The 61,930-nt window shown below is 53.8% G+C and overlaps 2 protein-coding genes, 1 non-coding gene and 1 pseudogene across 3 annotated transcripts; 1 reads left to right on the forward strand and 3 right to left on the reverse strand.

Annotated features, from left to right (window-relative positions):
- Nucleotides 1–1,572: 1,572 nt before the first annotated feature.
- Nucleotides 1,573–20,318, reverse strand: GTSE1 (G2 and S-phase expressed 1). Its single transcript, XM_075553494.1, has 12 exons — nt 20,283–20,318; nt 19,978–20,053; nt 14,553–14,610; nt 13,892–14,441; nt 9,508–9,645; nt 9,056–9,179; nt 6,265–6,609; nt 5,549–5,621; nt 4,862–5,104; nt 2,674–2,839; nt 2,165–2,392; nt 1,573–1,940 (listed from the first exon to the last, which is right to left on the reverse strand). Exons 2-12 carry the CDS (start codon nt 20,030–20,032, stop codon nt 1,857–1,859), a joined length of 2,064 nt encoding a protein of 687 aa, XP_075409609.1. The 5' UTR covers nt 20,033–20,053; nt 20,283–20,318; the 3' UTR covers nt 1,573–1,856.
- A 552-nt stretch (nt 20,319–20,870) lies between these two features.
- LOC142451784 (polypeptide N-acetylgalactosaminyltransferase 1 pseudogene) lies at nt 20,871–23,795 on the forward strand (annotated as a pseudogene).
- Nucleotides 23,796–27,477: 3,682 nt separating this feature from the next.
- On the reverse strand, nt 27,478–54,373 carry TTC38 (tetratricopeptide repeat domain 38). The gene is made up of 14 exons (XM_075552649.1): nt 54,304–54,373; nt 53,377–53,454; nt 47,727–47,808; nt 46,772–46,943; nt 45,516–45,689; nt 44,433–44,508; nt 39,923–40,042; nt 37,985–38,044; nt 35,432–35,470; nt 34,141–34,222; nt 31,625–31,790; nt 31,151–31,310; nt 30,833–30,906; nt 27,478–28,956 (listed from the first exon to the last, which is right to left on the reverse strand). Exons 1-14 carry the CDS (start codon nt 54,334–54,336, stop codon nt 28,863–28,865), a joined length of 1,410 nt encoding a protein of 469 aa, XP_075408764.1. The 5' UTR covers nt 54,337–54,373; the 3' UTR covers nt 27,478–28,862.
- Nucleotides 45,241–45,351, reverse strand: LOC142452055 (U6 spliceosomal RNA). The gene has a single exon (XR_012785119.1). It is a non-coding gene; the product is annotated as a U6 spliceosomal RNA (small nuclear RNA).
- Nucleotides 54,374–61,930: the final 7,557 nt, after the last annotated feature.

The raw sequence follows: 61,930 nt of genomic DNA on the forward strand, positions 1-61,930 counted from the left end.
ACTCACAGCCGCTGCTATCAAGTTGATTCCGATGCAGTGACGGCCCCGACAGGACACAGGGTACATGGCTCCTCTGGAGTTCTGAGACTTTACGTCTTTACAGAAGCAGACTGCCTCATCGTTCTCTGTGGAGCACCGGATGGGTTCAAACTGGTGAACTTGTGGCTAGCAGCTCAGCTGTGGCAGCCGTGACACCACCAGGGGCCCTTAACTAACAAAACCCACAAAGTGGAAGATTGCCCCAACGCTGAGGCAGGGCAGTGAAAGGGGACGATAAACCTGGGCGAGGGGGCCCTCTAGTGGCAGCTGTGGTTGGTTGGAGGGTTCCAACACAACCTAGGGCAGGCTCCAACTGCACCTGGTGGGTTTTGAGTGTGTCTCTTTATCGGAGCAGAGCAGAGAGCCTCGTCTTTCCCCCGTGGGGTGGCTGGTGGCTTGACTGCTGATCTCGTAGTCAGCAGCCCAGCTTGTCACCTACGATGCCAGCTGCCTGGGACCTCCGCACCACAGAAGGAAACAGCGCCGGCCCAGCCTCATTCTCACAACTCTTCTCTTTGAGCCCATGGTTGCAGCCATGGTGTCCATCCGTCTGGTCAGAGGCCCTCCTTTTCTCTGCTGCCCCTGAACTTGACCAAGCATGAAGTCCTTCTCGGGGACTGGTCTCTCCTGACAGGTCCAAAGTGTGTGAGATGAAGTCTCGCCACCCTTGCCGCTGAGCACTCTGGCTGTACCTGAGACAGATTTGTTTGTTCTTCTGGCGGCCTGTAGCACGTTCAGCACTCTCCACCAGTGACCCCGTCCTGGGCTCTGGCCCATGCCCCCACCGCTGAGAGCAGCATCTTCTCAGCGCAGCCTCAGAGCCACCTGCGTGCGTGCAGCCTGTCACTGGGCAGTCCCAGGCCAACCCCGAGAAGGTTCTAAACCTGCCTCGGAACCAAGCTCCTGGGGCTTTCACTCCTGGTGAGCGAGAGCCAGCTGTCTCACAAGTCAAACGAGGCTCAAGAGCGGCACGGTTGCAATTGAGAAAGATAAAAGGTAAAGTTGGGGTGTAGGGGCTCCTGGAGAAGGACTCCAAGACCCAGAACTTGAGTTGAGGCAGGTCTGTAAAGTTCTTGGCAGGTATCCTGCAGCCCACGGCAAGATCTCACACAAAGGATGGTTGACAATGTATTTGAAGGCAAACGAAGACAACTGTTTCCTCCAATGTGTGTGTACTCTGGAGGGGCAGATCAAGCTAGGGAGCCTAACTGAACACCTGCAGAATGCTGTGTTCCAGCCACTTGCTAGGGAACAGGAAAGGCCTTGCTTTATCTTAGGTGACGGTCAGACTGTGCGGTGCCCAGACCCCTGGGTAGGAGGGAGCCTGGCCCGACTCGGGGGCGGGGTAGGAAATGAGGTGCACACTGCCCCACTGTTACCCAGATGCCCGGGATTCATGTCTCACAGTCCATCTTGACAGTCTGCTTCCACAACTCCTCACACTGGGTTCGGAAAAGCACGAGAACCAGTGAAAACAGCTCATAGAAGCCTCACGGCCTGACTCAGTGACTAAAAAACCAACCCCACGCACGCTTAATAATAAAAAGTCATTTCACAATTTATTTTGAATCTGGAGTATGTAACTTTCCACACAAACTTAATTTAAAAAGACACAGAGCCCCTGCCATTTCACACCCAGCCTGCAGCTGAAGCCCTAGGTTTCTGGGTCGCGGCCATGGAAACCGGGGAGGCCCAGCTGCACTGCCAGGAAGCCACCGCCGTCCCTCGCTGGGCTTTTCCAACATAATCTCTCTACAACTCAATTCTGAGGGTGGACAGTCGGAGGGGACAGATACCCTGGGCGGGCTTGGCTCTGCTCAGAACCTGAGGAGCGGGGACTCCACGTTCTCCTTGTCAGCAGCTGGGCTCAGCTGGATGAGCGGGGAGGCCAGGTCGATGAGCTGCAAGAGAAGGTGAGGGCATGGAGGCAGCGTCCGACCGACCAGTGTGCCACGCGGCCCGGGCCTCAGGACTGCGGCTGAGGCTCCAGCCAGGGCCACCGAGCACGGTGGCGCTGAAAGCCTGCCTGGCTGCTCCCAAAGCTCCCCATACTGTGTCCCGGGTCCAGGAGCCCCTCGGTCCAGAACTGCCCAGGCGGGGTCAGCCGTCAGCCAGCCCTCCTCACCTGGCCCACTCCGGGCAAAGGCTTCGGGGCGACGTCTTTGCCTGTGTCCGGGGTGTTTATCATCAGGTCGATCAGAGGCCGGCTATCGGCAGAGGGTCTCGGCAGGTGCTGATGGCCACCGGCTTCAGGAGAGTTGTTGAAGTCGATGAGGGGCAGGTCGGCAAGGGGCGCACTCTCGGCCTCTGGGGTGATGGTGAGCTGGGCCAGCTGGATGTCCACGAGGACAGCCTGGGTGACCACGAGAGAGAGGGACGTCAGGCTTCAGGACCGAGGGAGGTGGGCGTCCCTTAGTCTCGGTGGGTGACCCAGCGAGCTGTGTCCTGGGAGGACTCGTGTTGGAAGTCCAGGGTACATTAGGGTGGGGCCTCCCTCGAGCCCTCCTGCCAACAGCAGAAAACCAGGTGCCTCACGCTCACCTTCCTGCGCCCTGCCCCCACCATCCTCTGACAGCAGGGTCGCAGGACACAGCCTGACTCCTCTCCCTGCACTGAGCGTGGTCCCTCCTGTACCTCACTTGGGGGGCTGTCCTCAGTCACAGCTGCTTCTGGCGTGAGCACTTTCTGGAACATGGAATCCCCCTTTTCCGGAGAGAAATGAAGCACTTGCAGCATGGCAGATGGGGGAGAGGGGCCTCCGTCGGATGAAGAGTCCAAGGGTTGGGCCGAGAGCTGCTTCCTGGGGGGGAGGAAGACAGTGTCCAGGAAGTCTGTGAGATGGGATGTGGTGCAGCCCACCTTAGAGCAGAGGGCACACCCGTGTGGACCTGAGCCCTTTGAGGATGCGGGGACTCCCTGATCCTTCGTCCCCTCTTGCTCACGATGGGTGCCAGCTGGCTGCCTGTCCTCAGAACCAGGAGGATGGAGAGGGCTGTGCTTCTGGGGCCCCGGGGGCAGGAGCCCAGCCTGCCCGCAGCACTGGTCACCTCAGTGCCTGGGCAGCTGCGTGTTTGATAAGGATTGGTGGCACCCTGACAGGGCAAATCAACCAGCACTCACCTCACCTCCAGCCTGTGTCACACTTAGGCCACCATCAAAGAATGTCATTATTTCAGCCCCATTCTCACTGTACACCAGAGACCACTCCAAGACCTTACAGCCCCTGATTGATGCTGACATCCAGCGAGCCAGGATGATGTCGCAGAACTGCCCCAGTCGTTTCTGTTAGCAGCTCCCCACCCCACACCGCCGTACCCAGCACGGGCTTCACGGCAGTGGTCTGGGGCTGAGCTGGCAACTCCCTAAAGGCGGGCGGTCTGTGGTCACCATCTCTTGGCGCTGTCACAGAACCTGCCTTGAGCACCTGGGTCACTGGGTGGGACAAAGACCCAGGCTGGGAGGCATGTTGCTGAATTCGAGTGGATGTTTGACAAATGGCCTTCCTCATTCCCACGCTCCAGGGCCCCATCCCGATCCTGCCCAGCAGCGGTGTAATCACCGAGGGTCTGCAGAGACCTGCCCTGGTTCAGGGCTACTGGTGCACCTGGGTCTCTTCAGGCTCTGGGGAGCACCTGGGCTGGCTGTCCTGTCCTTGGGCTCTGTCCCCTGCGGCTTTAGCCACACAGCCCCCTCGTCTCACTCTCCACCTTGCTCGGGTCTCCTTTGCAAGTAATTTCTAAGGCAGTAACTCTGCCGGAAGGGAGAGCGCTCTCCCAGAAAGACCACCTCTCTGGACTGTTCACTGGTAACCCAGAGGCAGCTGGCCACAGGTCTCATTTCCAATTCCAGTGGGGGCGGGCCATTTCCCCAGTGCCTCTAAGCCGTGTCCCATCCCTCCATCCATGCCTAGCTACCAGTGGCTGAGTGTCCCCTCACTTACTGAGCCCTCCACTCAGTAACCTTCAGGCATCTTCGGGGACATTCTCGGGCACGAATGCTTCCCCATAAACGTGACTATCAGTTTATCCAATTAGAGAACAGCACCCTGCTGGGCTATGCCTGGTGTCAAGTCAATAGATGCATTTGCTCTGGACAAAGGGCCCTCTGCTTAAGATCTCTTCTCGTCCCGTCCAGCTGATTTGGCACCTGGGAGAAGGACGCACGGCCTCCCCCAGGGTCCAGGTGCTGCACGGTTTTTACTAAGGTACGCTCTTGGAAGACCCAGCCTGGCCTCTAGTTCCTTGTGAGAGGCACCCTGGTGCAGCACTTACACGCTGGGCTGTTACCACGAACTCAGCAGATGCAAAACCCAGCTGCACTAAGGGGGACAGATGAGGCTCAGCTCCTATAAAGGTCCAGCTCAATCCTGTCCTGTCAAGTCGCTGTGCGTCAGCATCGACTGGATGGCGGTGAGTTTGGTTCCCTCCGGCGAGCACACCAACCCCCCCCGCTGTCCCCCCCGTCTGTGGCTTCACTAGAAGGCCCACGAGATTGACTGCAAATGGCTTTCGGTCTCTGCTGAGCTCAGACAGGGCCCAGCTCTGCCGTGGGACAGATTTCCCAGCATTATGGATGGAGGACATGTGGACACTCTAACCCCTGACCCTGTAGGTTGGGTCAGCTGGGAAGGAGGGGCTTTCTTTGGTGACAGTCATGTCACATTAGTACTGACGTCACACTGGGACAGGACAGGTATCATATTGGAACACCTTCTGAAAGGTGTGTGGGGTGGGGGGTCCTTAGAAAAGGGAGTGATTGGATGACCCACAGGGAGACCAGACCAGCTGAGGACCTGCTGAGACCCTCGGGGGTGCATCCGTACCTGGCGCCGGGTCTCTCCCGGGGCTCGGAGGATAGCCACCGAGCAGGCAGCACACTCCAGGGAGAAGCCGGGTCTCGGGGCCGGGTCCGAGGGGTCATCACTGGGAGGCCCGAGAGGCGGCGGCTGGCAGGGGTGGGCCCCGGCGGCATCCTGTTTGTGCTCAGGGGGGTCCTCAGCACCCCTGGGAGAAGACTTTGTGAGGCAGGCCCCGATGAACGCCGGGCGGGAGTGCTGTGGACGACCCTGGGAGACGGAGCAGAGGGTCCTCAGAGTGAGGAGCCGGTCACGTGTTAGTCCTGCAGCCCCACGGGAACCCTGCTCCCCGAGGAGGGGCCCAGAGTTAATTAACGACAACACGTCATAGCGGTTCCCCGCTGATGGGAGGAGGGGACAGGCAGCTGGGTCCACGCTACGTAGTGTCAGCCACCATCGCTCGCCGGATAGCAGGGCACAGGGCCCTTGGTTTGTCCCTGCTTCCTGCCTGCGGGCTTCCACAGCCCACCCCACGCGGCCCGAGTGGCCCCACAGAGGGAGTGGAGGCCAAGGGTGGTGAGAGAGGCCGGGGAGGCTGGCCGAGGTCATGCTGCTGGGACAGGGTGGAGCACTACACCCAGAATGCAACCCCAGGAGACAGGGTGCAGAGGGAGGGCGGTCAGGGAAAGCAACACAGCCAGAGGCTTCAGTTACCTCCCCGCTGATTCACAGGCCTGTGGCCTTGGTGCCCGAGCTCGTTGTGGGGTGGCACTGACCGGGGACACCCCTGCAACAGAGAGAGAGGTTTGGTCATTGAGGGCAGCTCAATGCGAACATCCCCCAGCTCAGTCTCAGCCCCAGAAGGGACAAATGGATGACACCTCCCCATTGGCCACCTTACAATGTGGCTCCTGTGTGCTGGCCACACAGACCCCCAGTAAAGCCCTGGCCAGTACAGACTCCTTTAAGATATGTGCTGGGGCTCTGTCCCTGGCCCTCTGTCCCTGGCATCGGCTTTGTGACATCGAGGCCCTTTGTGGGCAGGGTGGGTCCTACTCCCCAGCAGAGGACCAGGGACAAGCACACAATGAGGGGGACGGACCGAGGCCATGCAGAGACTGTCAAGGTAACATGGCCCACAGAGCCCGGAAACAAGGGCCACCCCCAGAGCCCCCACCTCTGGCCGCCCATTCCCCCAGAGCAGTGAGCCATGGGCATGGCAGGGCCCAGAGCCCCAGGCAGCCACCAAGTGGCCAACAGCGTGTAAGGCTCAGGGTCAAGGCCACAAGACCTCCTGCCTGACGGGGGCAGCAGCTGGTGCTGGAAGAAACACAGGTACCCACCAGCACCAACCCTGTCATGTCTTTAAAGCTTGAAGTAGCTTTTCTCCGCTACTTTAAAAACAGATGCAAGTGTATCTATGACTTTACCAATAGAAAACTTAGGAATTTTAAATTGAGAAGTTGGTGTCGGCAGAGCCCTGGTCTTGGGGTTTACGCAGGAATCGCGCCTTCTTTGCGCTCTCGCAGCTGAATCCAGCTGGCCGGATTCGGGCAGGAGGAAGGTGGCGTCCAGGCCTGCGCCTGCACTCTCGCTCTCGGGAGTCCGGGGTTGCACCAGGGAGCCTGTGTCGGCCGTGGGCTGCTCCACCGGGAACTCGACAACACAGGCCGGAAGAGCCTGCGGTCCGGCCACATCTGCAGGGCCTGGTGGCCGGCACTGCTGCGGGGCTGAGCCTCCCGGTCTGCTCAGAGTCCTGGGGACACCTGATCGGCCTGCCAGAGAAGACACACAAGCAAGTGAACTTGGCGTTCACGCTCCTGTGAAGTCAGGGAGCTCACCATCCACACAGGACAGGCCACGTACAAACACACGCGTCAGCAAGGTTTTCAGGGGCACCACCTCTCTCCAAGAGGATGCTCACACGAGACAGCTGGGGGCGAGTGACCCCGGGGTATGAATTCTACCCCCAAGTGCCAAGGCCTTGGTCAGTGCTGTTGTTGCTCCATGCCTTCGAGTCAATTCTGACTCACAGCAACCCCATTGACAATGAACTACACACCCAGCCAACCCACGGCCAGTGAGCTGATTCCAACCCGTAGTGACCCTGAGGACAGGTGGAACTGCCCCTGTGAGTGTATGAGGCTTTAAATCATCTTCCTCCAGAGGAGCAACTTGTGGGTTTGAACCTCTGACCTTATGGTTAGCACTGTGGCAATGACCCAACAGTGCCACCAGGGCACATGGGTAGAACCCACAACTCCACACTCACTGCCACCGAGTGGAGTCTGACTCAAGGTGACCCTCGAGGACAGGGTACGACTGTCTCTGTGGGTTCCCAAAGCAGCAATTCTTTACGGGCTGTAGAAAGCCTCGCCTGGTGGTTTAGAACTGCCGACCTTGAGTTAGCAGCCCACTGTGGCACCACCAGGGCCCCTCCCATAGACTCCAGTGGACTGATATGTCTTCACCAGTTGGGCCAAGTACCACAGCCTGTCCAAACAGAGGCAGGGGTAGAAACAGTGAGAGAAAATAATTGTTACATGTTCATGAACTCTATCTAAAATACCTGAGCAGATACTTAGTTACCAAAGTAACAGGGGTCTGTACTTGGAGAAAGGGGAGACTTTCTACACCCTTAAAGAGTGACAGGCTGGGAAACCCACACAGGCGGGCAGCTCTACGCTGCCTGCAGGGCCGCTGGGAGTCAGAGTCATCTGGCAGCAGGGGTCTGGGTGCACGGTGGAGATGACTAAGTGCTGGCTCCTAGCTTCTCCTACCGAGAAGCACCGTACAAGAATGGACATGGCAGCCTGCTTCCTAAAGCCATGCGCCAGCACGTCGCCAGGGCGGCTGGCACGCTGGGGGGCAGACTGGTAGGGAAAGGCTTGAGGACAGTGAGTGGCACAGCTCAAAGTGGGCAGAGCGCTCTGCCCCACGCCTTGCCCACATCCCCCATGGCTGGGTTCTGTTAAGCACGGTGTGGAAGGGTCCTAGACCAGAGCCTGTGTATTGCTCTGCGCTGACCACAGTGAGCAGGGAGGAGGCTGGCGGCCTGGGGCAGCCCACACACTTCCACTCGTCTGTGCCACTGTCACCGACCCAGCCCCTCCACTTGTAAAGACAAGAAGACAAACTTCGGTTCTCTTGGCCACAGCCAGCCAGGTTCCAAATGGCCCACGTTTTGTGATCAAAATGCACAGCTCACTGCAGGGGCTCATGGTCAAGGACCACCCACACCCCAACCAGGCCCACGGCTGTCCAGGCCAGCCCCATTCCCGGCAGCCCTACGGGACACAGCGTGACTAGGACCAAGACTGGACACCAATGCTCCCCAGTGGTACTTCCCCCTGGGGTCCACCATCCCGGAGGGGTTGCAAAATCCTATACCTACACTTCACCTTGGATCCTGGGCTGTAGAACAAGCATCTTTAATTGCTGGGGGCTGCTGAATAATTATTTTCTTCAGTAGGCCAAATAAGTACGCTTGGGACCTTTCCTGTAAGCCTTTATGGGGACAGACCGCCTCATCTTTCTCCCACGGTGGGCTTGAACCACAGCCTCCATGTCAGCAGCCTGATGCTCACCTACTGCACACCAGGCCGTGGCCACTGGGAAGAGGATTCAGCAGGCACTTGAGGGGCTCTTGGTGGCATAGCGGTTACAAGTTGGCTGCTAACTGCGAAGTCAGTGACAGTCTCGGACACCCACAGGGCAGTCCCAGCGTGCCCTACAGGACGCTGTGAGTCCCAGTGGACTGGAGAGTGAGGAGTTCCCTTTGGATTTTAAGGAGCCCTGGTGCTGCTGTCAATCAGCAGTCAAACCCACCAGCCACTCCTCAGGAGAAGGACGAGGCTGTCTGCTACCGTGCCCACATGGCCATTGGGGTACATTAACTGTCTCTCCTGCAGAGGGCGAGGGCCCCCCCCCCCCGTCTCCAACAGCTGCTTGGGGAAACTCAATGGCGTGGGGCGTGAAGGAGGTGAACCTTGCGCTGGAGTGACAGACCACAGGGCCTGACCACTGAAATGGCCCTACTTTGGACAGCCGTGCCTGACCATACCGTGTAGCTCTCAGCGGGCCTGCAGGTTCCACAGGGGACAACAGCTCCACAGGGATTCTCTGTCTCGGGGCCTTGCCCTCACGGGCAGAGTCACAGTGTCCTGTAAACGCAAGCTCTCTGTGGGACAAGGCCTGGCAAGGTCTGGGAGGGCACCTCACCTGGACCTCTGGCCTGAGGCACCGCCCTGCGTGACGTGGTACCCACTGCAGGCCCCGAGGGAGCGCTCCTGGGCAGGCTGCCGGTGCGGCCAGGTGGCCTTACTAAGTTCCTCTTCGGCCCCAACTGGAACAGAGTGTGAGATAAGAGAGTCACCAGAGAGCCTTGGCCACACCCTGCCTAGACCCAGGGTTGAAGCTGGTTCTAGCCAGTTCACCATGAACTTCAAGAGTGGCCCCAGCCCTCAAACCTGGCCACCCGCCTGGCTAGACCCTTGGGGACCGTCAATGTAAAGCCCAGCATTGGGCCATTGGAACAAGGCTGCCAGTGACTCTTGGGCAGAGGTGATGAGCAGGTGGTCAACTGCGAATGGCCAGCTCCTGGCCAAGTGAGGCTGCCCGCTCAGACTTGCGGGCCCTGGAGCCTGTCCCGTGCCACCCACTCAGGGACTCACCTTGTTTGGCACAGGCAATGCCCTCTTTCCTGGGGCCAGGTGGCTTCCGCTGGTGGGCCTCTCAGGAAGGCCCTCGCAGTGGGGCTCCACGGTCGGGGTCTTCATTGTGGAAATGCTGGCTGGCCGCTCTTTCTTAAGCTGGAATTTGGAATTGGGCAGGTTGAGAACTGTCCAGTCGTCACAAGACACAGTGACGGTGACACTAAAGTTCTGGGGGGACCAGGCTCAGCTTGTTGCTCACAGGGGCTCGGTGCCTCATGTAACGCAAGCCACCGGTTACTCCGGTGTGGTAGTTACATCATCTGTGGCCAATCTGAGAGGATTAAGAATGAAGGGGTGGAGTGTAGCCTGGCAATCAGGGCACAGCCTGATGACCCCATTTGGAGGCGCTAAGGTTCTAAATAGCTCGCTGGAGGGGGGACACTCGTCCACTCCCTGCGAGACATTCCTGACGAGGAGCCTGATGGAGCCACACTGGTGCAACCTGGAGCTGGAGGAGCCACGTGGAGACCCCTGCCAGCGCTGTGATGCTTCTACAACCACTGGATCCACAAAACTTTCCACCCACTGGCGTGGGATCTTCCTGTATTCTGCGTCATTGCATGTGTTGCGTGAGTCTGAAGATGACTTTATAGATTGTTTTTGGACATATGGGTTAATATTGGACTTATGGACTTGATCTGGCCTGGGTTTTTTCTCAATATTCAATTGCTCTTATCTATAAAGCTCTTTCTCATACACATGAGTCTCCTTGGATTGGTTTCTCTAGTCCACCCAGACTAAAGGGATCATGGATCTGTCTTCCTCCCAAGGCACAGAGCAAGGCAGCTCGAGACTAGTCCGAGGGAGCCCCACGAACTTGACTTCCTTCCAGGGTCTTCTGTGAGGTGAGTTTGGAGGAAGCTGGTGCCAGCTCAACACACAGAACCAAACTCACTGTTAACTTCGCAGGAGCAGAAAGCCTCTTTGCTTTCCTGCGGAGCAGCAGGTGGTTTTGAACCTCTGACCTTGAAGTCAGCAGCCCAACTCATGACCACTGTGCCAGCAGGGCCCTTCTCAAGGAGACCCAGCTGTGCAGGCACTGAAGTGCTGCTCAGAGCACAGCTCGCCTCCCGGGCCCACGGCTAAGAGTCAGAGGGAATGGTAGAGGGAGAGCCAGGCACAGGCACTCGGGACCCGACTACACTCACACTACAGGGCACAAGGAGCCCAGGGGGCACTGCGGGTAAGGTGGCCAGCGGCTAATTCCAAGGCCAGCAGCTAGAGCCCACCTGGTGCTGGAGGGACCCACAGCCTCGGAGACACTATGGGCTAGCTCTGTTCCTCAGGTGCTGGCGTCGGGACTGACCGGCGGCCTTGCTGAGTCTGGTTAATAGGACAGTGAACCAGTAAGGTCAAGGGCAACCTTGACTCGGAGTCGACAGCAGCCACCGTCCTCTATCTCCCCTCACCGCATTCTCAGCGATGGAGATGCAGTCACACGGAGGCCAACTTTGGTCCTTGCCGGCCCGCAGGGCGGCCTGGCTGCTGCTCGGATCCACCACTTTAAGGCGTACGCTGTTGGAGTGTTTGCTGTGCTTCAGGAACCTCGGCACACTGGGACTTCAGGACATCCCATCTCCCAGAAAGGAGACTCTAACCCTACTTGAGCCCCTTCCCAGGCCAGCAGTCCTAGACAGTTCTGCAGACCCTGTCTCTCTGGTGACTCTGTTCCAGACCTTGCCTGTCAGCTGAGTCACACAGTCCCATGTTCCTCTGGCAAGGTTGGTCCCCGTGACACCCCATCGCAAGGATGTGCCTGTCCCCTCTCCCATCTGCAGGGAATGGGGCAAGGCGTTTCCACCTTTGGTGAACACAGGTGGAAGACACGACTCTCTTTGCCTCTCTGCTTAGGTTTTGGAGGTTTGCGTACATGTATCTGGGAAGGGAACCACCAGCCCCTCTGGCAACTAGAGTGATAACTGGTTTCCATGGTGGCGTACTGTCACATACCCCCCCACCCCCAGCCTTGGGCAGGGTTCCTGTCCCCCCAGTGCCCCCACACTGCTGTTTGCCTGTTACATTTTGGAAACACTAAACCTGACCCACTGCCCTCAGGTGGGGTCTGGCTCGCGCTGAGTCTGTATCGTGTTTCCCAGGCTGTGTACAGGGGTGGGGACCATCTGGCCCACGGGACCATGAATCCCGCTAACATCACACGTCTCACCATGAGAAGCAGTCTTAACCACAGGAGTGAGGTCATGTAAAGTGTGACCAAATAACCAACCGACACCACACTCAGTGCCCCAAGCGAATTTCCCCAGCGATGATCAATCGCGTATGGCCCACAGGATGTTATAAATATCCACATGGCTCTTGCAGAAGAGGTTCCGCCCTACTCCATGCTTCATCTTCCTCCCTGCAGCGGCTGGTGGCTTGGACCACGGCCTTGGGAACGGCAGTGCAATGGCTGCCCCCGGCACCACCAGGGCTTCAGAGCGGAGCGTGTGCAGGCACAGAAACTGAGCCAACCACGCAGCCAGCTCACCGCACAGGACTCGGTCAGGCGCCCAGTCCTCTGGCAGCAGGGTCACCACATAGGCCTGGCGGGGAGGGCACGGGAGGGCCAAGTGTGGTGGCCTGAGGGACTGGCTGGAGATGTGAGCGGCCAAATTCTCTATGCTCAGAATCACGGGTTTGGAGGGCTGACCCTGGTGGGGGAGGCTCTCACCGTTATGAGATAGCAATGACTCCCAGTGCACATTCTCCAGACTGAGAATCACCCCCACCCCCCATAAAAGTGCACCCATAAAACTGTCTCCTGTCCACGCCGGCTGCTCACTATCCACACCGAGACTGTCTTTAAGAGAAGTCAGGCTCGTCAAGTCCCTTCTGAGACCGATCATAGACTGTCCCCCTGCAGAGAGCTCAGGGATGTACATACAACACGGAGTGCTGACTGAGCGCTGTTCCTATGCGCCTCCGGTACCACCCACCTGGGACGCACAGGCCTGCTGGAGGTTTGCAAGCCCCGTGCCTTGCTCTCTGATGCCGACATGGGGCCCGCAGCCCACCCTCCCTGCCCTGAAGCTTGTCTGACACACACAGCAGCACCCACCCCGCCCTCATTCCGGGCATCATCCCACAGCCGTCACCAGGGAGACCACTTTCAGACAAAGCAGCCTGTTGCTGGCCGAGTTAACCCTACAGAGGGTTTCCAAGGCGATGAATCTTTAGGGGAGCAGATAGCTATCTTTCTCCGGAGGAGCGGCTGGCGGGTCTGAACAGCAGACCTTCCGTCCCGCGGTCACCTGACAGTGCCCCCAGGCTGCTTCAACCAAACCACCGCCTGCTAAGGTGAACATCGACAGGCAGGGAGCATCCCCTCCCAACAGTCAACCTCAGGGGCCCAGAAGGACAGCATTTGTCCAGGAATGAAGTTGGGAAGGCAGGAAGCTGCTGCCCAGTGGAGGGGACTCGCAGCGACCTTGCAGGAGGAGCAGAGCTGCCTCTGGGGCTGGCCGAGGCCGTCTCTTCCTCATGAACACAGATGCCCTCCTGGTTCTGAGCTTGGTTCAACCCCCGACCTGTCTGTTCACAGTGGGGCACTTGCCCATTGTGCCACCAAGTCTCCTATGCAAGATAAATTCAAAGAACCAAGCCCTCTACTACTGAGCCTGCCTCACCCCTCACCCGCCGGGAGCCCTGGCAGCACAGGGGGTTCCGCCTCGATTAGAAACCGCCAGCTGCTCCGTGGGAGGAAGATGAGGCTTTCTACTCCCTTGCAGAGCGAGTCCGGGAAGCCCACAGGGGCAGTTCCTGCCCGTCCTGCATGCAGGGTCACCGTGAGTCTGGGCACCTTCTTCTGGAGGGGTTGCCAGCCTTGCACTGAGCAGCCCTCACTTCACCTGCCGCACCAACAGGCTCACTCAATGCAGGTGACCAGGTGTCCAGCACCTGACTACGCAGCACGAGCTGGCCAACAAGGTCACTGTAAGGCTGCAACAACCCAAACAAGCAACAGACTTTGGGGTCTCAGGGGAGGTGGAGCTGCTGAAAGAGGCTGCTGGTGTTCATGCAGACCCAGCCCGACAGGGGCCAGCCTGCCCCGCCACAGAACCAGACTCTAGAGACAAAGCTCGCCAGGCTTTTGTAAGGTCAAGGCTGGCGCCTTCGGTGGCCCGTGTGTGTCAGAGGGCCTCCCCCTGGGCACCATGCAGGGGGCTCGGGATGCCAGTGGTTCAGTTCATAGAGGAGCCTCTAGCCCCAGCCCACCCCCCAAGCAGGGCCCTCCGTTGTTCCTGAGCCCTGCCCTCGGAGTACCTACTGTCCCTGTGACAGGACACAAGAGGGAGGCTGAGCTGAGATGCCAGGGAGCTTCCCTGCCCCCATAAACAGCAGGTACCTTCTCCAGGGGCGGGGGGACGCGCTTCCCTCTGACAGACGGCACTCGGGGTGGCTGCAGTCTGCTCCCGTTCCTTTTCGGCACCACCAGCTGGCTCAGGGGGTGAGCAGAAGGCTGGGACGCCTGTGTCCGGGCAAGGCTGGGCAAGGCAGGGTTGCTCCGAGGGGCATGAGCAGTACTGGGGGCTGGGGCCTGGCAAGGGGGCCCCCTCAGAGGGCTCTGGGCCAGGCAGTAGGTCTCCCTCTTCAGTGACGTGGGGCTCTTCTGTATCATGCTGCCTTTTTCAAAGAGACTTATTTTCAGCTCTGAATCCTGCACAAACACCTCCAGGCCTTGAGCATCTCTAAGCTTGCCAGGCTGCTCCGTGTTCTTGCTGCTGCCCTCGATCTGCAATGCCAGCAGGTGCGCCTCCTTGCAGACCTCCTCGAACCTCTCCCGCATCAGGGGGCTCCACGGGAAGCGGCTCTCGGGGGCTGGGGTGTGCGAGACCACGCCGGCAGCTGAGCAGCTTTCTTTTATCCCAAGAAAGACCTCGTCATCTTCATTGGCGCTATTTCCAAAACAGAGGCTCATCAGTGACATGGGCACGGAAATGGAAAGGCATTAGCGGGTGGTGAACCTCAGGGCCGGGGCAACAACCAGTCAGAGCCCGGGGACTTACCTGGAGGAGGACAGGGAGAGGTCAAAGTCGAACTTCTCATCAGCCAGAAGTACAAGGTCTGTGGGGGGAAGGCCTGTATCATTGCCAGGCTGGGGTGGGCGCCAGTCTCTAGAGCTGGCAGACGCTGGCAAAGGGCAGTGTGGGCCCATGAAGGAGGAAGATGAAGGGCAGTGTGGGCTCACGGAGGAGGAGGATGAAGGGCAGTGTGGGCTCATGGAGGAGGAGGAGAAAGGGCAGTGTGGGCCCACGGAGGATAAGGATGAAGGGCAATGTGGGCCCACAGAGGAGGAAGGTGAATGGCACCAAGGTGGGGGTGGTGGGCATTGGGGAGAGGGCTGTGACACTGTGGGGGCAGCACCAACATCTGGAGTCAAAGTGGGTCCCGAAACCCAACCCAACACACTACCATGGAATGGATTCTGACTCATAGGCCAGTAGACAGCCTCCGCTTCCACCTGAGTGCCTCTGGTGGGTGTGGGCCATCCAACTAGTGGCCAGTAGCCCAGTGCCTAACTTTATCCAGATAGCAAGAGAATGTTAAATAAATAACTAAACACTGTGAAATTTCACAAACACACACACACACACACACACCAATATAAGCAAAAACAACAAAACCCACGGTGTTGAGTTGGGGCCATTGAGTGGACATCGCTCAGTGCCCCCTTCTCCCTACCATTCTGAGACTGTCGCTCTCTGCCAGAGCAGCAGATTCCACTTCCCCCCGGTGGGCTGTGATCACGGACCTTGTGATGAGCAGCCCAGTGCTTAGCCCCCAGCGCCACCAGCCCCTTTCCACAGGGCTCTCTGCAGGACAGGGTGTTCCTGCTTTCCGTGTGTGCTAAGCCACTCTGAAAGCATCAGTCCTTATGACAAATCTGAAACATCCCTATCTTCCCGCCCCCCCATCTCCCAGGGCAGATGAGCATCTTCAGGTGTACAATGTTTCTAGAGACCACCTGCTCCAGGCCTCCCAGACTACACACCTGCCTTCACCACCACCTACCAGCCCTTCATGAAGAAATGCAGGTATTATGCCAACACACATACGTGCTGACCCCATCAGCTCTTGGCCGTTCTTACTGAACCCCCACAGGAAATGGCCCTTTGTACCCCAGGACCCTCCACTGTAACACCTGTGCACCTGCCCGCTCCCTCTAACAGACCACAGACTTCGGGGCGGGAACTTCGCCTCCTGGTGGGGGCCTGGGCTCCGGTCCTGTCCAGCACCCCTCTGCCAGTGGAGGCGAGTGTGTTGCTCAAACGCTGCACAGGTTTCCACGATGCTTCCAGAGACTAAGACAGGAGTTTGGCTACTGAAGATCAGAAAGAGAAATGCTCTGCGTTCCAGCTGTGGGCTGGCAGCGTTTCATCCTGCTGGCTGCTTTGGGGCATGTCTCACCAGCTGCTGAGGCACCTGCCCTCCTCCAACCCCCAGTTACCACAGCACGACAGACTATACCCTCCTCCAAAGTGAGACACCCCCACACCCGGCACTGGGGGACCCTTCGCCAATGGTTAGGGAAATGCACCGAGTTCAGACCCTAATCGTGGAAGGACCAGAGGACAGCTTCCCATATCAATCTTACTCCATCCTCGTGGGCCGTGCCAGGCCATGCACTCCTCCAAGCCCCCACGTAAAACACACACAGATCCAGTGACCAACCAGGGACGGGTGAGAAGTACACTCATGCAAAAGAAATGAGGGAAAGGCCACTGAGAGAAGAAATGAAAGGCCCATGGGTCCGCTCGCTCGCTCTACTCCAGCAACAAACCCCAGACGTGACCGAGACGGGCAGCTTCCTCGGAAACCCAATGGATCCAGGAGAGGAAACAGAGCTGAACAGTCCCACGACTGTTATCAGAGAGCTCTCCCTTCCCCCATGACACAGACAATCCCGGCCTAGCTCACCGGGTCCTTACAGTTCACTGTTGTTCCCAAGCTGCCCGCACTACGCGGGCCAGCAGGAGGCCCTCACGCAGCTATGGGAGCGCGTGCAACGAGGACACCAAAAGCCTCTACGACAGTGGTTCTCAACCTTCCTCACACCGCGACCCTTTCATACAGTTCCTCATGTGGTGGGGACCCCCCCAACCAAACCATGATTGTCGTTGCTACTTCATCATTGTCATTTTGCTACCGTGGTAAATCGGGCGACTCTGTGAAAGGGTGGTTCGACCCCCAAAGGGGTCAGGACCCACAGGTTGAGAACTGCTGCTCTAAGGGTTTGCCTCTAAGGGCAACAACCCACAGATCAGGAAGGAACAGGGGTGTTAGCAGCCTCAGGATGTTTCTAGGGCAGTGGGTGCCGAAGTCAGGGTGAGTGGCAAACATCAGCAGCGAGCCTCCAGAAACGGAAACAAAAGTAGCTGATCAGTTGGAATAGGCAAATGGAGGCTGCCACCCTCTGTGTTAGTCTGGGTAGACTAGAGGAACAAATTTATAAGCGCACACATGTATGTAAGAGAGTTTTCTATAAAGGGTGGTTGTACATTAAGAAAACATCCCAGCCCAGTCCAGTCCAAGGCCATAAGTCTGATAGTAGCCCATATGTCTGATACCAATCTACCAAGTCTTCTTCAGACTCACGAAACACATGCAATGATGCCGAATGCAGGACAGTCACAGGTCAGTGGGTGGAAAATCTTTGGATCCAGTGGCGGTGTGAGCATGTCAGTGCTGGCAGGGGTCTGTACGTGCTTCTCCAGCTTCAGGTCTGGCTGCATCAGGGTAGGTCCATGTAGGGCGCTAGCATAGTTCCATGTGTCTGTCTGCTGCAATGTCTCCCAGGGAGTAGCAGTCTCCCACTTCCAAGGAGGAAATACTAGAATTCCCAGAATCCTTAGAGGAAGGTTATACCCACAGAGACGCATCATTGGCTATGACCTGATTGACAGGTTAGACTCCACCCCTACACTCTTAACCCCCAAATTGACATTAGATTATGTAACTACCATACCCTCCGTCCATCACACTGTGCTGGTCTACACATCTGTCTATCCTTCTGGCTGGCCTATCCGTCTATCCATCTGGCAAGCTGTGTGGCTGGAAGTGATGTCAGTGTATTTAAAGTCCCTGCAGGGAGTCACTATGGTGGAGAGGTGTGCATCAAACACATCCAGGCTGAGAGAGTTGGAGAAATGGCCTGGTGATCTGCTTGCTTCTGAAAAACCAACCAATGAAAGCCCTGAAGAGAAACAGAAGTGTGCGCTCTACCCCACACTCACCAAAACCAAACTCGCTGCCATCAAGTTGACTGGCTCATGGCCAGTACACAGGAGGACTGCCCGGTGGGCCCCAAGACAGCAAATCTTCCCAGGAGTTGAAAGCCTCATCTTCCTCCCATGCCCCATACTACACAGGGATAAATCCCCCCAAATCAAAGATTTCATTGGAGAAAAGAGGAGCAGGGGAGTGGCCCCAAAGGAACAAGGACGAAGCCCAGGGCCATGGGAGATTTGGTCACCAGGGAGGGAGGAGGGAGAGCTGACTCAGACTCCAGATAGGCCACCATCAAACAAAGAGTTAGCATTGGCCAAACAGAAAAAGTTTAGAAATCTCTTCCTGGAAAAATCCCCATGAGCAAAGTTAAAAGGCCTAAGAGGGAGGCGAACACTGGCCATGGCTGTGACAGACAAAGGAGCCCTGGGGCTCGGTGAATTGGGCACTGGGCTGGCTCCCAGAGGCCGGCAGTTTAAAAGCACCAGCAGCTCTGCAGGCAGAGAACGGAGAGGCTTTCTCCTCCATCAAGAGTCACCGTCTTCGGAAAATAAACGGGTCCTGGAGGGGCGCTGTGAGTTGGCACCGGCCCGATGGCAGGGAGTTTGGGGTATCCAAGGGCTGTCTACAGAAAACAACGAACAGTCTCAACAAAAAACGGACAGAGGAAAGGGACACACAACTCACAGCACATAAGAGGAAACTCAGCCTCACTCAGGAACGAGAGCAGGGCTGATATGGAGGAGACAGCGAGCAAGGGTGCACATGAACCGAGTCACCAGTGTCACTGAACTTCTGAGGTGGCATGCTCACCACACGGAAGCAGGGACAACAGAAAAGGAGTAATGCAAAATAAAGGCACCTGGCACCTACCACATTGGCAACAATCAAAGCATTTGCCAAGCTGCAAGCAGCGCAGTGAGAAGAAACTATGCACATGGGGCGGGGGGCGGGGGGTTATGTGTTGGGCTGCTAGCCACGTGAACCACAGTTGGAATCCACCAGATGCACCTTGGGAAAAAGAGGAAGCTGTCTGCACCTGTAAACATTTACGGCTTCAGAAACGCAGAGGGTTTGGGTTGGTGGTGGGTGATCTGTAGTTCTACCAGGCTGTCTATGCCCTTAAAGAGTTAGTCTGGACAACCACAAGGGCAGTTCTACCATCATGGTCTATAGGAGCAGTCCTCAATATGTGGGTCCCAACCCCTCTGGGGGTCGAACAACCCTTTCACAGGGGTCGCCCGATTCATAACAGTAGCAAAATTACAGTTATGAAGTAGCAACGAAAATAATTTTATGGTTGGGGGAGTCACCACAACATGAGGAACTGTATTTAAGGCTGGCAGCATTAGGAAGGTTGAGAACCACTGTTCTGTAGGGTCACTGTGAGTCAGCATCAACTTAGTGGCAGCAAGACTGGCTCTGCGGATTAGGCGTTAGGCTGTTGACCACAAGGTTGGTGGTTCAAACCCATCAGTAGGTTTGGCTTTCTGATGCCCTTTGACCCTAAGGACAGGGAGAGATGTGTGGGCCAATGCATGCACATGCTCTGTAACAGTGGGATACAAGACAACACACCTACAGCTGACCGATCACAGAGCACCCAGTCCACTCCGATGCACGGGGACCCTAAAGGACAGGGTAAAACCGCCCCATACCATTTCCGAGGTCTTGGTCCTTAGGAAAAAGGAGCCCTGGAAGTGTGGTTCTGCACTTGGCTGCTAACTGCAAGGTCAGCAGTTCTAAACCACCAGCCGCTCCCTAGGAGAAAGACGAGGCCTTCTACTTCTGTAAAAAAGTGACAATCTCAGAAACCTTCCCAGGTCATACCCTGTCCTGTAGGGTAGCTAGGAGTCCGCATCCACTCAGGGACAGTGAGTTTGGGTTAATCTCTAAGGAAACTGACCACCAGGTCTTTCTCCGTCAGAGCTGCTGGTGGGCTCAAACCATGAACCTTCCCCAGGCAGCTGGGCCCTTGGCCTTTGCAACACCTTACAGGACTCCGTCGCTATGTGACAGCAGGCACAAAAATGGAGCAATATGACTGTCTACAAGTCAACCTCAAGAGAAAGCGAGATGCAGACGGTTTGTTTAAGGAGGGGAATGATACGCAAGGGTGGCATCCGAGGGCCCTGGGGTGGGGGTGCGCGGCTGGGGGCGGAGATGGGCGCCAAATAGGCACCGAGCCTGTCCGCGTGGCCTTACCCTCCTTCCCCGTTAGGCTGGCCGCTGGCCCGGGGCCGCGCTCCCCTCCGTCCATGGCAGCTCTGTCCGGAGGTTCCTGCGGCAGGAAGTGTCACAGGTCAGCGGGTGAGGGCGCCAGGGCCCCCTGCCCCCGCGGCCAGTGGCGGAGGAGGGCAGCGTGCTGCTGGACGCTGTACAGACCCTGAGCCCCAGCCCGGACGCCCGGGACGGAACCCCGAACTCCTCGGCCGCCCTGGGTCCCCGTCCCGGAGCACGCCAAGGGGCCTTCCCGCCCAACCTGACACACCAACACAACCGGTCCTCACCCCAAGCGGCACCGGCAGAAGCGCCTCGTCCGAGGATTTAAACGCCGCGCGAGGCTATTCGGGCGGCGATTGGCCAGTTTGAAAAGGGCCGCACGGGCGTCGGCCGCGAAGCATCCTGGGGATTGTAGTCCCGACGCCTGCTGGAGGAGCCGGCGCGCGTGCGCACTTCCTCCGCACTGCGGATTGGTTGCCGCAGCCGGAAAAGTTCTGGTCTTCTTGACTTTGCCGGGGTGCGGAGCTTGGACCGGGTGTTTTGGAACCACTTAGCCTAGGAGACCCATAGACCAGCCTTCATGCAGAGATGGATAGAATAATGACTAAAATGGATGAAAAATGGATAAAAGTAAAACTCTTAACTAGGATCCCTGTGAGGATGGCAGTCTGCACCCAGCCAGCAGTGCCACGGAAGAAAGGCCTGATGATGGGCTGTAAAGATTACAGGCGGCCCTCCCGCTTGCCCGCTGGGGAGGCCGCCGGCAGTGGCCGAGGAGGCGGCGCGGCGCACGGCGGCCCGAGAGTATCGCCCGCACTGCGGAATCGTTTTCATGATATTTGTACATTTATACATATATATTTTAAATTTTGCATTTGACTTAAAGTGCCATGAGAAAATTTGCATACTGCAAGGTGGTCCTCGCCACCTCCTTGATTTCGGTGCTCCTGGATATGTTCCTGCTGCTGTACTTCAGTGAGTGCAACAAGTGTGAGGAGAAGAAGGCACGAGGGCTTCCTGCCGGGGACGGTGAGTGCGCTTCAGTACCCCGCTGTGTCCACGACTAGTCCCTGGCTCATTTGTATGTTCTAGAGCCAGTGCCAAAACCTCATGAAGGTCCCGGAGAAATGGGGAAGCCAGTCGTCATTCCTAAAGAGGACCAAGAGCAGATGAAAGTGATGTTCAAGATCAATCAGTTCAATCTAATGGCGAGTGAGATGATTGCACTCAACCGATCGCTGCCTGATGTCAGGTTAGAAGGGTGCAAAACCAAGGTGTATCCGGATGCTCTCCCTACAACCAGTGTGGTGATCGTTTTCCACAACGAGGCCTGGAGCACCCTCCTGCGAACTGTGCATGGTGTCATCAACCACCCCCCACGGCACATGCTGGAGGAGATTGTCCTGGTGGATGACGCCAGTGAACGAGACTTTTTGAAGAGACCCCTAGAGAGCTACGTGAAAAAAATTCAAAGTACCAGTCATGTCATTCGAATGGAGCAGCGCTCTGGATTGATCCGGGCAAGATTAAAAGGAGCAGCTGTGTCAAAAGGACAAGTGATCACCTTCTTAGACGCTCACTGTGAGTGCACGGTGGGCTGGCTGGAGCCCCTCCTCGCCAGGATCAAGCATGACAGGAGGACAGTCATGTGCCCCATCATTGACGTGATCAGCGACGACACATTTGAGTACATGGCAGGTTCTGACATGACATATGGTGGATTCAACTGGAAACTCAACTTTCGCTGGTACCCTGTTCCCCAAAGAGAAATGGACAGGAGGAAAGGGGATCGAACCCTTCCCGTCAGAACGCCAACAATGGCAGGAGGCCTCTTTTCAATAGACAGAGATTACTTTCAGGAAATTGGGACATATGATGCTGGAAGGGATATTTGGGGTGGAGAGAACCTAGAAATTTCCTTTAGGATATGGCAGTGTGGAGGGACTTTGGAAATTGTGACATGCTCACACATGGGGCACGTCTTTCGGAAAGCTACTCCTTACACGATTCCAGGAGGCACAGGGCAGATTATCAATAAAAACAACCGACGACTCGCAGAAGTATGGATGGATGAGTTCAAGAATTTCTTATATAATTTCCCCAGGTGTTACCAAGGTCGACTATGGAGATATAGCCTCAAGGCTTGGGTTGAGACACAAACTGAAATGCAAAACTTTCTCTTGGTACCTAGAGAATATTTATCCTGACTCTCAAATACCACGTCATTACTTCTCTTTGGGAGAGATCAGAAACGTGGAAACAAATCAATGCCTGGATAACATGGCTCGCAAGGAGAATGAAAAAGTGGGGATTTTTAACTGTCACGGTATGGGGGGTAACCAGGTTTTCTCTTACACTGCCAACAAGGAAATTAGGACAGATGACCTTTGCTTGGACGTCTCCAAGCTCAATGGCCCAGTGACGATGCTCAAATGCCACCACCTGAAAGGCAACCAACTCTGGGAGTATGACCCGGTGAAACTCACCCTGCAGCATGTGAACAGTCACCAGTGCCTGGATAAAGCCACAGAGGAGGACAGCCAGGTGCCCAGCATCAGAGACTGCAACGGAAGCCGGTCCCAGCAGTGGCTTCTTCGGAATGTCACCCTTCCAGAAATATTCTGAGACCAAATTTACAACAACAAAATAAATAGAAGAAGGAGAAAATAAGGATTGACTGGGCTACCTCAGCATACATGTCTGCCACCTTCTTAAGTAGCAAAAAAAGGAGAAGTGCTTTCCTGCCCCACAGGACGTACGGTGTATCAGCCATTCAAACGTCAGACTCCTCTAGCTTTCCACTGGCTGTGAACCAGCCTTCCTGTCCGAGGACGGGGAACTACGAAGTAGTGAGACTGCGCACACTGATGTTTACAAGATTGAGTCTCTCATCAAGAACCATCATAAGACGCACTCAGACAATGAAGAAGCAATCAGGAAGACGTGTCCGCACAAAGGTCGTTAGTTCCTACTGACTGTGCCATCACGGAGAAGAGATTTCCAAGATTTCTTATTTTCTGATTAGAACTGGTAGCCAGTATATGGAATATTGATACAAAAATTAATGAAAAAGAACTGGAACCAGATTCAGTATCATGAAACCAACATTTTTACGATAATGATTTTAAGAAAAAAAGCTATATTAAACAGGGTTTAAAGAAAATTAAATCAGAACTATGAGAAGTACAATTTGTTATAGTATAGTATCAAATTTCTATATAGATTTTTATACCTCAGCGGGGGGGGGGGTACTGATGCCAGTGACACTCGGTTTGTTTCCATCTGTGATCATCAGTAGTCCCAATGCTGGATGTTTTTGTTGTTTCCTGGCGGGGGGTGGGGGTGGGACTGAAACTGAGCTCAAGACTAAACAAAAAGGCTCTTTGATTAGAGACTTAATTTCTATCATTTAAATTTTCCAATTTGATTTGTGGGCTGTTGGAAATGTAATTTTTTATTTCTTTCTAAAACTGACCTCAACTGAACAAATTAGTTATCTCAGCTGCTTGTAGGTCAGCTGACTTGTAGGCGTTTACAGGCACGCACAGACGCGCCCATCGTGTGCTGACACATTCATTCTTTGGTTACATCTTCAACATCTTAACTTGAGTTCTCACATTATGCTTAACACCCAGGATTCATACCACTGTAGATGATTTGTTTTGTTTCCACAGCTGTAATTGTTCAGTTCTTTGTTCATGCCACTCCACAAAAGGCCTACAGAAGTGATTTATTATTTGGCTATTTGGAGATGATCCATTTAATGGGTTTGTTTTTTTTTTTTTTTGGGGGGTGGTGTTGGTGAAAATCTTTTTCTCCATATTTGGATGTGCTTCATTGTTGAGTACATATTTAGATTAGGTTCTTGAATTATAATGTTGATCTGCTGCTTTTTTAAAATAAAATTTTACCGAAAATGTTAAAAAAAAAAAAAAAGATTACAGGCAAGAAAATCCCATGGAGCGGATCTACTCCGTAGCTTGTGGGGTGACCTTAGCTCACAGGTTGGAGGACCAGAATGAGGTGCCTTATTCTGGGTGCTCAGCTCAAGACTGAACATCACTCCAGTTACCCAGGAGGGAGAGGCAGGGGGCAGAGCCTGGGAAGGTAGTTCCTGAGTAGGGGGCATCACCAGGGGTGAAGAGGAGCAATTTATTTGGGGAAGGTGGGTGTAGGTGCCTGTGGAATATCCAGGGACAACTGTCCAAGGCCGCACGCACACACACACACACACACACACACACACACCTCCTGGCTTCACACTGTCCACACCAGACACCCCATTGTAACCAAGGCCCCTCTTCACTCCTGACCCAGAGTCCAGCTCCCCAGGAGACTGGGCTTCTAGAGGGTAGGGTCAAACCTCCCTTATCACTGTGCCCCAGCGTTGTCCACCCCAGGGCTGGAAAGATGGGGTGTGTGATAGTTACATAATCTGGTAACAACTTGAGACAATTAAGAGTGAAGGAGTGGAGTCTAGCCTGTCAATCATGTAGCAGCTTGATGACCTCATTTGGAGGCGTGAAGGAGATAAATAGCTCACTGGAGGCCAGATACACTCTCTGCTTATCTCCCTGGGAGACATTCCTGCTGATAACCCACATGGAGACACACTGATGGAGCCAGAGCCCTGGAGCTGGGAGCCATGGAGACCCACGCCAGCTCCGAGATACTTCCATCACCACTGCACCTACAAGACTTTTCACCCACTGGCCTGTGATCTTCATACATTCAGAATCTTTGCATGTGTTTGCATGAGTCTGAAGATGAATTTATAAATTGGTATCAGACATATGGGCCAATATTGGACTTATGGACTTGATCTGGGGTGGGATGTTTCTCAATATACAATTACTCTTTTATATAAAGCTCTTTCTTAGACACAGACAAGTGTCTATGAATTTGTTTCTCTTGTCAATCCAGACTAACAAAGGGTGGTCATGCAGTTGGCAGGAGGCTGGCCTGCCCACAGTATCTCCTAACGGCTCATCCCAGCATCTCTGCCCCCCTTTTTCTATCTAAGGGTTCCCTCTGCAACTTCCAGCCTCCAACCTACCCTGAGACTTATGTCTGATGTGTTGGTCCCCAGGCCCCTCCGCCCCTGACTCTTGGTGAGCCCTGTTCGTATTTGCTAACTAGGATCCCAGTACTGCAGAAGGTGCCTGTCCAGCGATGGGATCGGTCAGGAGTTAGAGAAAGCCAGTTCTGGAGGGCTCAGCGAGAAGGGAGTGATGGCCTCAAGGAACCTGCAGGCCCAAGGGTGGCGCCAGCTTCAGGTCCATTTCTCAGGTTCCCCATCCTCTGCCTAGACTTAGGAGGCCATATGTCAGCACCTCCCCAAGGCAGTGGGCCTGTCACCCATTTTAACTCGACAGCCCAACCCGCTGTCATCAAGTCCCAGCTCGCAGCAATCATGTACCACATGGTAGAACTACCCCAGGGGCTAGCTAAGGGTCAGGGGAGTGCTAGGGTCAGGGGGTTGCTAAGGGCCAGGGGGTGGCCGAACCTGTAATATTAGGAGCAGAGTGCCTGATTTTTCTCTGAAGGAATGGCTAATGGGATCTAACTGCTCAACCTATGAGTTAGTGTCTTAACCCATGGTGCCACTAGGCCTCCCCCATCAGGCCTAGACTTGTGTTAATTCATGGGCCACCAGATAATATGATGGGTATTAGCAAGGTCCAGGAGCTGGCTCCAGCATGTGAGCCTGAGTCAGGGGAAGTGGGCTCCTGCCCCCCTCTTCCCTCCGTTAGCGTGTGGAATGCCTAACAGCTACTCAGGAAGCTCTAGACCAGCGGTTGTCAACCTGTGGGTTGCAACCCTCTTGGGGGTCGAATGATCCTTTCACAGGGTTACCTGATTCATCACAGTAGCAAAATTACAGTGATGAAGTAACAACGAAAATAGTTTTCTGGTTGGGGGAGGGGGAACATGAGGAACTGTATGAAAGGGTCGTGGCATGAGGAAGGTTGAGGACCACTGCTCCGGATCCTCACTGCTTCCCCCTCTTCCCTGTGACCACTGCTCAGTCTTTGCCGACTGATCTTCCTCCCAACCACACGGGTTGGCTCCATCTGCTTGGTTCATTTGCCAGTTTTCATGGATAGCTACTCTGTGCAGGTCACCTGCTGGGGGTGCATCACCCTCGGGTGGGCAGGTAGAAGGACACCTACCGGACTGTAGTGGCTGCTGGCACCTGTGCAGGGGGGGCACCTACAATGGGGGATAAGGGCCCAATGGGCCTCATTTGGTATCACGAGGTGGGTTGAGGAGTGAGAGGGGGGCAGGGCAGGAAGGGACAGCTCAGGATGTCTGCAGAATGACCCATTTTCTTAACTAGTTGCTATGCTCTGCCCCACCCCCAAGTCAGGAGAAGCCCATCTTTTCAGACCCCGCCCCAGGCCTGGCCCGTGGGGGACACCTGAAGGCACCTGGCGAGAGAGTGGAGGAACTGATTCCTTCCTTCGTTCTGGTCCCGGGGGTCTGCCTGACCATGAGAGTGGTGGCACAGCAGTTAGGCCTGGGGCTAACCATTAGGTCCGCAGTTCAAAACCACCAGGTGCTCTGCAGTGAAAAGGTGAGGCGTTCTACACCCATAAAGGGTTACACGCTCAGGGGCAGCTCTGCCCTGCCCGAGAGGGTCACTGTGCATTGGAATTGACTCACTGGCAGTGAGTTTGGTTTTTGCTTTTTTTTTTTTTTAATGTGCCACGCAGAACCCATCGCTGGAAGACCCTTCGTGTCTCCCAGGATGCCAGCCCCTCATTTAAGGGGGAGATTCCTAATTTCCTGATGGAAAGGGCAGGATAGGCACGCGTGCCGGGTGACCTCCCTCACAGCAAGGTCAGCACCAGCACAATGGACCAACAACCAGCCCCCACCCTGAGGCGCTCTGAGGAGGGGAGGCCTGGGCCACGGGAGCTTGAACTCCGGAAAGTTGGGTCTGCAGGACCATGGAGCTGACACAGGAAAGGAGCCAGAAGCATTGGGAGGATGAAGAAGGCAAGCCCAAGTCAGCATCCCACCCGGAGGGCCCTCCGGGTGGCAGAAGGCCCACCCCACGGGTGTGTCTGTCCAAAGGAGAGTGGCCAGCCCAGCAGCAAGGGCAGAGAGGCGGGTCCTCTGCCTCAGGAAGGGCAGTTGGGCCTGAGGCGAATCTCTATGGTGCTTTCACTAGCGAGGAAGGGGGGTGGGGGTGGGGGTGGGGGTGGGGCCCTCCCATCTGAAAGCGAGTCCCTGCCGAGAATGAGAATAAGATGCATGCAATTCCGATTCCAATTCCGAGCTAAGACCTGGGCAGCCTATGGAGGGGGCTACTGCTAAAGGGCTGGGCTAGAGGTTTCTCTGGTCTCAGCTGCCTTCCCCACCAGCCCTCCCACTTCCCAATCAGGAAGGGGATGGGTCCCCCTGGCAAACACAATTTGTTGGTTTTTTTTTAAATTTGTTGTATTAGGGGCTCATACAACTCTTTCCCCCTTTTTATTCATTTATTTTTAATAAATCGTTTTATTGGGGCTCATACAACTCTTATCACAATCCATACATACATCAACTGTGTAAAGCACGTTTGTACATTCATTGCCCTCATCATTCTCAAAACATTTGCTTTCCACTTAAGCCCCTGGTATCAGCTCCTCATTTCTTCTCCTCCCTCCCAGCTTCCCTCTCCCTAATAAATCCTTGATAATTTATAAATTATGTTGTCATATCTTGCCCTGTCTGACGTCTCCCCTCACTCACTTTTCTGTAGTCCATCCCCCAGGGAAGAGGTCAAATGTAGATTCTTGTAATCAGTTCCCCCTTTCCAACCCACCCTCCCTCTACATTCCCAGTATTGCCACTCACACCACTTGTCCTGAAAGTATCATCCGCCCTGGATTCCCTGTGTTTCCAGTTCCTATCTGTGCCAGTGTACATCCATTGGTCTAGTCAGACTTACAAGGTAGAATTCAGATCATGATAGTGGGGGGGGGGGAGGAAGCAATAGAGGAAAGTTGTATTTTTCATCGTTGCTACATCGCACCCTGACTGGCTCATCTCCTCCTGGAGACCCTTCTGTAAGGGGATGTCCAGTGTCCTACAAATGGCTTTGGGTCTCTACTCTGCACTCACCCTCGTTTACAATAATATAATTTTTTGTTCTTTGATGCTTGATACCTGATCCCTTCAACACCTCATGATCACACAGGCTGATGTGCTTCTTCCATGTGGGCTTTGTTGCTTCTGAGCTAGATAGATGCTTGTTTACCTTGAAGCCTTTAAGACCCCAGACGCTATATCTTTTGATAGCCGGGCACCATCAGCTTTCTTCACCACATTTGGTTGTTCACCCGCTTCGTCTTCAGCTGTTTTTTCAGGAAGGTGAGCATCATAAAATGCCAATTTAATAGAAGAAAGTATTCTTGCATTGAGAGTACTTGAGTGAAGGCCCAATGTTTTGCAACCTTAATACTAAACCTATAAATAGATGCACATAGATCTATTTCCCATCCTCATATATAAATATACTTGCATATATGCATGTCTTTATCTAGACCTCTATAAGTTCCCTCTGGCTCCCAGTTCTTTCCTCTATTTCCTTGGACTTTCCTCCTGTCCCACTATCATGTTCAGCCCCCACCAGGGAAACACAATTTGTAAGGCAGATTAAGGTGTGCACTCTGACACCTGCACACCGATCAGAGGACGTGCCTGAATCACAAGTCAAAGTCATTGGTGTCCCCTTTTGTTGTCAGGCCTGGTGTAGACAGGCTCACCCACTGGCAGCTCCGGGGACCCCAGCTGGCTTCCAGCACCACCACCTGATAGGGCTGTGCCTTTACCAGCCCAGGGAGGGTTCCCGGGAGGGTGAAGGCCGTCAGGCCCGGTCACTGCAGGAGGTGGCGCGCAGCTGCCTTACGAATGAGCCGCTCCGTCAGGGGCGAGCCAGGCTTCAAGGCATCGCGCTCCATCAGAAGGCTCCTGTGGAGACAGGCAGGGGTTCTATTGGGGAACCTTCTGGAAGTCAGGGATGGAGTGGGCCTCAGCCACAAGGCAGGATGCTTGGCAAGATCAGGGCAGGCCTGAAAACAAGACACTGCTTCTGTGGTTGCTGGAGGGATGGAGGGAGTCCCCCACCATGAGAGGACAGGAGAACAGGCAACAACGCAGAGAGGAGAACCAGGTGCAGGTGGGAGCCTTGGGGCGGGGGGGGGGGGGGAGGTAGGTGGGGTCGAAGCCAGTCTTCCAGAACACAGATGCCACCCTCTGCAGGCAGGAGTGTGACCAGGACATCCACTTCCTGAGTTAGGTTTTGGGCTGCTGATCACAAGGTCGGCAGTTCAAACTACCAGCTGCTTCGGGGTGGCGGGGGGGGGGGGAATGGAAGGGAAGGGGGAAGCTGAGGCAGGCTGCTCCCATAAAGACTGACAGCCTGGGAGACCCTTTAAACAGTGGTCCTCAACCTTCCTCATGCCGCACCCCTTTCATACAGTTCCTTATGTGGTGGTGACCCCCAACCATAGCATTATTTTTGTTGCTACTTCATCACTGTCATTTCGTTACTGTGATGAATCGAGCGACCCCTGGGAAAGGGTCGTTTGACCCCCAAAGGGGTGGGGACTCATAGGTTGAGAATTGCTGCTTTATCGGGTAGCTCTGAGTCAGAATCGGGTCAACGGCAGTGGGTTTGGTTCTTAAGGGCAGGAGACCCATGACTTCAGGGAGCGGGGTCTGCCTCAGTGAAGGCGGGGCAGGGTCTCAGGGCTCCACCTCTCTCTGTGACTGTCACGGTAGGCAGGGGGGCTGTGATCTGGCTAGAGGGTTAAAAACCCAAGTTTAAAACAAGAAAATAGAGATACAAAAGCCAAGGTCACACAAACAGTTGCTACTGAGTAGCCAGCAGCCCTGTGTGCAGAGTGAGCTGAGCTCCAGAGGGTTTCAGTGGGGGAGACTTAGAACCAGGTCAACAGGCCTCTCTCAGGAGGTGACTGTCAATCACTCACTCACCTCTGCTATGGAGTTGATGGCCCTGGGACAGCCCAGAGTGTCAGCTGTGGGTCCTTAGGAGGTGCCTGCCTCTGAGGCAAGAACTCAGTACTTCCACCCAGGGGCTGTCTGAGGCAAGTTCCCATACAATGACCAGGCCCAGGCAGGATGTTGTGGGGCTGCCCACCTTGGAAGCTGGAGGGGAGGTGGGTGGTTGTTCTGCCCTGTGCATTGAGGTGGGGTTTAGAGGGAGCACCCCGTCACCCCCACAAGCACAGGCTGAGGGGAGGAGTGGACTCTGGCGCATGGGCAGTAGTGGGATGGGCTGTCTAGAGGTGCAGTGGGGACACTGGGGTCAAGCAAGGATGGTATCGTCACAGCACCATGCACTCCTGCCAGGTACGGACAAGCTGGGGAAAGGGGTGGGATGGTGACAGGCCTTTTCCTGATCTGTCCCGCTCTACCGCTGTCCCCGCCCAACAGGACCTGACCTTGACTCTCACAAGGCGCACCCATCAATACCATAACCGCAGGCCAGCAGTTCAAAACCACCAGCCACTGCTTCCCTGTGCTGTTGAGTCTCGGTTGGTTGGCATCAACTTCATGGCGGGGAGTTCGGTTTCGGTTTTGGTGGGACTCAGGGCTTAGGCCCTGCAGATAAGCCCCCTGAGGCAGGGCTTCCCCACTGCCGACAGAAAGGGAACTCAGGCCTGGAGAGTGCCCGAGTTTGGAGCAGAGTCGCTCAGCACCGCCCAGATGCAGAGTGGGCAGGGCTGGGTGGTGGGCAGAGGCTGCGTCAACAAGGAGAAGGGGAACCCACATGGCTTGTAGCTCAGTGGGAGAGGCCTGAGCCCCCAGGAGGCCAACTCACCTCGCCAGGTTCCGGTAGCCACTGGAGGTACAGTTCAAGGCCGCGTGAATCAACAGCTGATTGAAGACATCGCGCTGAAAAAGCCCAACCCTCTGATGACCAGGTGGGCCCCTCGCAGGCCTGCCCATCCCTAAGGGAGATGGGGTGCCGTGCCCTCCTCACCCCCAAGTTCACAGGTCTAGATGTGCACCCAAACCTCAGGTGAGGATGTGGACCAAAGCAGGGGCTGGACCCATAGGGGTTGGGCCCATTCTGTGTGTGTGTAAAGGGGAGAGGCCTTCTATGGACATGACAGCCACACCCCTGCAGGGAGCCCACCTGGGCATTGCTGCCTCCGATCTCGGTGATCTGGTATCTGATAGGCAGGAGCAGGTCCACGGCACGGTCCATGTTCCCACTCTCAGCCTCCACCAGGGCCTGGCACAGCGGAATCCCCACCTTGCGGGCCAAGTGATGTTGGCAGTTCTCCCCAGGGGATCTGCCGAAGAGAGGGTAGTCCTCAACCCTGGGCGGCCCCCACACCACCCTGTCCACCCACTGATTCCAGCTTCCTGCAGGCCCCAGGCACAGTGCCCAACACACAGTGGGTGCTTTCAGAGGGTGGGATGACAGAAGGGGGAGTGAGCTCTGAATTCAAACCAGGGCTACCCCTGGCTCTGGCCCTGGCAGGACAGTGGACTGGGGACCATTCCTGCTGCCCATAGGCCCCCAGGCTGCCACCCCACACCCTGGGACAACATAGCATTGAGCAGGCCTAGGGAGCCCCCAGAAGTGCCCCAGCCCCCTGCGTACTCGCTGGCCTCCTGCAGAGTGGAGAGCAGCTCCTGTGTTGTCCGGGTGTCCTGGGCCCCCAGGGAGGCCATGAGGAAGTGAGCATCATTGAACAGCAAGATGTGGTCACGGCTGTGTTTCTGCGTCACGGGCAGCATGTCCTGCCAGCGCCTGCCTACTGGCACGCCTGAGGACATCAGAAGGAGACCCAGGCTTCAGGGAGCTCTCGGCACTGCCCCATACCACCTCTACCTCTCTGTCCATCTGTCCTGGTGACCTGTGCCCATGGTAGGCTGGGCGGGTGCCTGTTGGCCTATAGCGGCCACTCCCAGGCCAAGGTCTCCTGACTCCAGGAGGAAAAAATGCTGCAGGAGATCAGTTCTGTCTCAGCACCAGCTGGACACTCCGCCCTTCCCCTGAGCCAGAGGCCATGGCACTGCAGACCAGCCTCGGGCCTGAGGCCTCCCTCACTGCGACCTGTTGACTACTAACCCAGGGTTTCCTCACAACCTGTTCAGGGTGCCTGCTGTCAGCTCAGGGCGACTCCTGGTTCTGAGCCTCTGGGGGTCCCTCTCCTCCCAGTGGTAAACTCAGATATCCCTAACTTCTGACCTGTCAGCTGCCATCATTCCCAAACCACACTCAACCATCCGGTCCTTTCCGACTCAGAGACCCCATTTGGTACTTCACTGGAGGGTCCCTGGATCTCAGAGAAAGGCTCTACTTCTGAATGTTTCATCAACCTGGAGCCCTCCCTGTTACAGCAGAAAGGGCACTCTCACAGACAAGCTGATCACCGGAAGGTTCCCTATGTGGACCGCCCATGACCCGAAGCACACACTCACTGGTCATGACCATCAGAGTCTCTCTCACCAACCAGGAAGCCCAACAACAACAACGAACAACAAGTATAAAAGACGAAATATGGTGAGTGAAGTCAAGCCCTTGATCCCACAATCCGAACGGGAAAATCCAGTCCCCTCGGCAAGCCCATGAATCCACATGAGAAATCCCTCACGGTGATGGGCCTGCGTGCAACCCCTGCCCCCCACCCCACCTCTACCACTATATCCTAACAGCCTCTCCCAGGAAATTAACTCAGTACATCCTCTGCAGTCCTCCAGGCTCTTCCATCTCTGCTCCACTCTCCCAGGCCGCCAGCTGTCCCCATCCTGCCTTCTGGAAGTTTCCCACTCTCCGGACATCTCCTGGTGGGCAGCTTCATGTTCACCATCATTCTCAATGCACCACATTTGACAACTGCTCTCAGGGCCCTCTTTACACAGGGAGGACGCGAGCCCACCCCTCCACCCTCCACCCCGCTTCTCAGAAGCTGCCCCTGCCTCTGAGTTTCGGGTCCCTGCCCCTTCTGCAGTCTTCCTCACACTTGCAATGGGATGGTCCAGGTTCAGCACGTCAGCTTCTAGAGCATTCCGGATAGCTTCAAGCTCTGTCCCTGCAGACCAGCCCCAGGCCCCTTCCTCTCCATCAGCTTCTGGGGTGTTTAATGAATGAGACACAAACTCCCTGTGCTCATCATCTCGGGGTTTCAGTTCAGCTGGGCCCTGGGAATTCTGGGCCTCAGCCTCCTTCCTCAGCCTGCCACAGAGGGGCCCTTCTCCCAGGCCACCCAGCCCTGTCCTCCCGTGAGGGCTCCGCTGGACTCTCCAGTGCTACCACCTCCAGCCTCCTCCTGTCCCCACTGACCACACCAACCCTCCCTCCGTCTGCCCTTCAAGGAGCCACTGACAGCTAGGTCCAGTGTGGCAGCCTGCCATGTTCACCACATGTAATGTCTGTTCCTTGTATCTGCCCGGCACTCTCCCACACATCCTGTCTCAACTTCACCTCACTAAAGAGCCTTCCCAGAACCCTCCGCAAGACCCAGGAATCCTCTGGCCTCACACTTCACCTCCACCACGGAGCCTTCCTGGAACCTGCCAAAGATACCACACATCCTCTGCCGTCACATTTCACCCACACAAGGGAAGCTTCTAAGAACTCTCCAGAAACAGCTCGCTGTGTTCTTGCTCAGGCCCTCAGAGTGCCCTGCCCAGGCTCCATCCCCACATGGCCCACTGGCCCCAGGGCCCCAGGCCTGTGTGTGTGGGTACAGACTTGGACATGCTGAGCCTGGGGAAGGGAAGAAGTCCCCCGGAGTCATGGCCAGCCCCATACCAACGCCCTGCAGAGCATGCGGTCCTGGCATGAGAAACCTCTCAGATTCCAGGGAGTTGAGAAACACTCACCTACTGTGTTCTAAGGCTGCGGCCAGGTGCCACCTGTACCTGCAGGGCAGGTGTGAGTATGGCAGGCCTCCCCTGGATACACAGCTTAAAGTCTGGTGAAGAGGGGAAGGGGAACTGGGGGAAAGGGAGGTGGTGTGTGTGGAGGGGGTGGTGATTAGTGCTAGCATGCCTGTCCTCCGGCCAGAGGCTCAGCCTGGCTGCTGTCTGGATGGGTTCTTGCTGTGCCCTTGGCCTGAGTTCTGTGGGAGTCGGGGCTGGGGTGGGGGGTGGGATCAGGGCTGGGGCTACCTTCCAGCTGCAGCCGGTAGAGCATGGAGCAACTGTCCACCACGTCCAGCATGGCGCCACTGGCCTGCAGGCTGGGCAAGATCTGGAAGACAAGGTCACCAGTGGCAGCGCCCAGGGAACAGAGATGAGTGGTCAGAGGGACAGCCATGCCTAGGGGACCCTGGCCCAGAGACGCCCTCAGCCAATGGGACCCACCTCCATGGTTCCCACCACATCCATATCAGGCCATGCGACCTCACCAGGGGCACCCAGGGGTGTGGAGCCTCGGCTAGGGTGGCTCTGACCTTGTTGCCGCCCAGCCCCAAGGCTCAACCCTCCAATGGACAGGGCTGCCTTCCACAGCACTGGACTGAGCAGTGCTCAGTGGGCCACCTGGTCTAGCCTTCTGGGCAGGTTTCACCCTTGGTCTCTGACAGCCCCAAAGGATTCCTTCCAGCAGGGTCCCTGCTGCAATGATCTTGAGTTTCCCACTGGGGTCCCCTGTGTCCAGGACATATGCCTCCTGTGAACAGCTAACACGCCAGGCACCTGACTGAAAGGCTGGTTCTTTGAGTCTCAGGGGAGCCTCAGGAAAAGGGGCTGGCAATGCACTTCCCAAAGATCCCCAAACTCAAACAAACTCCCTGACCTGGAGCTGATGCAGACTTATTGCGACTCTGTAGGACAGAGTAGAACTGCCACTGTGGGTGTCTGAGATTGGAAGTCTTTAGGCGAGGAGAACGTTCTGTTTGTCTGTCTCGGAGCGACTGGTGGTTTCAAACTGCTGGTCATGCAGTTGGTGAGCAGCCCAAAGCAGGAACCCACTAGGCCACCAGGGCTCCTTCAGCCACAGAAAACCCTGCGGGTGCACTTCTAGTCTGAGCCACACGGGGTCGTCAGGAGCAGGAGTCAGCTTGACAGCAACTGGTTGTCCTGGGTCTAGGGATCTCTGAAGTCATTAAGACGGGGGTTTTTATTCTCCTTGAAAGGAAGGCCAGTCACAGAGCAACTCTTAGTGAAGCAAACCAATCTAGAACATTCCTGAAAGTCGGAGACGGCCCACGTGGTCTAGTTGCATGTATAAATGGACCCACACCCATGGGGAAACAGAATCAGCCCACGACTGGCCGCCCCTGCTGGGTTTCAGCAGTGAGAGGGGCAACCCGGACCCAGGAGGCATTCCACAGGAGGCTTCCCCCCTTGGCCTCTGGAGGTTTGTTCTGGCTGGCCCTGCCCCTGGCCTCGGGCGTGGGATAAGCGAGGCTGTGCCTGCCCGGACCGGGACCGGGACCCAAGGAGGAGGTGGACTCACGTGGTTGTCATAAATGGTCAGCGCAGCCTCATGCTCCCCCTGGAAAGCAAAGGTCCTGGGGTTCATGTGTGTCGCTGTGAGGTGCGGTCAAGGGAGTGCCGACTCACAGCGACCGACGGACAACAGAATGCAGTGCTGCTGGCACAGCGACCGACGGACAACAGAATGCAGTGCTGCCGGCCCTGCGCCAGCCTCACGGTGGCCGCTGTGTGAGAGGCCATTGCTGCTGTCTCGGTGGCCGTCCATCTCGGAGGGCTGTCCTCTTTTCCACCAACCCTCTAATGTACCAAACACGGAATCTTTCTCCAGGGGCTGACTGCTCTCTCCTGAGACAAAGTCTTACCTTCCCTGCTCCTCGGGAGCATTTTGGCAGTATTTTTTTTTCCCCCAAGGGAATCTTTCCGCCATATCTTACTTCTTGGGAGTGGCTTGTGGGTTTGAACCACCACCTTGTGGTTCATAGCCCAGCGCTTAACCCCCTGCGGCACCAGGGCTCCTCTGAACATGAGTTGGCTCCTAGTTTTTCTCTGTGGTAAATAGCACTTTGGGAACCCCCTTGGTCCATGACACTTAGCCTCCTGGGATCCAACATTTTCAGGGGCCTTACAGCCCCTCAGGGCTGCTCCCTGGTGCGGTGGCTGCACTTACAGAGACAGGGGCAAGCCAATACGGCCTAGTGTTCTTCACAGACCACCGGGCGGCTCACCAAGTGCAGGCAGACAAATGCCCCCAGTCCAGAGAAGAGAGCTGCCAGTTACTGGTACTGCAGGGAAGACGCCCTGGTAGTGCGGAGGTTAAGTGCTCAGCGAGGTGGGCACTTGGAGCTCTGCAGGAGAGAGATCTGGCCATCTTCTCTGTGGCGGTGACGTCCAGGGCCACCCTCGGACAGTGCCACTCTGTCGCCCACAGGGCCTGGGAGGAGAATCTGGTCTGTGGCCCTGGCAGAGGGATTGCCGGGAGGCTCCCAAACCACCTGCGGCCTGCAGATGACACAGCCTTGCATGCTGAAAGTCAGCAGGTCTGGAAGCTCTTGCTCATGAGGATCCAGGCTGGCGGCCTGCAGGGTGGTTCGCAACTCCACATAAACCGAGCCTAAATCCGCTGCCCTGGACCAAGAAGTAACATCGTGCGAAATGGAGACAAGATTGAAGTGGGCAAGGGATTCGTCTTGCTTGTACCCACAATCAGGGCTCATGGAAGCAGCAGTCAGAAGACAGACCAGGCGCTGCACTGGGTCAGTCTGCTGCACTAGCCCTATCTAAAGTGTTGAACGATAAGGGTGTGACTTTGAGGACTAAGGGGCGCCGGACCCGAGCCAGGGTCTTTCCAAACACCTCATATGCAGGTAGAAGGTAGACACCGAGTAAGGAAGAGCAAAGAAGGGCTAATGTATTTAAATTATGGTGATAGCAAGGCTGATCGAATGCTGTGGGAAACTGAGGCATGGAAGAGCGTGGATGTGAGATCTTTAGTCTCACACTTAAGAAGCCTGGGAAGGGGCCAGGGTTCGGGGTGGAGAGAGGCCTATACACTTGTGAGTTAGAGATGAGTCCCAATCACATTCTCATAACTAAGACCAATCCCCAGAATATAATATCCTCCCATAATCATGCTACCTTTGAGTTACCTCTCACAAGCACACGGCTGACTGCTATCTGGCCGGCAGCTTTGTCTATAGAAGCAGACATGTTGCTATTGCTCTCCCTGCTCAGGGGACAGTCACTCCCCCTCACCTGCCCCCAGCACTAGTGTTAGGACACTCCCCCAATAACTCAGGGACCTCTAGGGCTAGGTTACAGCCTACTTTGTTACGTATGTGGTTACCTGTAATTTGGGGGGCTTGCATGCCCAAGACGATATAAGTTGACGTAAGAATACATTCTCTCTCTGTCCTGCTCAGCAGGACCTCGTTCCTGATGCCATGGAGGAGGGGAGCACCCCCAAATTTGTGTCTGTCTCTTACTTTCTTCCCTTCAATTACACAACCATCCCTTAGGCCCCATCCGGATGTGGGGCTGGGTCCCACGGAATGTACCATGGACTGCCAAAAAAGCAAACTGACCTGTCTTGGAAGAAGCAGACCCCGATTACTCTTTAGAACAGCGGTTTTCAATCTGAGGGTTGTGACCCTTTTGGGGGGGTCACCTGACTCTTTCACAGGGGTCTCCCGATTCATGACAGTAGCAAAATGACAGTGATGAAGTAGCAACGAAAATAATGTGATGGTTGGGGGGGAGGGGTCCCCACCACATGAGGCCCTGTATGAAAGGGTCATGGAAGGTGGAGAACCCCTGCTTTAGAAACAAGGATGGAGAGACTTTTTGTCATGTACCTTGGACGTGTTGTCAGGAGAGACCAGTCCCTGGAGAAGGACATTGTACTTGGTCGAGGGTCAAGGACAAAGTGAAAGACCCTTAAGGAGATGGACAGAAACAGGGCTACACCACCACCACCAGGCGCCAAGACGCCATGGAAGTGTGCAAACTCACAGTGCCACACCTCAGAGCACGGGGCTCGCGCCTGTTGTGCTGAGCTGCCCAGACCCCTCCTTACCTTTTCGATCAGGTATAATGCCCAGTGCCAGTAGTTATGGCAGGCCAGCATGTCGGCATCCTGGGGACAGAAGGGGGAGAGGAAAGTCTGACCACCTGTCAGAAAACAAATAAACAAACCAGCAAGCAAACACTGAATGCACGTATCTTTTTAATTGAGTTAAAAAGCACATCACATGCATCGAGCCATTGAAAGTGAGGCATTCAGTGGAATCTAGGCCACTCACAGGGTGTGGCTACCACCCTCTCTGGCTCCACAACATCTGTCCCTCAAAGGAGACCCCGTGCCCACTGGCAGTCACTCCCCACACTCCCTGCCTCTGGCCCCCGCCAACCTGCCCTGGGTGCCTGCGGATTTGCCTACTGTGGTTGCTGTTGTGTGTGTCACAGTGGATTCAGATTCCTGGTGGCCCCGGGTGACAGGACAGAACTGCTCAGAGGGCATTCGGAGCAGATGGCCAGGTCCTTCTCCAGAGGAGCTTCGGGGCAGGTTCAACCTGCCGGCCTTTCAGCTGGCAGCCAAGCACTTCATGGTGGGGGCCACCAGGGCTCCATCTACTGCCTGTCATTCTGAGCTGATGTGGAAGCCGTCGCTCTTGAGAGGGAAGGCAAAGAACAGTGACCCAGCAGCTGCTCTGGCAGGCAGTGACATTGACACCTGAATCTACCACGGAGGAACCTGAGGCTGGGAGGGTCCGCCACTCCTCTGTGCCAAGGGGCTCCTCAACTCTGCCTTCCTCGTGTGTAAGGCGGGGACGACGGATAAGGAAGCGTGTCACACTTGTTCCTGGGCTCCCTGGCTGCCAGGCAGTCAGCACACGCGGACAAGAACAGGAGCCAGGGACAGAAAGATGTCCACCCACGGCCGGGCTCCCCGAAGCGAAGCAGCCACCCAAACACGGCCTCCCTCTGACCCAACCCCATCTCCGTCCCGGGGATTGCCCCAAGTAACCCTTCTGTTATGAGTTGAGTTGAAATGTGTCCCCCAAGGGTATGCTGGCTCAGATACTCTGCTCCCCACTGGTCCAGAGCAAATGAGAAAGTAGGAAACCAGAGCTCCTAGGAGGTCACCCAGGGGTGGGGCAGGTCCCGACTCGACAAGAGTGGTGTCCTTGTAAGACAGGGTGGAGGGACTCAGCGCGGAGATGGCCATGCGGCAACGGAGAGACTCAGGATGAACCAGGTGCAGGTGGAACCTCCGGAACGTAGAAAAGACAAGAGCCTCACTGAGCACATGCCTCCTCCTGGCCGCAGACGTCTGGCCTCTGAAGCCCGAGACCGTCCCTTTCTGTTGTGTTACCTCTCCAGTGCTGACACTTACGTACAGCAGCCCTCGGGAACACGGGAACATTGGGCATTGAATCAGGAAGACCGAAGAAGAATCAATGCATTTGAACTGAGGTGCTGGAGAAGAACACTGAAAGCTCCACGGACTGCCAGAAGAACAACCAGAGCTGGCTTGGAAGAAGGACGGCCAGAGGGCTCCTTAGAGACAAGCCAGAGGGCTCCTTAGAGACTAGCACGATAAGACCTGTGGTCAGGAGAGACCAGTGCCCGTAGAAGGACCTCACGCTCGGTAAAGTGGATGGCCCTGGACCAGATGGACTGGCCCGGTGGCTGCAGCCATGGCCCAAGCATGGAGCGATGGTGAGGATGGCCCAGGACCGGGCAGTGTTCTGTTCTGCTGTATATAGGTTCGTATGGGTAGGCACTGACTTGATGGCACTGAGCCACAACAAAGCCTTCCAGCCAGTTCTAGAACCCCCTGCAAAGTGCTGACAGTGGTGGCCTCCGGGGGGCGAGGAGGACAGGTGGGAGAAAGAAACACCTCTAAGGAGTTCTCCAAGTTCCCCAAGAACCAAAGTGCACCCTGGAACTCCAGCCAGAGGGCCCCAGCTGAGCGCGACTCCCAGGCGGGTGACCCACCACGGGGCAGTACCTTCCAGTTGGGCTCTGAGCGCCGCATGAATTCCAGGCCATCCTTGATTTCCGCTCTCATTTCGTGGACATGGGCCACAGTGTGCACCGACCATGCATCCGTCGGGTTCACAGACAGAGCCTGCAGGGTGGGGAGCAGGGGGGCTGGGAGTGAGTGGGGATGGCGTGGGTTAGACAGGCGTGGAGAGCTTGGGAACCGGCCTCTCCCAGTCCCCATCGCAATAGTAAGAGCAGCCCCATAGGAACGGTAAGCGGGTGTTTGAAGGAGGGAAAGCTTCTAAGGTTGACTGGTGATGACTGTGCAGCTCTTTCTAATACATTGAAACCACTGAATTCTACGGTGTGTGAATTACATGCCAATTGGGCAGTTTTAAAACCTAAATACACAACAATAATGCAGCCACAACCAGCCCAGCCTCTAGTGCACCTGCATTCGCCAACCAGTCCTGAGATGCCGCCAAGGCAGGAGTTAATAGACCAAAGTCCAAACCCACCGCTGCTCGCTGGGGGGGAATGGCCCTCACCCCCACCCCCTGGGGATTGCAGGGAGAGGGTGCTCTGAGGAGGCTGGGAAGCTGCAGTGTGTGGTCCAGCCACTTGGGGTGCTGTTGCTCTGTGTGGGGTGGAGGTAGGGGCGGTCACTTGGGTCAGGCTGGATTTCCTGTGCACAGCAGTGAAGGGCAGGCTCTGAGCAAGAGGCCACCTCCAGTCACCTCCATGTCCCACAGCCCCACCCTAGATGTAAGCTCCCAGGACAAAGTACAAAGGCCCTGGCTGGTCTCAAGACCCCGGGATCCCGGCTTGTACGCCACTGACCCTTCCACCATCCACTCTGGTCTTTGACCCCCACCGATGTGCAGACAGCAGCCTCCTGAGCCCCAGGCCCTGGGATGGGAGACTATTTGCACCCAGGATGCCCAGGGTAGCTCCTCCAGCAGCCCTGAGCCTGGGAGCCCCCATCTTCTTGCTTAGTGATTGTCCGTGACATGCTGATGTTGGGGGGACAGCGCAGGACAGAGGGTCCTGAGGTGCGGAGAGGGATCCCATCCTGCCACTTTCTGCTCCCCAGGAAGTGGGCCTGCGCCTTTTGGCTGGTCCTTAGAGGGCCTGCCAAGGGTTGGTCACCAGAGACACCCTTGTCCAGAGTTCCCGGCTGTCTACCCCAGGAGGAGGGGGTGTGGGGGCAATGACCTAGAAGGATCCTCCTGGTGCCTGGGATCCCATGCCCAGCCACAACCCTGCACCTTGAGTCTGAGCTCCATCTCAGGGCTCTAAGCAGTTTCCAGACACACCCCACCGCCACCCCACCCACAGGGTGCAGTCTGCTGGAGGCCACCTACCACAAGGGCTGGGCACTGGGTGCTGGCAGGATGCTGGGAAGTCATTTCAACCTGAGGCTGCGCCCGAGGCAAGGCGTTTATGTAACATGCCCAGCAGTGACCAGAAGCTGGAATGGCCCTGTGCCCACCTGCCTACGGGTCTGGGGGAGATGAACACTGAGGGCAGCAAGCTGCATGTGGTGGCCGTGCCCAGAAGTGCTGGCACCACAGACAGAACCCGGAGTGAGGGCTCCGGGGCCGGGATGTGCATGGGAAACCCAACCCCGTGCTGCTCACACCCCGTACTGCTATGTCCTCCCGGATGGGGCTCTGGCAGGGCGAGGGGGATATACAGGGCAGCTACTGGAAGGGGCATGTCGCACACCTACCCCACGGCTCAGTGGGAGAAAAGACCTGGCGGTCTGCCCCATAGAGATGAAAACCCCAAACCAACCAATGGACCCCAAACCCACTGCCATCAAGTCTATTTCTACTCCTGAGACACCCTATAGGACAGAGAGACTCCCTAGGGATTCCAGACTGAGTCTTTAAGGGAGCAGGCTGACTCCTCTTTCTCCTGAGCAGTGGTTGTTTGGGCTTCGAACTGCCAACCTTTCAGTGAGCAGCCTGCAGGTAACCCCCTGTCCCACAAGGCTCCTTCTGTGATGCTTGCAGACTAGAGCATCCCAGGGAACCAGGAGCACCAGCTGATGGTCCATAAGCCCTGCTGATAGCTCCCAAAGGGATCACAATAGGAGGTCCCAGGCAGAGCAGAAGAAAAATGGGGAACAAAGCTCAAGGTCGCAATCGAAGGACCAAGCTTACTGGTCAGAGAGGGGCTGGTAGAAGCCCCGAGATGATGGGCCTGAGTCACCCTGTGGCTCAAAGGACCAGCAGGCCTGTAAGGTGAAGAAGAATCCCAAAGAGGCTCATAGCAGTCGGCCACGATCGATCGGCAGCATTTGTCCCGGGAGAAAGCTCAGCCAGGCAAGTAGGGATGGGTGAGAAGGACAAGGGGACCTCGTGAGGAACTGGCAGGAAGTGGAACGAGGGTCATGACACAAATCAGAATGTGCAGGAAGCGCTGAATGGGAAACCGGTTAGCCCTGCAAGCGTTCACCCCTCATGATTTACAAGAAACGAAGGATGGAAGGAAACGAGGGAGAGAGAGAGAGAAAGTTAAGAAGAAAAAGATACACCCTAGAGCAGGGGTGCTCAATACGTCGATCGTGATCTACTAGTCCATCAGAAATGTAGTCTGGGTGGATCGCATGGCACTGAAAAACAGACGTAAGCCTATCATGAATTCCGTCTCTTAACTGATATACAGCACAGCCAATCAGATGCAATCTTAGGTGTCAAATGCATGTGCAAACTACTGCGCTAGGTGCAGCAAAACTGACAGGCCTTTAAACCTTGTTTTTGTTTCTCTTAAACATAAGAAAGGGTATTAAGATGAGTAGGGGAGCTGGACTAAGTAAGAAGACACAAATGTCTCACTTTCACAGGGAATGGGAGATACTGACACTACAAGCTGACAGTCAGCTGAAGTCCAGAACACATGAACAGTTCTGGAACTTACTCCCAGAGGGAAAGTGCCCAAAGATGAGAAAATGTGCTACCTCCTTGACTGCATTATTCGGCTCTACTTATTTATGTGAATCAGCCCTTTCCCACATAAAGATTATTAAGTCCAAGTACCGTTCCACCAGGACTGATGTTCATTTGGAAGTGTGCCTGAGGCTGGCTGTCAGCAGCTACTGTCCGGACTGTGCATCCCTGGCTCATTCCATTCAGTGCAAGTCATCAGAGTAAATTCAGGTCATGACAAAAAATGTCCATAGTTAATTGTGCTGTGCAATATGGACTCATGCAGTTATGCAAGGTACATAAACATACACTGTACATCTAGAGAATCCTCAATGAATTTATGAATAAGTGTATTAAATAAACAGAAATCTATGTTTTGCATTTTTTTAGTTGGTAGGTCATTGACTTGGTCATTTAGTAAATAGCTCGCATGTTGGAAAGTGTGAGCGCCCCTGGTGTAGACAGTCACTCCCACTTTGTCCTGCAGGGTCACTCCAAGTGGGAATTGACCCAACATGTCCTGCCTGAGCTCTGTCTCTCCAGACAGGGGTGGTGGTCCAGGGAAAGGCCCACCCCCTCAGGAGGCCGCCCACTCAGGTCCACTGTGGTCATTATATCATCTGCTGTCAATTTGAGAGGATTAAGAGCGAAGGGGTGGAGTTTAGCCTGTCAATCTTGATGACCTCATTGGGGACACTAAGGAGATAAATAGCTCACTGGAGGTGGGATGCATACTCACTTCCTGGGACACATTGCAGCTGACAAGACACATGGATCTACCTTAGAGCCCTGAGCTGGAAAAGCCACGTGGAGACTCCTGCCAGCGCTGAGATGCTTACAACACCATTGGATCCATAAGACTTCCCACCCACTGGCCTGTGATCTTCCTGCATTCGGTGTCATTGCATGTGTTGTGTGAGTCTGAAGAGGACTTTATAGATTGGTATCAGACGGATGGGCTAATATCAGACTTATGGACTTGATCGGGGCTGGGATGTTTTCTCAATATTCAATTGCTTTAGTATATCAAGCTCTTTCTGATACCCATAGGAGTGTTTATGAATTTTGTTTCTCTAGTCTACCCAGACTAGCACAACCACCCAGAGCCATGACCTCACTGCCTGGACTTCCGGTACTTTTGGCGACACCTGGAAACCTAGAGTTTGAGCAGGAAGGCTCCACAGTCACCCGTTAGCCTCCATAAGAGAGGCCTTTCCCACAAAGCACGGGCTTGGGAGAGAATTGGGCACAATCCCAGGGCTGCCATGTTGTACACCCTAAGCCTCATCCCCACATCGAGCACCATGGGCAATAACACCGTCTGCTGTCCCATGTGGCTCTGACAACTCTGGGAAGGCCATGAGGGTGGGGGTGGGGCACGAGTGACAAGTGCTGCTTGGATACACGGTAGCTACCCAGTCCACACAGAAGAGGACTGCATGTGAACACAGCCTCCCAGATCACTGAGAGAATGAGGCCAGCGAAGGAAGAGGGCTGCGGGGGTCCCTCACAACCCAGATGGGGGACTCTCTTTTCCTCAGCCAAACCCAGATGGGATGGCCCCTCCTAGAAGGACAGGCATCTTGGGAAGGGTCCTCTCACCTCCTTGGCGAGCTTTTCTGCCTGATCGTAGAGGTTGGTTTCCATCAGTCCAAAAGAATAAATGCCTTTCACATAGCTGAAAACAGAAGAAATTTCCTTAGAAACGGAGCATGCACGGGATGGCATAGGCAGGGCAGCTATCCCGCCAGCCTGTCCCCGGGACACTGGAGCGAGTCCCAGTGTGAGCTGTGGACTTTAGTTAACCATAATGGGTCGGTCCTGGCAGAGGGTGGGGGCACAGAGGAAGATGGTCAAGGCGATGGATTGACCCGCGGACTGCAACCGTGGACTCACACACAACAACGGCTGTGAGGCCAGAGCAGTGGGTTCAACACTGGGCTGCTGACCAGAAGGTTTGCGGTTCAAACCCAGCAGCTGCTCTGCAGGAGAAAGATGAGTCTGTTTGCTGCTCTAAAAGCTCAGGGACCCCATGGGCATTTCTACTGGGTCCTGCAGGGGTCGCTGTGTGTTGAAATGGACTTGGTGGCAGTGCCCAAATAGGATCATTAACATGGACAACTGGAAGGTCAGGCAAGAGGTATAGAGGATAGTGGGCTTATGTGAACTCTGACAGGAGGGTGAGGCTCCTCACACAAACAGATGACGCCCACCCCCATCACTGTCCCTGAGTCATTCCTGGAGAGATGGCTGGGTCAGCCCGTGTCCCCTGTGTGCGTTTCCAACAGCGACAAACAAAGTACGTGATTTTAACCTCCCTGGTGGTCTCATTATGTCAGGAATTTTGTACCCAAAGCAGTACATTGTTTTGCATAAAATTTGTTGTTTTATATTGTAGGCCTGTAATTCTTTTTTTATGGAATGCTTCACGAATTTGCGTGTCATCCTTGCGCAGGGGCCATGCTAATCTTCTCTGTATCGTTCCAATTTTTTTTAGTATATGTGCTGCCGAAGCGAGCACAAGGCCTGTAATTCTTAAGAAATTACTCATTTTACTCTCTCTAGTAGGCATTCCAGGTATGCTAAGCTTCTTCTGACAGTTAACATTTACCCCAAGCCACCCATGGATTACCGCCAGGGTTAATGGAAAGAAAGAGGAGTGTGTGATTCCTGGCTGCCACACACCTGCTGAGGGGCATGTCCGGGGTCCAGAAGGGGTAAACACGAGCAGCAGAGTCTCTCATCTGCTGCTGGAGGCCCAGGTAGAAGTAGGCGTCGTGGGAGAACTTCAGGGCCAGCATGTCTGTCGGGTGGTCTCTGAGGATTGCTTCCCACAGGTTGCAGGCTCCGAGGAAGTCCCTGGGACCAGAGAGGTGTTGGCCACACTGAGCACAGCGGGTACACACACGTACATTCATACAACATGTAACACCAAACACTCATGTAACAGGTAACACCCACAATCCACAAAAACATGTAACATGTACACACACAAATATATATAACACATGCGCACACAAACATACAACAGAACATACAGAACACATAACACAACACAGAAACATACAACACACACATATACAAACACAGTACATACACAAAAACAAACATGTACACATATAGCATACATACACACAAACACATATCACACATATACAAACAACACACATACAGGCACATGAAAATACATACACATACATATGCAAGCACAAAAATATGCACACATATATCACACACAATATACATACATACAACATATGCAACAAATACAACACTCATACCTACACATGCATGCACACACACCTACACATACATGCACACACACACACACACACACACGGCGGCAGAGGAACAGCACTCTGTCTTGCCAGTGCCACTCCACTGTCCCAGGCTCACTGTGAGTCAGGGCTGACTGACGTGAGGGCAATGGGACATTAGGTGGGGATCAGAGAATGGAAAGCCCAGAGGGAAATTCAACTCTGATTCAGGTCACAAACTGGTTTAACAAGTGTTGCACATCCTGCCTGTGACCTGACCCCTCAGCAGGAGCAGGAATTGCACTCTGGAGCAGCCTGCCTGCCTGGCCCTGGCTGGGACCCTCTGACCAGGCCGTTCAGCTCCCTGAGAATCAGAGGGATCCCATAGGGCAGGTACCATGTTGGGGACAACAATGTGGGGACAGAGGGAGGATGACTAGCTTGCGCCATGGGCTGCTTCCTCCCTGCTATCTGCTGTGCACGGCTGGGGTGTGAAGGAAACACAAGGTGGCAGAATGGAACAGGAAGGTGTTGTGAAGTGCTTCTTGAGACTTGGAGCAGCCAGCAGCTTCCTTGGCAGACGGGCACCACAGGAACAAAGTGGCAGGAGGCAGGATGTGCCCCTGAGGGAGGCGCCTCACAGCGTGGTCCCCCACCACCCCTCCGGCCCAGGGGGCCTCGCACCCCTTGGCGAAGGTCTCCACCGCAGACACGTGCAGCCGCTCCCTTGGGGTCAGTGGCTGGGCCTGAGAATTCTCCACCATCATCTTCAGGTTCCGGGCCAGCTCTGGGTCCAGCTGCACGGAGGTCCCGGTGCCGATCAGGAGGAGGCCGTTGGAGATGACCTGGCCCATGGCTGGCAGCCAGGTGGGAAACAGCTGGTGACTGCGGGTGACCCTCTTCCAAGAGCCCAGCACGTCCCTCCAGTCATCAAGCACGCAGAGGGAACAGACACGCAGAGGCAGTCCCCCACCCCCACCCCAGTATCTACTCAGACATCAGTGCTCCCCAGAGGTCCATGCAGTCCAGGATCCTGCCTCTGGGTTCCCAGCCCCCACCTCCCCTTCCAGGGGGCAGCAGGAGGGGCGGCCTGGAGGTTCTCATTGGGGTCTCTAGCACTAGCCAGTATTGTCCACCGGATGGGCACTGGGCCTGGCAGTGGTCCCCGGTGGCTGCTGTGGGGGGTGGAGCCCCCTGTAGTCTTCCTGCAGGTGTGCAGGGACCAGGGCAAGGTGCATGTTAGGATTTGGACCTCAGCTGCTAGTCCAGGGATCAAGACTCAGGACCCAGCTTCTGACCCGAGGCTTCGGGTCTGCTTCCCTACCTGAGCTACCACTCCCCAACCCCATCACAGGTTCCTTCTGTCCACTGCCCTTACTAGCCTCCTGCCCTCTGCAGTGCGCTGTTGAGGAAGGGTCCCTGTTTCCCTGTCCCCCTCATCAATCAGCCCTCCCAAGCTCAGCGCCTTGCTCCATGCTGTTGCTACCAAGCTGTACCAAATGAACTGGGCTGCGTCCCCCCCCCAGGCCCACTGCTCCCCTGAGGGCCTCCCCCTGCCCCTGCCCAACCTGGATGGGCTGGCAGCTTGACCAGGAACAAGAGAAGGTCCAGGTGCTGACCCAGGAGTGCCTTTACTCACCGAAGGTCGGGTCTGCTGCTTTGAGCTTTTCCAGGCTGCCCTCCAGGCCACCAAGACTCTTGTCATTGGTCCACTTGACATACTGGGGGGACAGATCAAGCACAGCTGTCCTCCAGGAGGCCTTAGCTTCTGTTAATTAAGGCATGCAACTAAACCTACACTCGGCTTCCTTTCCAGAACAGAGTCTTGTCTGGACTCGAACCCCAAAAGTGCATAACTGGGTCCCCCTCACAGCTTACGACAGAAGAATGTGTGCATACGTGGCTGTTATCAGGTGCCCTCTGGTGGCTTCTGACCCCTAGTGACCCTGTGCGCAACAGAACCAAACACTGTCTCGTCCAGAGTCATCCTCACCCTTGTTAAGTGTGAAGCTGTTGAAGTCATTCATGCTTCTTGGACCCACAGTGGAACCCTGGTGGCGTTGTGGTTACCCATTGGGCTGTGACCCGCAAGGTTGGCAGTTCGCAACCACCAAAGGCTCTCCAGGAGAAAAATAGGGCTTTCTACTCCTGTAACCAATTACAGTCTCTGAACCTGACAGGGGGTGCTGTGAGTTAGCCTGGACCCCATGGCAGAGAAAGCTGAGTCCAAAAACCATTCCTTCTTGCTCGGGATGAAGCCGGATTTCCAAGGAATGAAACCTCAGAAGGAGGTGGCCTGCTACACAAGGCCAGTCCTATGGGGTCCTTGAAACTAGGGACAAGGCAGGGACCACAGTGGGGAGAGTCCTATGTGTCATGGACTGAATGGTGCAACCCATAAAGATATGCTGGTCCTCTAACTGTAGCGGCCTGAGGTGACCTGCCAAAATGGTTCGCTACTCGCTTGACCCAGAAAACTCTACAAAATCCTGCAAATCAAGAGGGTCGAACCTCCGGGTCCACTTCAAGAACACCCGTGAAACTGCCCAGGCCATCAAAGGCATGCACATCCGGAAAGCCACCAAATCCTTGAAAGACGTCACTCTGCAGAAGTGTTACTATGTTGCAATGGTGACGTTGGTAGGTGTGCCTGGGCCAAACAGTGGGGCTGGACCCAGGGTCGGTGGCCCAAAAAGAGTGCTGAATTTTTGTTTCACGTGCTTAAAAATGCAGAAAGCCGCCAGATTCATGGAGCTCACGGTCGGATCAACCCATCCATGAGCCCCCCCGCCACATTGAGACGATCCTGACTGAGAAGGAACAGATCGTTCCCGAACCGGAAGAGGAGGTTGCACAGAAGAAAAAGATTTCCCAGAAAAAAAGTGAAGAAACCAAAACTCATGGCTCAGGAATAAATTACGCTTAAAATAATAAAAGCTAAAGCAGGAAAAAAGAAGACATGCTGAGGTCCTAACTCCTGGCTCTAGGAAATGTGGCCTACCTTGTAAATACGGCCTTTGGACAGGGTGCCTGGCAATGTGAGGTCCTACTGAGGGTGGGCTGGGTCCTGATCCCATGTCCGTGGTGTGTTTTTAAAGGAGAGAACAGACACAGGAATGAAATCATTGAGGCGGGGGAAGACCTTGTCTCAAGACGCATCTACAAGCCGAGGAAGACAAGAACTGCCAAGAACCTCCTGGAGCTCCCAGGAACCGGAAGACACAAAGAAGTCCCTTCCCCCAGAGTCCACAGGGAGCGTGGCCCTGCGAGATTCCGGGGCCCCAGCCCCCAGCCTCCAGAATGGAGGAGGAGAGTCACAGATTGGGGGTCCACCCACAGTGTATGGCCTTTTCAAAGCAGCAGTCCTTGGAAGAAGAGGCTTTCGCTGGCACTGGGGCAGGAGGACAGGGGAGAACTGCCCCAGTGGGCTTCTAAGACTAGAGAGCAGTGGCAGCCACTGAAAACCCTTTGGACTGCAGTTCCACTGGCCAACACAGGGGGCTCCTGAGTCAGAATTCACTCCACAGGGACGGCTTCTGTGTGGTGTACAGACCCGGAATGGCCAGTTAGCTGCACCGCAGCTTTCTTGAGTGTCGCTACACTATCTCTTCAATGAACCAGGGTAGAGTGAAAAAACTTCTAAAGAATGATACAAATAAATGAATGGCCACCTTCCAAAAAAGTAACAATATAATCACCTATCTTGCTATGCCTTGGTTTTTGGTGCATATTATTATCTCTACAGATCTATCTAGATATGATAGGCTGGATGAACAGTCTGGAGGAGAAAACAACAGGGCCAATGGTTCTGGGGGGACACGGGAGAGGCGGAGGCGGGGGTAAGGAGGTGGTCCTGACCAAACCAGGGACAGGGAAGCAACAAGTGATCCAAAATTAGTGGCAAGGAGGGTGTGAGGCCTGTTCGGGATTCATCAAGGGCAACGTAACCAAGATAAATTACTGAAATGCAAATGAAGGCTGAGCATGATAAAGGGACAAGAGGAAAGTAAAAGGAAATAGAGGAAAGAACTAGGTGACAAAGGGTATTTATAGAGGTCTAAATACTGGCATGTACATATGTAAATATATTTATATAAGAGGGTGGGGAAATAGATCTACATGCATATATTTATAGGTTTAGTACTAAGGCAGCAGATGGGCATTGGGCCTCCACTCAAGTACTTATTCAATGCAAGAACACGTTGTATTAAATTGGCATTTCATGATGCACACCTTCCTGACCCGACTGTTGAAGAAAAATATGTGCATAAGCAAATGTGGTGAAGAAAGCTGATGGTGCCCGGCTATCAAAAGAAATAGTGTCTGGGGTCTTAAAGGCTTGAAGATAAACAAACAGCCATCTAGCTCAGAAGCAAGAAAGCCCACATGGAAGAAGCACACCAGCCTGTGTGATCACGAGGTGTTGAAGGGATCAGGTATCAAGCATCAAAGAACAAAAATTATATCATTGTAAACGAGGGAGAGTGCAGAGTGGAGACTCAAAGCCCATCAGTAGACAACTGGACACCCCCTTACTGAAGGGTTGTGGGGAGGAGATGAGCCAGACAGGGTGCAGGGTAGCAACGATGAAATATATAACTTTTCTCTAGTTCTTAAATGCTTCCTCCCCCCGCCACTATCATGATCCTAATTCTACCTTACAAATCTGGCTAGACCAGAGAATGTACATCGGTACAGATAGGAACTGGAAACACAGGGAATCCAGGACAGATGACCCCTTCAGGACCAGTGGTGAGAATGGCGATGCCTGGAGGGTGGAGGGAATGTGGGGTGGAAAGGGGGAACCGATTATAAGAATCTACATATAGCCTTCTCCCTGGGGGAGGGACAGCAGAGAAGAGGGCCCGGGTCGACGTCAGACAATGTAACATATGACAAAATAATAATAATGTATGAATTACGAAGGGTTCATGAGGGAGGGGGGAGTGGAGGGGGGGGGAATGAGGAGCTGATATTAAGGGTTCAAGTGAAAGGCAAATGTTTTGAGATGATGATGGCAACAAATGTACATATGTGCTTGACACAATGGATGGATGGATGGATGTGATAAGAATTGTACAAACCCCCAATAAAATGATTTTTTAAATAATAAAATAAACTTATAAAACTGAAAGTAAGGAAGCCAATAATGATAAATACAAGAATGAAGAAAATGCAAAAAGAACCCACAATATAATAAAAAATTTTAAATAGCAGTCCTGGGAAACATCTACACAATTACCTCCTTATCCTTTAAAAAAGCACACTCCTGGGAAACCTCTGGAGTAGAACATTAGAAAGCAGTGCAAAGCTGAAAGACAGAGCCCTTCACCCTTCCATTTTGGAGAGTCGCAGGTGATGGCGCCGGGGTTTCCCGCCGGGCGGCTACCTGCAGGATCAGCAGCTGGAAACCAGCACAGCCTGAAGATCGTGAAAGTGCGTACTGTGGAGCCTTGAGGGCTGGGACTCGACGGGGTGTCCCGCCTTACACGGGTTCCTCTGCCTCAGGCAGCATGTGTCTCCCGATTTCTTCTTTTTCAGTGTGGTCGGGGAGGAAGCTGATGGGGCAAGTCTGCTTCCCATTCCACAATGACAGGCTTTCTGCTTGGTGGCGTTGGCAGGGAGGCCCACAATGGAACTACATTCTGCCTCTTCATCCCTGGAACCTCCCCCCCCCACCCCCACCGCCTTTCCATTCCTCTGACCTTTGTTTGGGGCCACTGCTGTCCTTGACCTCACGTGGCAGCCTGCACTGAGGAGCTCCTCTGGGTGTTATTCACCTGTCTATGGTTTAGCCATAGCCCAGGAGTCCTGGTGGTACAGTGGTTACTTGTTGGGCTGCTGCCTGCAAGGTCAGCAGTTCGACACCACCAGCCGCTCCTTGGGAGAAAGACAGTGCTTTCTATTCCTATAAAGAGTGACAGTCTCAGAAACTCACAGGGGCAGTTCTACCCTGTCTTGCAGGGTTGCTATGAGTTGGCATCAACTAGATGGTAGTGAGTTTTTTGTTCTGTTTTTTAATTGTTTGGCTGAAAGTGGATCCCTGGGGATGGTTCAGTTTCACATTTGAAGGAGGTCTAAAGGCTACAGGAGTGTCTACAAGTCCCTTATCAGACCAAGAAGTATGGTCTATTTGATTTTGAATTTTGTTCCGCATTTTCCCCCCTTCCTCTCCCTCCAGGACCCACTCTTGTGATTCCAGTCAGAGCCGTTGGCACTGCAGCAGCAGGGTACCTTCTAGTTCTTCTGGTCTCCAGAGCGTAGCGGCTACGGGGCAAGTGGTCTCTGGGCCCTTTAGACAAACTGCTTTACCTGCGTGTTTTCTTTCCTTCCTTCTTCTTTGCAGCAGAAGACCGACCACTGGTGGCACCTTAGATGGCCTCTCAGAAGCGTCTAAGGTGCCAGTCGCTACTCATCCTTAAAGTAAGATGCAGAACGTTGCCTTTGCAGACGATGTTATGCCGGCTGACTAGTCCCCAGAGCCTCCAGTCCTAAGTCCCTGCGCCCAATGATTCATTTGCTCAAGGTGCTTGCTGATGGCTAAGAAGTGTTCCGACCTTTGCCCTTGGTATGCTCTACAACACCAGGGATGTGTTTACAGCCCAAAAGATACCTACGTAGAAATATTCTGCGTAAAAATCCACAAGGGTCTATCCCATCCACAATCCCACATCTGTTTTAGCTTGCATGCCTCCAGGTGCAGGGTTGGGTATGAACAGCACGCACCTGGGTGGTGTTTGACTATGTGCACCTCCCGGGTTTTCCTTTGCCATTGGTCATCTTATACTGTCTTCCCACCCCCACCCCTTATTTATTTATTTATTGGTGGGGAGCATGCGTTGCTACTTAGGGGCAGGGAGAGAGATGAGGGCCCTCCATGAGATGGCTTGGCACGGTGGCTGCCACATGGGTGCAAACACAGGAACCCTTGTGCGGCTGGCGCAGGACCGGGCAGTGTTTTGTTCTGTTGTGCGGACGGTCACTGTGGGTCAGAACTGACTCGATGGCATCTAACAACAACTGCCACTGAATGGGCTCAGTTCCATGTGACCAAACAACTCGTTGTGGTCGAGCGGGCGGTGTCTGACTCCCGGAGACCCTGTAGAACTGGGCAGAACTGCCCCCACGGGTCCGAGGCTAGAATCTTTCTCCCCAAGAAGCGGCTGGTGAGCTAAACTGCTGGCTCTCAGTTGCCAAGGGCTGAATCCCTGTGCTAGCAGGGCTGCTTGTCACAAACCAGGGCTTCCGTAAAGGTCACCCAGGGCCACTGCTTCTGTGGGCTGGCGTACCTGGGTCAGCGTGGCATCATACAGTCTGCAGGCCTCATTGCTCGGAGTGGAGAGGGGGAGTCCAGCATCCTTCCAGGCCTGCAGGGATGAACATGAGCAAGACAAACATGCAGCCTGGTTCCAGCAGAGGTAAACACTGCCTGACCCTGGCTCTATGCCTTTCAATCAGAAACTGGAGTCAACTCCGGCCCATAGTGTCTACACCTCCCACACCTCCAGGTGCCTAATGGTTGTGCAGGTGTGACTACCAGTTCCTCAGGCCTGCAGTGCGGGTCTGGGACCCCAGCGAGTACATTCTCCCCTCTGCAGAATGGGGCTCATCACCTGGAGGGAAGGGACTAAGAGTCTGCTCAGGCAAAGCCCTTCAGGAGATGGGTGTGTCTGGTCTGATGCCTGGGACCCTTCCCCACAGTGAGGAAGTCTAAGGGGAGAAAGGGCAGGAGGAAGCTAGCCTTGCCCTGGATACTACCTAACTCCCCCGCCTCACCCCATTAGCTGTCCGCTTGGGCTGGAACCTTGCCAGGATTGCTCAATGCAATGGTGCTTTGGCACCCCGTCAGATGCCAGCTGGGATGGGTGTGGTGAGTGGCTGCAGTGCCCATGGGCAAGTGGCCCCTGAATTCCCTGTACCTCACCTGCAAAATGGGCGCAGCGTGGGCAGCTGATGCTGCTGGGTACCTGAACCCTCGCACACTCTGCCAGGCAGTGTTGCCAACAGGAGTCTTCAGAAGCGCCCCTGAAAGCCAAGCCTACCCCCAGCCCCACCCCCAGTCCCGGTCCCTTCGGAGCCTGCTGGCTGGGACGACGCTCACGCAGAGAATGCCCGAGCCCCACCGCGCACCCCAGCCACGTCCTCGGCTGGCACGCCAGGTTTGACCCCACGGATCGATCGCACGCCTGGCCGCAGGGCCGAGAGACCTCGCGTACCTGACAGTCCCGCAGAGACGAGGGCAGGGCCATGGCGCAGGCAGCTCCCCTGGTTCCAGTGGGCGGGCGCCTAGCCAGCCTTCAGGACGGCGGCCCGGGGGCGTGGCAGGCACGTGCTCTCTCACTGGCTGGGCTTCCACCAACCGCGTGGCCGGGGCCACAGGCCCGCCCCGAGCCAGCGACAGGGGTCTAAGCGGGAAGCCAAGCCTGCAGGCTGGGGGGCCTGGGGTGTGGCACGGCCTCACGGGGATCTCCTGACCCTCTGCTGGGTCTGGACACCCTACCCTAGGCCCATCTTGCAGGAAGCATCCTAAGTTAAGAGTTCCTAGGGAGGACAGGGTCAGTGGTCGCTTTAATTTCTATGTGTCCAAGCTACACATACATGTTGAGCACATTCGGGGGGGACTATCTCACCACCGGCTTTACTGTGTTGTCCTGTGGGTTCCCTGGGATCCCCTCCACCCCGCTCAACTCCCCGCCTTCTATCAAGTGTACCCTCTTAATGAGAGCCCTGCCATCAGCCTGGAACCAGGGATCTACTCTAGCCAGGCTGGCTCTTCCTAACCAAACTGCCCTCTCCACTCTCCACCCTCCAGGCTGGGGCAGATTCATGAGAGCAAGGGCAGTGGGTTCAGGGCAGAATCCATCCCGCCCATATATTAAAATGCTGGCATGTTGTTCATCAAAGAATGGCGATTCCCCCGTTCATCTTCATTTGTTTTAATTGTATCAGAATAGTAGGTGTATTACAGAAGAGTTAAAAAACTATAAAACTCTTAGAAGAAAGCTTGAGGCTCCATATTCATGCCCCTGCATTTGGCAAAAGATTCTTGAATAGGACACCCAGAGCATAGTAACCGAGAAGGAGCAGATCACCCAGTCTTTGCCAGAATGAGGCACCTTTGTGCATCAGTGGTGCCATGCAGAGATGAGGGATAGCCGACCGAACGGGAGCAAATTCTGCGAATCTGAGACCCATGGAACACCCAGGATAAACTCGGAATGCTTGCACCTTCTCAGAAATAAAAGGTCCAGTGGGGGAAAAAAACAGGTCACAAATTTCACTTATTAATTTAAAAATGTAACAGATGTTTCTCCACAGAAACATAGAGATGGCTGACCAACTCAGGAAAAGGTGCTCAACAGCACTGTTCTTAAGTGACATAGAATGTGTTCCAACTCTTAGCTACTAGGAGGTACCCCCCCCAAAAAAAACACCGATTTCCCCCCAATGTTATGTATTTAAATTTTTTTTTTTTTTACAAAACGACCTTATCACCTTTCAAAGTGCTCTCTGTTACACTTAATACACTTGTCAACTCTGCAATTCCATTCTTGGAAACATGTTTCAAACTCATCTGTTTGGATGGCTGGAATTACCTTTCTCACTTTTTTTCTTCACCCCTCTACATAATCAAATCGCTATCCTTTCATGTCCCTCTTCATTCATGGAAACAAAAATAAGTCGCGAGGTCAGATGAGGAAGGTGTGTGGCGCAAGAGAAGCATGCTGTTCTTTGCTGAAATCAAGCGCACTAAGATGGCTGTGTGAGCAGATACATAGTTCTGGTGGCAGAACCAGCGTCCCATCTGCCATAAATCAAGCCTTTTTTTATATCACACCCTGTTATGCAATTTTTTCAGAACCTCTAAATAGAAAGCTTGATTAACAATTTGACCTGGTGGAACTAACTCCAAATGCACTATCCCCATCACATCAAAACAACAACAAATAATTATGGTTTTGATCTTTGATTTCACTTGGCCAGCTTGCTGCAGTCCAGCTGCAGCAAGGCCCAGGGGTCCCTCAAGGTGGATCATGGCATCGGCAAGTGGGAGACAGAAACCACACAACTCAAAGGTTGCGGGTGACTGTTCCAATTTTGTTCATGCAAAGCTTCAACTTACATATTCTTTTTCTTGGCTTAAAGCTTATGGCCTGAGGTCATACATCAGGAAATAATTCTCAGGCCACAAGACCATGACAAGTTACATCAATCACATCATGATTCTTGGTTAAAAATTAGTACATCTTGAAACTAAAACTGTCTCAACCACAAGGGTGATAGAAATAAACCTTCGAACAATAACTGAGCACACTTTATCCAACTAGGGCGCATTGTTCTAACTATGAAATCAATACAGCATCAATACATTTCATTATCAATCACAAAAATTACTTGGAAGGCTTTGACTGTTCTTTCTGTTCCTTCTTAAGCTGTTCCTCTAGGGCTTTCATTTCTTGTTCTTTCTTTTCCACTAAGATCCCATAAATTAAACTCCCCGAAGTCTTTCTGTACCAAGTGTGAGTTGCCTCACAATAGGTAGCTTTGCGTCAGTGGACTTCAAATACCACGGGTGCCCTCCTCTTGCTAACCTTTCCATAAAACTTAAACTACTAAAAGGAACTTGTACACCTTCTTTGTTAACCATTCTTATGCCATTTTCATTACAAGGCCATGTATAAGGTACATCAGGGTCAGGAACTCTATTTCTCTTGGGGTTATTTCCTGGAGGGGGGTACCATACTCTACCCCCTATGCGGTAATGAATAGAAGGAGGGGGAAAAGAAGAGGATGATAAACTTTTTTAGGGTCTTTCGCAAAAGCTTCCAAACAAGCCTCTGAGATTTCCGTGGGTTTCGGTTGCAATAGCTCAGCCTGCTCAAGATCTAAGATAAATTCCTTAAAGGGGGGTTTCTGGCTTCCAGTTTCTAGTTTTAGTACACAATACACTTTCCATACAGTCAGGACATGGATCTTTCAAAGCCATAGGAAAGGGAGTAACCTCAACTTCTGGGGAATATTCCTCAGTTGACATCAGTTGTTTCCTTAAAGGGGAAGTGATCAAAATGATCAGGAACCAGAGAGCAGCTACAATTATCAATAGTAATATCAGGCCAATAATTGCAAAGGGTTCACGGGAGAGACTTCCTCGGTGGAGCCTTCTTTGGACGCTCCTCCTCCATGTGCTGACTTTGTCAAGGCCCATGGTTGGAAGTGGTCTCGGCACCAGCTTTTATGGGGTGAGGTGATGATGGCATCAGCGTCTTCCAGTGACTTGATTGATGGTTCCTTTCGGGTCACTTTGGCACTGTTCTTTCAAAGAGTCATGTGTTTTGGGACTGTGCTCTTTTGCCTGGTCAGTCGGAACCCGAGGCAAAATTTCACAGGCACCCTTCTCGTTCCCAAATCTTACGTTTAAATCTGCTGAACTAAGCTCCAAAAGACTCCAGATACCCTCCCCATCTCTTCAATGGTGTGTTGTTGATCACTGATCACAACAGTGGACAGATTTTGTAGACATTTTCATCCATTCAGGAAGTGGATGGATGTCCAGAATGAGGTTTGTCATCAATGGACATTTCACCTTTTTTGGAAATGAGAAAGCCACTTGTACACTTGAGTTTTTTCCATAGTGCTACACTTATAGGCTAACATCACAAGCGTTTCTGCAGCATGATCTCTGTGCGGGAAACATAATTTCACAGCGGCACCTTGTTCTCTTAAATTGGCCATCACAAAAAAATGAGGTTCAGGCGAAACCGATTTTATGAAAAAATTCACTGTGACCAGAGAGAAACTTCCCAGGAGACACTACTGGGTGCACAAATTCGGAACAAGTTGTTCAGTGCTCACCTAGGAGGTAAAATAGGAAAGACAAAAGCTATGCCAGGTGGAAGAGGATAATTTTTTTCTTAGTTACTTCAACTAGTTCAGGAGAAGCCACATGGGGTTCTCTACTTTTGCCGCTATCATTGCTAAACCAGTCAACCGGCTACAAAGACTGTCTTGCTGTTTAGCAGTGTTGCTCAGCACTCTTCTGTGTAATATTATGTTCTTTAACGCCAATCTCAAAGAGCACATTGAGTCAAGGGAGCTATACTACACCAGATTAATGATGATTGCAATCCAAAGCACCTTCATTACAGTCCCCGTACAATTATTGCTGTTTTCTGTACACCTCTTCTCAGAAGTAACCTACTGACATGACTCTAGATGAAGTAGCACCGCAAGAACATCATCCTGTGGTGTCGGAAGAAGGCAGATTCTGGGATGATCATTTGGTCAAGTGGTACGTTCATGAAACCACTCACAGGGAGGAGACCAGGCAGGCTGAAAAGCTCGCATCTAGTGGCAGTGCTGAACTTCAGGAGGCTTCTGAGCAGACAACCCCCAAAACAAATCAACAGCTTGAAGAAGAAGAAAGCAAGGCCCCTCAGACGTACAAGAAAAAGATCAATTCTAACAACAAAAACGCTGACACGACATATAATCAAGATGTGCTTTCTGAAGATCCCCCTTCCCAAGAGCATCCTAAGCCTAAGACTAGGATTCTTCTCCCTCGCTGGTGTGTTTACATAGCGAGGTTCTTGGTCTTTGCCATCTGTAGCATATCGTCATTCTTTATTGTGTTTTATGGACCGACATATGGCTCTCACATGCCAATAAAATGGCTCTAAACATTTTTTTCAGTCAATTTTTCTAGTGCAGACAGCTAAAGTTTTACTCTGAAAAAGTATCAGAGCAAATAAGCGCAAGTACCATAAAAGCCTTCCATAGACAGTGAAACACAGGCAGCATCTCCATACCATAGGTCTCGGGCCCTCTAGATGCATGACAAAAACCTAGTCCTAAATTGTCAACCCAAGTATGGTGTTGCCCCAGAAGACACACACACACAAAAAACGATTCCAGCTTTTGGAAAGATGTTGGTAAGCAGGCTGTCAGCACGAACCTCAATGGGTTTACCTATCAGCCCCAAGAAAAGAAATGGCCATATCATTCCTATGGACTGCTACATACCTATGGATCAGGGGGATATGCATTCTATTTCTTTCCAGACCAGCAGCAGTTTAATTCCACATTGAGGCTGATGGAGCTCCAAGAAAATCATTGGCTTGATGAGAAGACATGGGCTGTGATTTTGGAACTTACGACTTTCAGTCCAGATGTGAATCAGTTCTGTTGTGTTTCCATCATCTTTGAGGTCTCTCAGTTAGGAGTTGTAAACTCAAGTGCATCTGTACACTCTTTCTCACTTTCTGACCTTAACTGGAACAGGTCTGTGGAAATCTACTTGTATCTGGCCGTTCTCATATTTTTCTTAGCTTTATTGTTGACGAGGCCTGTATCATTGCGCAAGAAAGAGCGTCCTATGTGAGAAGTGTGTATAATTTACTCAACTTGGTTTTAAAATGTATCTTTACTGTTCTGATTGTGTTCTTTCCCTGGAAACTCCTCCTAGCCACTGAAATAATTCCGTTTTATTTGTCGAACCCTAAGAATTTCATTCCATTCCATGCCATTGCTCAAGTCGATCACATTGTGAGGATACTTTTGAGTTTCCTAGTTTTTCTGACAATTTTGAAAACCCTCAGGTATTCCAGTGTCTTCTATGATGTGTGACTGGCACAAAGGGCCATCCAAATCGCTCTTCCTGGCATCACCCATGTGGCCTTTGTGGTGTTTATTTCTTTGTATACATGGTCTTTGGCTACCTGGTATTCGGCCAGCACGAATGGAACTACAGTAACTTGATTCATGCTTCACAGACAGTATTCTCTTACTGCGTCTCAGCTTTTCAGAACACCAAATTCTCTAGTAACAGGGTTCTCGGTGTTCTGTTCCTTGCGTCTTTCATGCTCATCATGATCTGCATTTTGGTCAACTTGTTTCGGGCTGTGATTCTATCTGCCTACGAGGAGATGAAGCAGCCTGTCTATGAGGAGCCATCAGATGAAGCAGAAGCAATGACCTATTTGTGTCATAAACTAAGAATGCTGTTTCTTTTCCTGACCTGCCAACCCAGGACCAAAGAGGAACCTGAGTTTGTCACTGGCATGTTGTATGGGCAACCAGAGAAGAAGAGCCGTCAGTATCTGGGGCTGAAGACCAGACTCGTTAATGGCAAGAAAATGGCTTACATTGTTGTTTGAGCAATGAAAATGTCAGGAGTCTCTAGGAAGACACTCATAAACACACCCACATTCAGTTGGAGAGCTTCAGGCATATTTAGTGGCTATTTCCTGATTTCCACCCATGCCCTTCCTCATGCACACCTTCCACATTTCAGAGTATCTCCATGCTTGGCCTCTCTTCTCAAGCACGTGAAAGAAATATGTTGAACTTGAATGTAATGTCGGGACGAGGAAATTCTCAGTGCTCAATTTCAGGACTGAATTCCCTTTATCAGAGAACTGTGTACCTTCCAGCAGAGGCAACCCTTTCTTTTTCGGAGTTTGCAGCAGTGGAGAGTCATTCGAGAAGCTTACTTTACAACCAGATTTGAAGGAGAGAGTTGAAGACTCCTAACCTTGGGACAACACTCTGCAGCTTCTGTACTCAGTCCAGGCTTCAATGGACATGCTTAGTGCTTGACAACAGAGTGCCAGGCTCCTCAGTCTTACTTGGAGTTTCCAATGCAGACCAGGGCTACTGAGCCTCTTCCCCATCCTCCTTTCCCTCATATTTCAGCTAGGCCATGACTGGAGGGGTCATATAAGAACTCCACAGTATTTATTTATCCTCTTCCTTGGGAATAGGGGTATGAGAGCTTATGGGAAGCGAATCAAACAGCTTAAGCTTCCCTCCACTTTTCAAAGATGTCAAACTTAATAATATTTTTCTGATCAAAAGGCATGGCTTTTGTCGAACAACCAAAAGGTGTATGTGTGTGTAGGTTCACATTGCATCTTTTAATTCATTGACTATAGCCATACAAAGGTGCAAGGTTTGGCACGAGTATTTATGAAGGATAAAATGGTATTTATCATTTAAGAGCAACAAGGGGTACCAGCTTGTATAGTGTCATTGTGCAATGTGCTTATATATTCTTAGGACATTAAACTTGATCTGCATTAAATGTGGTTTCTTCTGTGTAAGTCTGAGACTGGCAGTGATTCCGGGGTGGCGGGCAGGGGTGGGGCCTGGGGGGGCGATTCATAGATGGCTTCTGTCCTCAGTGTCCAAAGTTCAGGCTACATCTGGTGAGCAGACACTTCTGGGCAAGGGTCACTGTTCTCACAGTCCTAGGTCCACACCACAGTGCGCTCTGCCAACTAAGACAGACAAACAGACACATACACACACACACACACAGCCAACTAAGACAGATAGACACACACACACACACACTGCCAACTAAGACAGACATACACACACACACACACACTGCCAACTAAGACAGACATACACACACACACACACACAGCCAACTAAGACAGACACACACACACACACACACTGCCAACTAAGACAGACATACACACACACACACACACACAGCCAACTAAGACAGACATACACACAGCCAACTAAGACAGACATACACACACACACACTGCCAACTAAAACAGACACACACACACACACACACACACACACACCTGCCCCACCCCAACCCCCACCCCGCCGCAGGCCCAGGGAAGTGAGCCTCGGAGCAGCACCGACAAAAGGCCAAGAACGCGTGCTCACGCAAGAGCAACGCATCCCTTCAGCCAGCACCTAGGGTTCCCTCAGCTGGGAGGCCAGTTAGACCCCTGAGGACCGCCCCAGACAAAGCAAGCTGAGCAGAACCAGAATAAAAGCCCTCCCCACGCCCCGCCTTCCAGAGCTTTGCTGTAAAGG

This window comes from Tenrec ecaudatus, chromosome 6, assembly GCF_050624435.1.
Source record: "Tenrec ecaudatus isolate mTenEca1 chromosome 6, mTenEca1.hap1, whole genome shotgun sequence".
NCBI classification, from domain to species: Eukaryota; Metazoa; Chordata; class Mammalia; order Afrosoricida; family Tenrecidae; genus Tenrec; species Tenrec ecaudatus.

Excerpts from the sequence above, each read along its gene's own strand:
- GTSE1 (XM_075553494.1), bottom strand. The coding sequence starts at position 20,032 with ATGGACGGAGGGGAGCGCGGCCCCGGGCCAGCGGCCAGCCTAACGGGG. Across the intron at positions 9,646-13,891 it reads TCCCCCCGCCCCTGGAGAAG|CTTAAGAAAGAGCGGCCAGC; the intron begins GTACCTGCTGTT and ends TCCAAATTCCAG. Across the intron at positions 5,105-5,548 it reads GCCTGTGAATCAGCGGGGAG|GGTCGTCCACAGCACTCCCG; the intron begins GTAACTGAAGCC and ends TCCGTCTCCCAG.
- TTC38 (XM_075552649.1), bottom strand. The coding sequence starts at position 54,336 with ATGGCCCTGCCCTCGTCTCTGCGGGACTGTCAG. Across the intron at positions 40,043-44,432 it reads CAGAAAAGCTCGCCAAGGAG|GCTCTGTCTGTGAACCCGAC; the intron begins GTGAGAGGACCC and ends CCCACCCTGCAG. Across the intron at positions 38,045-39,922 it reads GCTCAGAGCCCAACTGGAAG|GATGCCGACATGCTGGCCTG; the intron begins GTACTGCCCCGT and ends TTCTGTCCCCAG.